General features: G+C 39.3%; 4 protein-coding genes across 4 annotated transcripts in view; 1 reads left to right on the forward strand and 3 right to left on the reverse strand.

Annotated features, from left to right (window-relative positions):
- Positions 1 to 2979: 2979 nt before the first annotated feature.
- On the reverse strand, positions 2980 to 5818 carry atp23 (ATP23 metallopeptidase and ATP synthase assembly factor homolog). The gene is made up of 6 exons (XM_079262925.1): positions 5458 to 5818; positions 5215 to 5260; positions 4616 to 4697; positions 4403 to 4540; positions 4196 to 4279; positions 2980 to 4106 (listed from the first exon to the last, which is right to left on the reverse strand). The coding sequence occupies exons 1-6, from the start codon at positions 5603 to 5605 to the stop codon at positions 3903 to 3905; spliced, it is 702 nt and encodes a 233-aa protein (XP_079119051.1). The 5' UTR covers positions 5606 to 5818; the 3' UTR covers positions 2980 to 3902.
- A 348-nt stretch (positions 5819 to 6166) lies between these two features.
- rpap3 (RNA polymerase II associated protein 3) lies at positions 6167 to 11244 on the forward strand. The gene is made up of 17 exons (XM_079263215.1): positions 6167 to 6293; positions 6470 to 6630; positions 6724 to 6885; positions 7000 to 7110; positions 7199 to 7326; positions 7415 to 7536; positions 8345 to 8415; positions 8495 to 8629; positions 8727 to 8854; positions 8952 to 9073; positions 9174 to 9244; positions 9362 to 9454; positions 9656 to 9855; positions 9943 to 10126; positions 10267 to 10364; positions 10539 to 10639; positions 10727 to 11244. Exons 2-17 carry the CDS (start codon positions 6478 to 6480, stop codon positions 10810 to 10812), a joined length of 1965 nt encoding a protein of 654 aa, XP_079119341.1. The 5' UTR covers positions 6167 to 6293; positions 6470 to 6477; the 3' UTR covers positions 10813 to 11244.
- Positions 11245 to 14375: 3131 nt separating this feature from the next.
- On the reverse strand, positions 14376 to 18203 carry mapk12b (mitogen-activated protein kinase 12b; the record flags this gene model as incomplete). The annotated part of the gene is made up of 12 exons (XM_079263579.1): positions 14376 to 14448; positions 14768 to 14941; positions 15025 to 15103; positions 15474 to 15553; positions 16057 to 16128; positions 16223 to 16337; positions 16431 to 16478; positions 16731 to 16760; positions 16963 to 17074; positions 17154 to 17212; positions 17299 to 17428; positions 18079 to 18203. 12 exons carry the CDS (start codon positions 18201 to 18203, stop codon positions 14384 to 14386), a joined length of 1089 nt encoding a protein of 362 aa, XP_079119705.1. The 3' UTR covers positions 14376 to 14383.
- A 43819-nt stretch (positions 18204 to 62022) lies between these two features.
- Positions 62023 to 72089, reverse strand: part of mapk11 (mitogen-activated protein kinase 11) — a gene marked incomplete at its 5' end in the record, with an annotated part of 15730 nt that continues 5663 nt past the window's right edge. Inside the window, 11 exons of the mRNA XM_079263501.1 lie at positions 62023 to 62137; positions 62233 to 62406; positions 62567 to 62645; positions 62840 to 62919; positions 63226 to 63297; positions 63381 to 63495; positions 63582 to 63629; positions 64281 to 64310; positions 64756 to 64867; positions 65095 to 65153; positions 65260 to 65389. Coding sequence (XP_079119627.1) covers positions 62064 to 62137; positions 62233 to 62406; positions 62567 to 62645; positions 62840 to 62919; positions 63226 to 63297; positions 63381 to 63495; positions 63582 to 63629; positions 64281 to 64310; positions 64756 to 64867; positions 65095 to 65153; positions 65260 to 65389 — 973 coding nt within the window. The 3' untranslated portion in view covers positions 62023 to 62063. The remainder of the gene's footprint in view (positions 62138 to 62232; positions 62407 to 62566; positions 62646 to 62839; positions 62920 to 63225; positions 63298 to 63380; positions 63496 to 63581; positions 63630 to 64280; positions 64311 to 64755; positions 64868 to 65094; positions 65154 to 65259; positions 65390 to 72089) is intronic.

Raw genomic sequence — 72089 nt, forward strand, 5'->3', positions numbered from 1 at the left:
TCAGGTTTGATGTTCTCCTTTAGAGGTCTCTCTGCATGAGCCTGCAGTGTGGCCATCTTTAGACGTGTGCTGTTGTCCTCAGTCAATGATTGTTCTCCTCAGGCGAAAAGACTACCCGACCAGTCTCAATATATTTTCTTTGTTCAAGCATTTCCCTTGAGTATGATGGTGGGATAGAAAACAAAATCTTTTACCAAAGGATGCCACATCGTCAACACCCTTCATTTTTCATTGACTCTCTCCGGCTCAGTCTCTTTGTGCTCCTTTCTTTCAGTCACGGTCTATTTCAAGAAATTTTTTTCTGAAGAAATTAACATCAAATCCCTTTTCCTTAAAATAAAATAAATAATTACTTTTCCCTGAAAGGTTAGATTGTGCAGCTGCTTTCTTTACACTTTATGTAAGATGGCTATGCTCATCCCACAATGCTTTTAAAAAATTAAGCGCTAAATAATTTAAGTCTCTCATTATCAGCTCCACTTCAGAGAAGAAAAGACACCTTAAAACTTCAGAAAGGCGAGCAGGTGTCTGGCTTTATTCTAATGAATGAGATGAGTTCATTACTGCACTTGGGGTTAATGTGTTGTCCTACAGCAGATTAGTGAAGAGGTTTTAGTGTTGCAGGAGCATCCTAATTAGATCACAGTGGGTGCTGCTCGCTTGAAAAGACGGCATAATGAAAGTTGTCACTCTTCTCAGCAGCAACTTGATTACCACTCCATATCTGTGCCCATTAAGGGTCTTACAGTTACCTGAAACGGGACACTATGAAACCGAATTAATTATATGTATCAATAAAATAGTAACAGCAGTTTCTTTGGAAGTTTGAGTTGGAAGAAGCGGATGCCGACAGTGGGGTTTAGTGGACCACACCTGACATCTGCAGGATGACAGATTGTACTGCAGTCATAAATGAGCACTGGAGGCTTCATTTTCAATCCATTCTTTTTCTGCACCACTTATGTCAATTTGGAGTTGCAGGGGAGCTGGAGCAGTAATCAGCAGGCAAGACACAGGGGTAAAAGATTTAATACAAAATGGGTGCGATGGGAAGGTAGTTGTGAGGGATCTCATAATGCTGCAGAATATGACGACACTCATACATTATACTGATGATGAAGCTAGACTGAGATGCTTGTATCTGAAGGACAGAGGTGTGACGCTGAAAAGAGATGTGGCAATAACGAATAAGTATTAAAATACCATTTAATGTACTATGAAGTAATAAAATAACAATGATTTCAGTTGGAAAGAATATGTTTTCTTGTTTTGTTTTTTTTTCTTTTCTTGTTCTTTAATTGTCTAGAACATGACCTGTAAGCCACCAACCCGACCAGGGTGTAGCCTGTGTCTCACTGCTGAGATCAGCTACGGACCCCTATGACCATGTATTTCATTCAGCTGGTGTAGAGATGGATGGATGGATGGATGGATGATCCATAGATGTCTCTGAAATATTAAATGCTTTGCATGTGTGGATGTTCATGCATATATTTTTCTTCTCTTAGAGTTACTCATTTTACAATCACCATTAATAACTATTTTGTACCCATTTCTTGTCATTTTTACATCTGTTCATGTAATATTTTTCAAACAGTGTGCCAAATTTAAAATCCGTTTGATTATTCTTAAGTATTATACTATTATAAGCAGCCATTACATACAATAATTGCTGAATAACTTTCCTAACTTGACCTCATGTGTTCAGGCATCCTTGCAAATGAAGAACTAAACAGTTTACAGAAAATCTATCACTTTATATGTACATTTTGACATGTGAGTCATTGTGACGGGTCAACATACAGGTGTCTTCCATCTTTAAAAGGGAAGTATTTGTCTAGCTCACAACTTCTTCACTTGTTTGACTTGTTTTTATTTTTTTTGTTTTTTTTAAAGCCCTAATACTTTAATTAGCTCCTTTCCATTTAGACTGGCAAGTGCACAGACTGAGCTGTTAGCTTGTCAAAACGTAGCATTTTGCTGTTCGTTTTCCTCGGGGCCTGTTGAAAGCTGTACACGGTTGAAAAGAAACATTTAATGCACCTAAATCAAACTGTCTTATATTTATATAACACATTGTCAGGTTGCTTTAACTAGTGTCGACATCACACCCTCTGCAGTTCCTATAAAGTTAGAGAACTGGCCATCAGAAAGGTGTTTCATTATTTTTAATTAAAATCTCGATGTGGTGTCAGTTTGTCCATCACTTCCAGTCATCTGACCCATTAAAATAAATCTATGTGACTTCATTGCAGAGGTTGCCTTCATGGATTCATGACCCATTCATATCTCAGATTCTCAGTTTACAGTCTGTCTAAATGAAATCTTCTTATACATTCGCTGCCTTGGTTTGCATGTCTAAGTGGATCAAATGTATTTGGCCAGTTTGTTTTAAGTGTGTACTCAGTTCTACAAGTAATCCCATTGTTTTGCATGATTTCTTCATTTAGCTGGCCTGGATGTATAAATACAAATATAATTTATGTCTTTTGTTTTGCCTTATGTTTGTGCCTCCCATAAATCCTGCAGCTTCAAAGCTGTTCTCATCATTCTTTCCGTTAAGCTTCCAAAATTAGCTTAATCTCTATTGCTCACCCTATCCCACTCACTTATCGTGTTTTTTTTTCTTCAAGCCTATGCTTATTCTGTTTTTGTGGCATTTTATAAGTAGATAATATGAAGAGCTGAATGTTACACTCAAACACCGAAAACTCTGAATGACTTTAATTAAGATGCACAAGCTGTTGTCTTTGAGATAGGCAGTTTGGGAGGAGATGAAGGAAAAAAAACGAGGATTACGAGGATAACATTCATAACTTGGTTCTTCATTAATCTCTGCAGAGGGATACAAGATTCTCTAAATGCTAATGCCCAATAAGGATGTCAGCACTGACATTTTACAGGCAGCACAGATGTGAAGAAGGTTGACCGGCAATGTGAAGAACTTTTTCTTACTTTACTCATCTTATTTGTCTCCATATGTTAATTTTGAGAATCCTCTCTAATGATTAGGCTGTGTAATATGTTCTTATAAGCATAACTCTTAACTTTTTCCAAGTGGACAACTCAAACTGCACCAAGGACAAATGCAAAAGGCAGGCTTTTTTGTACTAATAAATAACTTCTTGAGACGAAACTAACAATCATACACTGCAGCTGAGGCGTGGATGTGGTAATCCAGCATCATGTGAAGCAAATGTGGGAAAAAGTAAGATGTTTGGCTTCAAAGATAGTCTTGTCTCATCAAAGTTCAAATATCACTCTCCAACTTTGCTCTCTTGTCTGCGAATGGTAACTTCTGCTCCTCAAAAAGACATTTCAATGCTTTAAATCAGCATTTTATTCAGCAGTAAGACAATTCCCAAAGCCTGCATTTATTTTTATATGCGGTCTATGAATTAAGTTAGAATTAAAACTGCTAAATGCACAAACTTAAAATCACATTTTGATTCAAATAGTGTTTAATGTGATCACAATCAGCTCTATTTATATTAAATTTCTTTGAAGGTCAGTTGTGACAGAAGAAATAAATTCACAATTCCCAGCACTTTTACAGCAAATATTGATGGACAAAAAAAGAAATCTTGGATTTCCAAAGCACCCATTGCCTAACAACTGGCAAAAAAAAACAAACTGCTGTATACGTCACCTTAAGAGCTAAATCAGTCCTTATAATCACTTTGCACAGAGCTGTCCAAGTGGAACAAAATGAATTCTACTGTGGTTCTTGTCTTCATTTCATTCCCAAAAAAGATTTTTTCTCTTCAAAAGGGATGCGATTGTTTGAACACAGTCATTCCCAGGGCTTTGATGGTGATCAAGGCCCAGATTGGTGCCAAGTTTGACTTTATGTCCACACCTGCCAGAGCACCTTTAAGGTAATACTTACAATGAGACAAACACTAAAGGTTTGCATAATATCGATCCCGGTTTGCATAATCCCTGTAGGCAAACTTTGCATCCTTCTTGCCATGCGGGATCCGTCCGAAGGGCGCGTGATCATTGTAGCACGAGTCAAACACCTCATCAATGATTTTCTCTGCATTCTCTCTGCTGATTTTCCTGACAGCCAGAATGGAACGCAAGGCACGGCCACGGACACACTCCTGTTGGAGGAAATAAGAGGGTTGTGTTTTAGATTGGAGCCACTGAACAGAAATTGCTTCTAGGTGTCACTTTAGCCCTGTTTTCATACCTGCTGATGCTGTTTTACGCCAAAGTTAAATCTGGCAACTTCATTGGCAAAGGAGCAGTCTCCACTGAGGTTAGCTGCTCGTATCTGAAGAGATGATTCAAAATAAATAAATAAAAACCTTGAAGAGGAGTGACATACAATACTTTTAAGGGAAACAGATTAATCATATTTATTTAAAAAATACTAGTGAAAGAAACTGTTCCTCACCTCAGAACAAGCCAAATGTCTGAAGTTGTTGAACCAGTCTACATGGGCCCGGCAGTGGTCAAAGGCGTGAATCAGCTCATGTGTGAGCACTCTGTTCATGTGAGACTGCTGATGGATGTTGTTCTGGCACAAAACAATCTGGAAAACAAATATAGGTTCTTAATACGTAGCTCATAGACTTAACATTTTCTCACTTACCATCACCTATCCTACCTGAGAGGAGGCTGCATCAAAGCCACCGCCAACTGTCCCATCGCAGTCCTCACAAGAGAGATGCCGTTCTTTAAACACTTTACTGTGTACAGAAAGAAGAGTTAAACAATTATTATATCATAGTTTGGGACCGTGTTTACTGGAGTTCAAGTGAAGAAACTCATCATCATGCCAGAAATTACCCTGAACTGTGCACAAGAGTGAACATCGCCTGTAAATTTATGTGCAGGATTGATTTAGTTTATGTATAATGCTTAGTTGCAAACACTGCTTTACAAAAGTGCAAAGACAGTGCAAAGGTTTATCTTTTTTCCTCAAAAATTTATCTAATATGGGTTACATCTGGGTAGTTACTACATTAACAACTTCATAAAATCTCATGTATTTGATCACCTATGTACCAGTATATGAATAACACAAGCCTTCGCAAGGTTTCAAACACCATATACACTCCTAATTATTGTTTTCTTTTAATTTAATATAATAATAATTAATAATAATAATAATTTAAAAAAGACTAGTTACGCATAATCAATAATAATAATAATTATTATTATTATTATTATTATTATCGTCAAAATAATAAATGAATTACGTACCATCCTGAGTTTTTCATGGCACTGAGGAGGAGTTTGGCATACGGACCTGACAGAATATCAAGAGAAGAGTTCACTTAATTTGTGTGTATTTAGCATTCATTCACTTCAGCTAATGCTATAGGACGCTACCAAAAGCACTGTCATCAAACGTTGTCATTGCCTAAACATTCAAATCATAAACACATGTGAAATATATCCACTGTTGACATGACATTAACTTTGGAAAGCTAATTTATTACTCACTGGTTTCCATTGCGAAATGTAACATCAATTGACACTTGTGATTGAAATTGAGTAGACTGTCCTTGATGGATATAGTCTTGTACTTCTCCGTCTTTCTCTCGGGAAATAGGTCATATCCATATTTCTCATCTTGTTTAGACCGGTCCATTGTGCTAAATATCTATCAGGAAATGCTCGCATAAGTTCCCTGGTTTGCCACCGCTAGCTAGCGAAAGAGGTCATTGCTGGTTTGTAGATCACGTGGTACCGTAGGTCATAGCAGGTTTATTAAAAGACAAACAATGAATTCGGTTTCTATATTTTGCCTTAATTTATTATACTTTAAAAATAACTTTTTGAGTAAACTCAACATCGATATTTTTGCTGTCTAATGAAAAGGAATGAAATTTTATTTTTCCTCAGGAGTTAAGTTGTAAAGATTGTCTATTCAGAGTGTGCAGAACAGTCGGAAAAAAAGTTTGTGGATCCAATGGGAACCAGCCCATTGAACTTGCACTGGACGCACATTTTTCAATACGTTTTTCTTCAATAAGCTGGAAGTTGATATAAAAAAAATTTAAAAAATTAAAAAAATAAAATAAAATAAAAAACAGGATCCGGACAGTACCAGGCACATCACAACATCTTCTTTTAGGTTTGTGGATTAAGTGATTTGTTTGTAAGTATAGACGATCTTTGGTTACGTCCAGCGTGCGAAACACAAAGGCTTCTGGGAATTTGCTGTCATGGCTCCGAATATAAACAGATACCTGTGAATACAGGCGCCTTTTTTTGTGATTTTTTGCATTATAACCTCCCACTACGTTTTACTTTTGAATTCAGGAAGTAATCAGCAGGTATTTTGTCAAGTAAAAGTATAATTTTAGTTCTTTTCGTTCACATTTGTTTCTAAAATAGTTGGCATTTCTGCTAGCTGCAACGTGACTCTAGAGGCTTTTCTGCTACCTGGACTTCAAGACTGAAATAAATAAACAAGTTAAGAATTTGTCCCAAACAAATGTTTGTTTCGCAGGAGGTAAGATGTCCGGGGGAAACAAAGCCGTTGAGTTACAGCTTCAGATGAGACACAATGCGGAGGATCTCCACAGTTTCATGAAGGAGCTTGAGAGTTGGGAGTCAGACATTAAGAAGAAGGATGAGGAGCTGAGAACAGGAGGTGCCCAGAAGGTTCAGGTACTCCGCTGCTACAGAAAATAGAGATACTGTGTTCCTGGAGCAAAGTGGACTCCCTTCAAGAATCAGCCACTTGTTGTATCTGTGTTGTAGAAGAAACTTCCACCTGTGCGCAACAGAGACTACAAAACAAAGATGAGGGAAAAGAGGAAGAAGCAGCAGCTGACCAGTGATGGTGACACAAAGGAAGAAGAGCAAAAACAAGCACCTAGAATAAAAGCATACGACTATCGATCATGGGACAAATTTGATGTGGTATCCAAAGTTTTATCAGGGGTTTTTATCCCGTGCTTACCTGTAACTTAGTTGAAAAATTAAATGCAAGTTTACTGCAGTACATACTGATATTTTTTTGTATTCTGGTGGCAGGACAAAGCTTTGGCAGAAATGGATCAGGAAGAATCTCATGCTGAGTCCAATGAATCCGATTCAGAAGATGCTACTATTGATCAGGAGAAAGCTCTGGCTGAAAAGGCAAAGGTAAGAAGAAGGTTTTTTTTTTTTTTGTTTTTTTTTAAGATTTAAGGAACTGTTTCAGTTTAACTGGGTGGACGTTTTTCATGTACAGGGTAACAAGTTTTTTAAAGATGGGAAGTATGATGATGCCATTGAGTGTTACACGAGAGGGATGGAGGCTGATCCTTACAACCCTGTGCTTCCTACAAACAGAGCTACCTCTTTTTTCAGACTCAAAAAGTAAGTCATTATTTTGTCTTAGCACTTGGTTGCTCATTAGTAAAACTGTTAATCTCTTTCTAAATGCATAATGCTGTGTTCTTTATAGGTATGCTGTAGCCGAGTCTGACTGCAACCTTGCAATCGCTATTGACAGCAACTACTTCAAAGCATATGCTCGGAGAGGAGCAGCTCGATTTGCGTTGAAGAAATATGAATCTGCATTAGAAGGTAACAGACAGTTAAGTTAAAGTGGAACTATTATGTGCATTTCAGGCTAATTTATTTTCATTTCTGAGACCAGAAGGGCTGGGATTGATAGAGTTATTGTCACAAATCGCTTTATTTACTTCAGACCGACCCTCTCCGCAGGCTGTCAGATCAGCCTGCGGGCAAAACGAGTGGATTGAGACTCTTCCGCATTAAGCCCCGCCTCCCGCCACTGCACTACATCGGGAGCGCGCACCGCACCTGCTTTCGCCGTCATTGTAACATCTCTTAAACAGAAGTATTAGGCTAATATGAACTCAATAAAAAAAAACTAAGTACAATGTCAACACATAGCATCCAGCCCTACATGTTGGAACCTGAATCAGACCCTGAAAACGAAGTGGAAAACAGCAACCCACAGCAACGAATGCAGCAGGATGTCTCTCTTTGGTAAACTCACCAGCCATCGTTGGAAATAACTTTATCCGACGTTTTCCACCCGCCTGATGTATTTGTACATGCCCTTGTTAACCAGTAGAAGGTAACCAATCACCGAACCTTATCCCCCGGGACGTCACAAGGATTTCCAAGTAGAAAAACTCTCTAAAACGACGCATGGAAACCGAACGGAGAGAGTGCTGGAACTCAAACTCAAACTCAAACATGTGTTTAGGTGATAAAAAACAGTGTCGTTCACATGTCTGATGAGGATTCAACACTGTAACACTGTAGAAAACTCAGAAAACTCCAAATACCATAATAGCACCCCTTTAAGTCTATGTTTAACCTTAGCACCCAGAGATGAAGGTGTGATTCTGTTTCTGAATAGATTATGAGTTGGTTCTCAAGCTTGATCCCGGGAATCTGGAAGCACAAAATGAAGTGAAGAAAATCAAAGAGGTTTGTGATTATTTTGGCTTTAGATGTTGTCTCTGGTCTGCTCGTCTGTAGCATCCTGCTTACGTTCTGGATGGTTTAGGTCCTTGGACAGGAGGTACATACTGTCACTAGTGAAGACACACAGACGAGGGAGGCTTCTGCAGTCGATCCATATCAGCAGCGATTAGTTGAGGAACAGCAGAGAAAACAGGAAGCTGTTATGCATAAAGACAGAGTAAGTGGTTTAACCATTACCTGAAGACTTGGCTCTTTTTTTTTTTTTTTTGCAAACAAATGCTCGCTAGCTTAATTCCTTGTGAAATGTCTTTCAGGGTAATGCTTATTTCAAAGAGGGGAAGTACGAAGCAGCTATAGAATGCTACACCAACGGCATGGAGGCAGACAGCATGAATGTCCTTCTGCCTGCAAACAGAGCCATGGCATTCCTCAAGCTGGAGAAGTAGGGTCACAAAAAGTCTTAAAGAAATATATAGCTAAGAGAAATAATCCAACTTTATCATGTATTGTTTATTGAATATTGCGTTTTCCTGCTGCAGGTATAAGGAGGCAGAAGAGGACTGTACTAAAGCCATTTCTCTGGACAACTCATACTCAAAGGCTTTTGCTCGCAGAGGCACAGCCAGAGTTGCTTTAGGAAAACTGCAGGAGGCCAAAGAAGGTGCCTAAACGGTCAAAAAGCCATAAGAGATTTAACATCTATTCTTGTATGTCCACTTTTCAACTCATTTCCATCCTTTTGTGGTGTGTGTGTGCCACAGATTTTCTGCTGCTATTAAAACTGGAACCAGGGAACAAGCAGGCCTTGAATGAACTCCAGAAACTCCACATTGTATGTAAAAGGATTTCTGTTTACAAGATCACTTTTCTAATATATCACAATATTTTTTTCTGCCAGCTACAAAGGTTATTTGTTCTTCCACTTATCATGGTATCTCACTTGTGTTAGGACATGAGTGCCAGTGGTCTTCTTCAAACAGATGACGGCTCACAGAGGAGAACAGTCCAGCCAATAGATAAACCAGAACATCTGCGCTCAACTGTGAGTCAGAAATATTTCTTACTAAGCTTTTCTTGCTTTACAGAAGTCACTTTTTCACTTTAAATACTTCAACTAAATCTAAAAATGGGGCATTACATTTGGGAAGTGACTGTTTACTTCATATTATTTGGCACATTAATTAACATATACCCATTCAGTCCTCTCCCTTCATGAGACCTCATTTTCTCTCCTGCCCTTCAGAAACCTCTGAGGAGGATAGAAATTGAGGAGATTAGTGGGAAGGTGATGATGCCCGAGTTGGAGTCTGGTGGAGCCAAGTCCTTAGTTCAGGAAGTGGTGGAAGAGTGTGAGGACGGATCCTCTCCGCTGTCAACATCACCCAGCGCCAAGATGATCAAAATTGAGAACCTGGTAGATGAGTCCTTACACAGTTCTGACCTGTAAGCAGCCCTGTTGTACAGTCTCTGAAAACTCCTCACCTCGTTCACGTTATTACAGTTGTTTAATATACTGTTTGTACTCACCAGACATCCTGCTGACAGACAATCTAGACAACTACAGCAGGAGAAAAAAATCCATCCTTCTGAAATATCAAACACACCTTCCTTGAAAGAAACAGATTTGCCTCCTCCACCTGTCAACAGCTTCCAGCTGGAGTCCGACCTCCGGAAAATTGGAAACCAGCCTGAAGCAATTTATAGATATCTGAGGGTGAGATTTATCTGAAATATATGTGATTTATATGAAAAAAATCACATTAAAATTATTGAAATGAAAAAAAAATTGTTTAAAGGATTTGAATGTTTGGACCGAAGATCTCATCCTTTTTCTTCTTTTTTTTTTTTTTAAAGCAAATTAAACCTGAATCGTACATCAAGATCTTTAACAACTCCCTCGAGCCAAACATCCTCAATCAGATCCTGAAGACGCTGCATGAGTTCTATTTAAAGTAAGTTCTTATAATACTTACAGGTCCGGGTTTGATCTGGACAGTTTCAGTTAAACCCATTCAGATTTTAACATTGATTATTCATGCTTTTAGAAATAAAAACTGTGTAAATATGTGTAAAAGTCATGACTGTTTGTGGTATCATGTGATGCAGTAAAATATGTTTTTGTGTAGGAATGAACAACCAGCTGTGACACTGGAGACCCTCAGCAATCTAGCAAACGTGAGGCGCTTTGACATGGCTGTTATGTTCATGTCGTCGCAGGAGAGAAAAGGTAGTCAATTCGCTCATAATGCTCTTTTTCACCCACACACTCCAGTGTCTGAATCATTTCTGTACATTTCTCTCTTCCACCCTCCAGTGCTGAAGGAGCTGTTCGACTTTCTTCTTCAAGCTGAGCTGGACCAATCATCTGTGGCAGCCTTGCAGAAGAAGTACGGTGTGTGACGCTTGGACCGAGAGCAAATCTGCTCCTGAGCAAATTTAGAATTTCAGAGCCAACTAAATGATTTTGTTATAAAAACTACATTCACCTTTATCTTTATTCTATTTTGCTCCATCTGGTGTGCTGTTTGTTCTGTCATCCTCTACTCTGCTGTCTTCTCTATTAATACTAAACTAGAGCCAGGAAATTCCCACTCGCTTGTCTGAAATTCTGATTTTGGTGAATTTGAATAACTGGGGGAAAAAAATTGATAACAAAAAAGATCTTTGATGAACAGTTATAATGAATTTTATGAAGTAAATCTATCACCTAAAAATGCTTTATTAAAAAAAAAAGCAGGTGAGACACATAGGAAGTGGAAAACACACAATCTCATTTAAGTAATCCAGTAAACCAACTTTGTATTCACTAGAAGTTTACTTTTCCAGCTTTTCACCATCTCAAATGCAGTATAAAAGGAATTGATCTGTGTGAGTACTTTTTGAATGTTCCTTAAATGTGACAGACAAGCTGGAGTATTGCATTGACTAAACTGGCTTAGACTAGATTGGACTATGCGAGATATGGAGATGTTTAAAGTCTCCTAAAAAGATCCTAGTGAAACTCTTTAACTGACCTCCAAATAAAAATGCATTTTATAACTGTTGTGTACACTCTTTTGAACATGACGTTTGTTTTCCTCAGGTGTGTCACCTGCCTGGCGTGTTATAAATTAAGACTGGCTCAAGTTTGATTTGGACAGAATCTGCAAGACAAATATGAAAATATCTTACAAGCATTTTCTTATTTATAACTCAGGTTCATATTTCTTTTTTACAACCTGTACTTTTCTTAATGCTAAGAATCTGTCCCAGCATGCATTCTACCAGGGAAAACCCTGGTAGAGTTTCGAGTATATCACAAGTAAAGAACAAAACACTGTTTTAGCTATGCCCGACTATGTCTCACTATTCATGTCTGAGGATCTGCAATAGAAAACACAAGTATAGATTGGTTTTAGAACAGATAAACTCATGCTTGCCTGGCATTGAATCCATGTTGGAGATTGACTGAACTGAACTGGAGGAACATAAGCAACAAAATTGTACTTTGTTATACAATCCTAAATTGGTATTCAGATACAACAGTTAAATACTGGGATCAGTAAGATTTTTTTTTGTTTTTTTTTTTCTCCTCCCTGGTATACCAGAGTTCTTGTGGTTCCAGAGCGCCACTGACCAGCAGGTTTTACTTATTTTCCTGCATCAACAAACCTGTTTCAGATTAAGCGGATGTGGTCGATGCCTTGTTGTTCTAAACAAGCCTGTGAATGAGCCAGTAAATCCGGCCAGGTGAGTCCAATCAGGATAATGGAAACAGAACTGAGAGAGAAAAACAGATAAAACGAGATGGCCTCTTGTTTACATGGTTACATAGTTTTTGGTAGGAGAAAAAAAACACAAAGATTTGAGAACTTCCTCCAGGGAGAGCTTTTCTGGTGAGTACGGTGCGTGTAGACAAGAATCAGAACCTTTGGAAGATGGGCACATATCTCACATTATCTTGTGTTTGCGCGATCCAGACCCAGTTTAATCATCAAAATTACAACAGCTTTTACATATAGAACATCATGTCTAGGATAGCAATGGAGACATCCATGTCATGTTTGTACAGCTGGATGTTTTTTAACTAATTTTATCTGAAAAAAAATTGTAGAACATTTATGCAGTCAGCAAAGATGCATGGGTTACATGCGCAAACTTCTGTTGCGTTAAAGCTGGGTTAGGTAATCTTACTCAGACATTTTTTGTTTTGTTTTTTACTCTGGGTGAAGTGGTTCATCATCCAGATAGTAGTCTATACCTTTTGTAATCATGAACAATAAGAAACATAGGTAGACCACTCAGTTTACTCAGTTTGTTGTAAATCTGTAAAAACTCTGACCAATCAAAACGTTTGGGCCAAATTGAAGTTTTTCATTTCTTATAATTTGTAAGCTTCTTCAAGGCTGAGAAAATACAGAAAAGGACTTCCCTGACATGGCTCGGTTTATTTGCCTCCTCCCGCTAAACAGCCGAGAAAGAGAAAAGAGTTGGTAGAAAAAGCTGGGAACTAGAAAAACACTCTGGGAGCGCAAACCTTTGCCACGGTCTTTTAAAAAAAAAATCCTGGATCCAAACAGCGATTTGGATCACCACCAAAATTAAACGTGTTCTTCCTTTTCACATTTCCAACAACTCCTGGAAATTTTTATTATAATCCATCCATAACTTTTTTAGTTATCTTGATCAAAAGCAGATAAATGCCGGTAAAAACATAACCTTGTCTGAGGTAAGAAAAAAAGCCTTGGATCATGCAAGGAGCAAAACCAGAGGAGGAGACAAGACAGGGTGCTACTTTCACATCTTGCCAGCTCCCCAACATGACCTACCCCAGCTTTACCGGGCATCCCACACCTGAGTGAGTTGTAGAGGTTTTACTGCCCCCTAGAGGCCTGATATGTGTACTGCATCGTTTCTGATCCGGTTTGCGTTCCCACCCCGACATGGAGATATTTGTCATTCCATGATTGTGCAAATGCTTTCATTTTCGTTCTGGGTTTTTTTTTTTTTGTTTTTTTTTTTTTCAATAAGAAAGGAAAAACTTTTGCGTAGAAGCTTGTGGTGTAAACGAGGCCTAAACCTGCCAGACAGTGGCCTCTGAGGACCTGCGCTGAAGAACCCCAATGATTTTACTTTCGTGTCTGTCTGGTTGCCAGTTAGCCAAACCTAACTAAAAAGAAATTACCTTTTTTTTTTTTTTTTTTTTTTTTTTTAAAACTCATATAATAGATTTATTAGAGCTTTAGGCGATGATTAAATGTTTGAGAGTAACTTCAAAACGTAAAAAGAAGTTACTACTCAACACTGGAGCCTTTGTCTTCAATGAAGATGTCAGGATGTTGTACAAGCACGTTGCAGCCAACAGATGGAACCAAAGTACACTAAAGAGGATTTTCAAGTTTTCCTGCAATCAAACTAATTTATTTTGTTGTAATTACAAGTCTTGTTGGCGTCACTCGCTACTTTAACTGCATAGTTTGGTTGAAAGCAACTGGTTTAAATGCTGTTTTCTTTAGTTTGGAGGTGTAACTTTGCAGTTCACATATAAAATGTATATGTAGAGAGAGAGAAATATATAGATGGACTCCCTGAAGTTGCTGAAGATAAATTCTAAGTATATACACAGTAGCTCCAATTGTTGGTCTTTCTTTGCCATATGAATAAAATGAAAATTAGAAATGGTAAAACAAAAGTAAGTTTATTCAACAGAGTAACTCAATCTGCATTTACCTGAACATTAACCTTTAAAAGACACCAATTGACTGTAAACAGCAGTGTTGATGGTTCAACATTAATTTCATTATCTGCACCATTGATGATAGATAAAATAATCTTGCATGACATTTAAGCAAAAATTCTTTTTCATCTCGCACAAATCACATTTATTTTTCTAAACTCTAGCAAACTAATCATGTTGCTTATTTATATGACTACAAGGAAAAATAATTATAACTGGATGCAGAATGGTGCAGATATGTATGAGTGCGTGCTCCTAAAGTGAAGTTTCCTTTGAGTCCCTGGGCGGTCTGAAGGTCAGTATCTCTGTGAAAGTGTGACCTGTGGAAAAAACCAGGAGAGAAGTTTGAGATTTACTATCCAGTGTCGTGTCCATGTCTTAATTCAAGTTCAAATAACTTGACATCTGCTTTAATATAAACTTTTGTTTCTGAAGCTGATTGTGTTGCATGTGCAGTAAATGGCAATCTGTTTATAAAATTAAGAACATGACAAAAGTTTTAAATCTCATTCTACTATGGGATTACAAAATGATAAATATGCAAGACAACAGCATCTTCAGGTGACAAAATAAGTAAAAAAAAATTTTTTAAAAGCCACGTGAGCAGAAAACTTCGATAAGTGGCATGCCATCTCTTACGTTTCCACTGCTCCAGCGGCAGGTCTGTGTTGTCCATGGTCTGATCATACAGCAGCGCCTCTGTCTCCTCCTCTACATCTCTAAACTCGCTGAAGAATGGGAGTTCGAGGGCCTCTGAGGCGCTCACTCTGCACTCAGGGTCGAGAAGCAGCATCTTTTCCAAGACGCTCACTGCTACAGTGCACACACACATCTGAGTCAGAATGATTCCACACACAAGTATGCAGATGAACAAATAAACATACATGCATGTTTACCATTTGAGCTGGCTTTGGAGAAGACTGAATGCAAATCTTTTTTCTGCACTTTGGTTAAACTCCTGATGTAGTTTTTAGCCTGTTGACAGAGAGTAGGAAGGGAAAATGATGCGTTTAGGACATTTCTAAACATAGAAACTTTAAGATTGACAAAGCTGATCTGTTGTCTTACAAAAATGTGAAAGAAAAACTAAATTTCCACATGACCATGAAGCAATGTCATACTGGAAAAAGCTACAGTCTGTTTAAAAGGGAAAGTGTGTGAAGAGTTACAGATACCTAATGGTAAAAATAAGCATAGCAATGGCTTCAACAAGTTCTGCGCAGTTGGAAATGGACAGTGGTCCTGATATTATCAAATATTGATATACTGGAGGCATTACAACCCATTTTAGACTTGTAACGGCTTCATCCTCGGAGGTCAGTGTAACCCCCAGGCTCAAACTTACGTCCTGGCTCTGTAGTTTTGCAACAAACTCAGGAGTTGGGGTTCCTGTGATCTTCATGATTTCTCTGAGCTGATCCAAGTCTGACAGATTTCAGAGTTAAGATCCTTGTGGTCTAAAAAGAAATGTATGCTCTCTATGAATCTTGTAACAACTGAATCAACAAGAGGTTGTAGATATGCGTTTGCAGGGCCGGATTAAAAGTGCACAGGCCCCTGGGGCCAGAGTGTTCCAGGGGCCCCCTTCCCCACACCAACACTGTAAAAATTGTGAATTATACCCTGCGAAACGACATTTCTATCATCTCTCAGCCAATGGTTCCAGTAGTAATACACTAGACACTGTGGTGTAACTATCTGGCTTTTATGTACATTTTGTTTAATGTCTGAAATGCTGGTGTTTCCCCTACATGGGCCCCAAGTGGGCGTGGGCCCCTGGGCCCAGAATGCCCATTGGATAATACGGCCTTGTGCGTTTGGAATTAATTTTATCAAAGAAAGTGAATGAAAACGAAATGGACTCTGAAATATGTTCACATCACATGAGCTACAGAAGTCCACACAGGACACAGCGCAGTTAAGGATACGATCGTTTCCTTTGAACAGAGGCTTTCCAAGCAGCATTTCTGCCATGATGCAACCTGCCGACCAAATATCCACTGCAACACAAAGCAAAGTATCATCTTTTCCTGTCTTCTAGGTTAGAAATTGGGCCTCAGTGGTGTAACCACTCTCATAGACAATGAGACATACCAGTTTGTGTGTAGTGCATCCAGCTGAGGATAACCTCAGGAGCTCTGTACCAGCGTGTCACAACGTAACCTGTCATTTCAGTATCAGCCTGCCTTGCCAAGCCAAAGTCAAGAATCTGAAGCAGAGTGAAAGGCAGATATGTAAGAAGGAACAGTGAAAATGTAATGAAACATTTATATCAATACTGATTTAATGAGTGCTGAGCTACCTTTAACTCACAGTCTGGGTTAATGGCCAAGTTTCCAGGTTTAAGATCCTACGGGAAAACAAAAGTGTGATCACAAAACATTAACAGTATAAATTTTTTGTGGTTCATGCTGTGCTTTTATAGACTATCCAGCAGATAAAACAGATACTGAATCATCCAGTCTTGAGAGAAAAGCACAAATCCACACACACTGACTTTGTAAAGCTGCCTGTGTGGGAAACGGGATGAATGGGAGAGAGTGTGGAAAAAGAAGAGCCTCGCCCCAAAAGCTCATAGTCTGAGAGGTCAAAGTTCACGCACCCTGTGGATGATCCCTGCAGAGTGGATATACTGCGGAGAAAGAAAGGATGCAGACTTCAGTGCTGCTCACAAAAACAAAATCCAACATTACAAGCTAAAATTTAGCCAACATGAGAACATTCTGAGAACTGAAAGAAGTTTGGCTCGGCACTCTGTTTTTCCCCCTTTCCCTTTTTTTTTTTTTTTTTTTTAAATAATAAATGTTTGGAGATCGCATTTTGCTTTCTTCTACCTTCAGTCCTCTCAGCATCTGATAAACAAGGAACTGTATTCTGTCCTCTGACAACCTCTCCATCTTCATCAGCTTGCCGAGGTCCGTGCCCATGTATGGCATCGCCAGGTAACTGTGGAGGTGGAAAATGGTGACAACAGGGCACAAAAAGTTTCTGGAAACAACAAAATGGGAAAAGCAGGAGTACTTACAAGTCCCGAAATCGATCCAAGGAGATCTCCGCAGTGAAAACGTCCAACAACCCAATAACCTAAGCAGGAGTCAATCACGCAGGACGACAGCGCAGTTTAAAATAATCTGCCATAGCAGTTATGATAAGGATGAGAAAACACTTACATTTTCATGTTTCATATGTTTGAGTAGTCGCAGCTCTCTGTAGGCTCTTTTGGCAAAAAGTTTGGATTGGAAGGGCCGGTGGAGCTTTTTGATGGCCACCTGTGTTCCTGTGCGGCGGTCCCATGCTGAGCTAAAACACACACATTTAAGAGGGATTATTTTAAAACATTTGTGAGCAAAGTTAATGCTACTCTGGACCAAATATTTTCCAAGAAGCTAATGAGATGTTTTTCTTTAATGTCATTTAAAAATGTCTTTTTTTTTTTCTCTTTTTTTTTTCCCAGCCCAGTCTGCTGTGGAATAAAAGCACTTTTGTGATTAGAAGCAAAATAGTTGTGCATTCTGTGCGCTTAACTTGGGGTCTTTGACTTCACCTAAACAATGAGATTGGTTTTGGGGGGTGGAAGGTCTTTGTTGTTCATCCGCGCGCGCACACACACACACACAAGCATGCACTAACATATACAAAGCAGAGGGGCCCTGCAGAGCCAGCTGTGCACACACTAGAGGCTAAAATGAAAAGTGACTGATTTGACATAAAAGTAGACATAAAGTGGAAGTAAAAGAGCTGGGTCAAATCCTACCAGGGTAGAGCAAAAGTAAAACATGATCAATTTAAGTTTTATGACATTCTGACCTTTTTTTTAAGTTTTGCAAGTAACAGTAAACCCTAAAAGCAGCTTTCATCATTTAAAAAGAAAGAACATATAGTGTAAGGTGTGACATCTACTACTACTGAGCTGTAATGTTTTCGGGTTTTTTTTTTTTTCTCGAACTCACCACACAGTTCCATAAGCACCCGTTCCGACCTGCTTCAGGTCCCGGTACCTCTCCGGTACCTCCCAGACGGTTCTGTTTACCTCCTGCCGGTAGAATCCCGTCCTGGAGCGCACAGCAAAGTCCATACCCCACCGTCCAGAAAAGGTTGAGGTCAGGGTGCAGCAGGTCCGATCTGAACTTTCATTAGAAGAAATGAAACTTCGGGAGGAAAAGCCAAGGGCGCAGTGTGTCCTGCAGCAGCAGAAAGTGGTGCGGCGCTAAATTCCTCCACATAGACCAGCTGAGCACTTGTGCCTCCCCAACACACAGATACACACTCATTTTACATTGTTAGTCATGGCTCCTGGTCGCCTTGGGCAGTCTATGGGTGTGTCTACAATGTGGGGGGAGAAAGCGGCTGAACATCTGCCCATATAAAGAGGGTTTCGTGGGAACGCCCATCTCCCCACCACGGCTCTGAAGAGAGATGATAACAGATCACAGCTTGGATTAGTCTATATGTTAATGCTTGCGGTCAAAATTTCCATATTGAGGTATAATCGTGTTAACTTTCAGGCTTCAGTTTAATTAAGTCATTGAGGAAGAAAATAGACACAACTGACCGAGGTAAAGTTAGTTTGATGTTTGATATTCAACAGATATTCGGACACCCAGTCTTCTGACCCGAAGCCACTTCGTCGTGGGGTTAAGATGCACGATGCAACGGCCTTCTCAACTTCATACCTTCCATCTATATTCGAACACCCAGTCTCCTCGTAATAAATTGCAGACCCTATGCTGCTTTGTCGTGGGGTCGTGATAGCAAATTTCACCGCAGCGGTCTTCACCATCAGCGGATAGTTAGGGACCGTCAACAAATTAACGATAGCAGAATTTAAAAATAACTTATCTCCGCACAGGGGCTAAAACTTTTTAATATTTTAAAGTTCAATAGCTTTTTAGTCATGTGACATACACAGCTCTAAACACTGCCTAATTGCTCAGACAGTCCTGCCACATGTTGCACAGTCTTTATATTCCTCATTTTCATCTTGTGGTATTTTATATGAATTTTTTAATATTTTAAAGTTCAATAGCTTTTTAGTCAGTACACACCTCTAAACACTGGCTAAGTGCTCATCCAGTTCTGCCACATGTTGCACAGCCTTTACTTTCTCCATTTTCACCTCCTTTTTATATAAATTATTTCATATTTTAAAGTTCAATAGCTTTTTAATCATGTGACGTACACACCACAATTCTCTACCTATTTGCTCATCCAGTCCTGCTACATGCTTTACATTGCACATGAGTGTAAGGTTTCCTTTGCCTGGATGCAGCATGGCATGGCAGCATGTCCCTCCAACCCTGCTTTGGCATCACCATGCACTGGCGGAGCCGTATAGGTTAGGTGTGACGCAAGCTCTTTGGCAGCGGAAGGCGGGGACCCTGGTGGTCTGATTCTCGGCTGCAGAAACTAGCTTTAGGGACCTACAACATCATCTTTGCGGTGGAGAAGGAAACTGAGTTGGTAGGCGAGGTTGTGGGATGCCGGCTAGATGTAGTTGGACTCACCTCAATGTATGGCTTGGGCTCTGGAACCAGTACCCTCAAGAAGGCCTGGATGTTCTTTCTCTCTGAAGCTGCTTGTGGTGAGAGGTGCTGAGCATGTGTGGGTATACAATATATTGTCAACAGAAATGGCTACAGATCACAAAGGCTCAACCACTTTGGATATGAACCGTGAGTAAATGAGAATGAAGTGACGGAGCACAGCGCAACTTGTGGTATGTTGGATTCAGTTTATTCACACTGTGAAATTGCTTGCCTGGACACAGTTAAAGCTGGATATCGCTGCATAATGGATGCATACTGATGCTGTGACTGTTGTTCATATCATTCCTGCTATATTGCTCAAGAATGAATTGACCTGTGACAAAGTGGATCAAGTGTTTGTGGACATTAAAGGACAGTTGGATGTAGATATTTCATGCACTTACTGCTTATGCTCAAGTTTGAATTAAAGTGTGGACTATGGTACTGGAGACAATATTGGATTGTTTTCGTATGGAGGCAGAATTGTGCAAAATCGAAGTTTGAAGTGGATTGATGATGAGGATGATGATTCCTGCATTTGCTCTCTGACTTTTGTGATGCATACGTTGCTGGGCATTAATATGAGCGAATCAAAGGCAGATTCACTTGTGAATGAAACTTATGACAACGAAATTGTCAAAAGAAAAGTCAATCCAACTGCAAAAGCTCTAGTGTGTAAAATGGAGAAGCTTCAAAAGGAACACCAAGCAAAGGTGAATAAGATAAAAGGTGTCATCATTGCTTTAAAGGAATTCATGAAGAATGATGATAATGCTTCTCAGGTGCAAACTAAACTAGACATTTTGATACATTTGAATGAAGAGGCAATTTCCCTACATGAACTGCTGATGGAAATAATACCTGAGGAGGAAAACCGTGAACAAAATGAGTGGTTTGAAAACATCAGTAAATACAACAAGGGATTTATTGAGGATGTGAAACAGTGGATCTCTGAGACTAGGAAACCAGTTTCAAGACAGGCAACAAAGGACACTACAGAGACACTACAAAATGAAATGGAATGTGGAAAAACTTCAAGCTTGTCCCAGATTGAGCCTCAGAGCAATGAAAATCTGTGCAACATGGAACAAGATGATAGTCAACCAAATGATAGCATCTCAAATGTGGGAAGCAGGAAATATGGATCAAAACCAGGGACTTCAAGAACTTTAACCTCTTCTGTTTCTTCTTCACATGTCAAAGTAGAGGCTGAAATGGCTGCTCTTCTCGCTCGACAGAAATTACTCAAACAAAAACAAGAACTGGAACAACAAGAGGAGGAAATAAAGAAAAGAAAAGAGACATATGAGCTGAAAGTGGAGATAGCAGCAGCTCAGGCCAAGATGGCGGTTCTAAGAGTCTCAGGAAGTAATAAAGGAAGCAGAGGTTGAAAATCATATGGTTTGGAATCCTACATGACCAAAGGGGTTTATGCTGCTCTTAATCTTGAGGTTGACCCAGATGTACCTGGAGGCCAGAGAATGTATAACGGTCAGCCAGCATCCCAGTCTAATCTACAAAAATCTGACGAAAGGACATTTACTGGTAATGTTGGACCTCAAATAGCTCGGCATAAACCAGCTGAACTCTTTATGGCTCCTAATGTGACAAATGTTGTTTCAACATCTCAAGCCGCTGAACATCCATATACTCAAGTGCCAGTAATAGAGGACCGTAACAATTTGCTATCCATAATGGCAAGACAAAATGAAATCTCAGCTTTGCTAGCACAACAACATACCATCTCTCATTTGCCAAAAAGAGAAATACAGGTGTTTGATGGAGATCCTCTTCACTATCATGCCTTTATGCGAGCCTTTGAGCACAATGTGGAAGGAAGGACAGAGGACGATGGAGATTGTTTGTATTTTTTGGTACAGTACACAAGGGGAGAACCAAGAGAGCTTGTCAGAATCTGTCAACAAATGCCTGCAGAAAGAGGATATCAAAGGGCAAAGATTGCCTCAGCTTATTGGGATAAAGCGCTCACATGGCCAATGGTTAAAGCAGAAGATGTTAAATCTCTCCAAGCTTATGCTCTTTTCTTAAGAGGATGCTGTAATGCAATGGATGATATAGACTACATGTCTGAGCTAAACATGCCTGTGAACATGCTGATGATTATCAAGAAGCTGCCGTACAAGCTGAGAGACAAGTGGAGATCAGTAGCTTGCGACTACCTATCATCGACGAGCAAATTTTCCCGACATTGTCAATTTTATTGAACGTCAAGTAAAAATTGCAGCAGACCCTGTATTTGGTAATATACAGGACGCTCCCAAAATAATGCAACGCAAAGAAAACTATCAACATCGTACACAAAACCCAAAAAGTAGCTTTGCAACCACAATAGCAGAGGTTGATGGAAAGGCCCATATAAAAAAGGAAAGAGCACCACCAAACAAAAAGACCTGCTTATACTGCAAGGGTGAACATGCTTTGGAGTTGTGTTTTCTATTGGGAAAGAAGACACAGAAAGAGAAGATCACTTTTCTCAAAGAGCATGGAGTATGCTTTGGCTGTCTGTGCATAGGGCACATAAGTAAAGACTGCAGAAGGAGACTGTCATGCAAAGTATGTGGAGGAAGACACCCTAGCATGCTTCATATTTACCCAAACAATAAGGACCAAGATAAAGGTCAAGCAGGTGTGGAAGATACAAATGCAGTGGTGGGCAGCTCTGTCATGGCGGTGTAAAGCAGTGGTCTTACTGGGGCCGGTGATCATGACTTTAAACTCTCCATCGTGCCAGTCAAGGTCAAGTCTAAGAAGGGTGACATCATTGTGGAAATTTATGCCTTTCTGGACCAAGGCAGTTCTGGTTCTTTTTGTACATTGAATCTAATAAACAAGCTGAATGTAACAGGAAGAGGAACCAACATTTTTCTACGCACTATGGGACAGGAAAAACTCGTGGGAAGTAGTATTGTATCAGATTTGGAAGTAGCTGGTCTGGAAAGCGACCTTTATTGTGACTTACCAGATGTCTTTACGCAGAAGAAAATGCCTGTGTGTAAGAGCAATATACCACGAGAGCAGGATCTGGTTAAGTGGCCATATCTGCGAAGGGTACATCTACCTGAAATCGATGCAGATGTTGAGCTTCTGATTGGCTTGAACGTACCTAAAGCACTGGAACCAATAAAGGTGATTCCAAGTAAAGATGGAGGACCATATGCTGTTAAGACATTGTTGGGATGGACTGTTAATGGACCAATGTCTGGTGAAACAGACTTGAAGCAATGTAGCATTACTGCTAACCGCATCTCAGTGGTGAAACTAGATGAACTATGGAAGCAGCAGTTTAAATTAGACTTCCCTGAATGCAGCTATGATGAGCAACTGGGTTTATCAAGAGAAGATTGCCAATTTATGGAAATGGTGAAAAACACTGTTGAACTTGTGGATGGTCACTACACCATTGGTTTGCCTTTAAAGAAAGGAAGCGTTTGCATGCCTGATAACCGCAAATTGGCAGAGCAACGTGCCATAGGTCTGATAAGAAGACTTCAACAAGATGCCATATTTCATGCAGATTACACCGCATTTATGCAGAACATCATCTCCTGTGGCTATGCTGAAAAAGTACCTCCTAAAGACCTGGCATGTAGTGGTGGCAAAGTTTGGTATATCCCACATCACGGTGTTTACCACCCAAGAAAGAAAAAGATCAGAGTGGTATTTGATTGTGCTGCATCATTCCAAGGTACATCGTTGAATGAACAGCTGCTACAGGGACCGGATCTTACCAGCTCATTGATTGGTGTCATAACCAGATTCAGAAAAGAACCCATTGTTTTGATGGCTGATATTGAGGCTATGTATCACCAGGTACGTGTACCAGCTGAAGACTGTAATCTCCTAAGATTCCTATGGTGGCCAAATGGTGATTTCTCTCAACCCATACAGGAGTACAGAATGCGTGTCCATCTTTTTGGGGCAACTTTATCACCAAGCTGTGCAAACTTTGCTCTGCGAAAATGTGCAGAGGATAATAGCAACTCTTTCAGTGAGCAGGTGGTGGATACTGTTATGCACAGTTTTTATGTGGATGACTGTCTTGTCTCTGTACCCTCTGAGTCTGAGGCTGTTGCTTTATATCGTGACCTTCGAACCATTTGTGCTAGAGGTGGTTTCCAGCTAAAGCAGTGGATAAGTAACAGTCGGAATGTGTTGGGTTCAATTCCTGAAGAGGAGAGAACTGTGGATACAAAGGAAATGGATTTAGCCCGTGACCCACTCCCCGTTGAACGAGTACTGGGAGTACAATGGTGTGTGCAATCAGATGCATTCAAATTCAAAATTTCAATCCAGGATCGACCTTTTACCCGCAGAGGAATCAATAGCAGACCAATAACAAAGGCATCTTCAGATCCTAATGATCTAGAGGCTCTGACCCGCAGAGGAATCTTGTCTGTGGTCAGTTGCATTTATGATCCTCTTGGAGTGCTTGTGCCAATTGTGCTAAAGGCCAAGCTAATTCTGCAGGAATTGTGTAAGAAAGGTATTGGGTGGGATGAAGTTGTACCTGAACCCATTGCACATGAGTGGAGAAGAGTCCTCAACTCTACTCTAAGAGTACAAACTTTGGATGATGGTGGTCTCCACACTGTGCTGTGTGAAATTGAAAGTATTCTCAATAGCAGACCAATAACAAAGGCATCTTCAGATCCTAATGATCTAGAGGCTCTGACCTGCAGAGGAATATTGTCTGTGGTCAGTTCCATTTATGATCCTCTTGGAGTGCTTGTGCCGATTGTGCTAAAGGCCAAGCTAATTCTGCAGGAATTGTGTAAGAAAGGTATTGGGTGGGATGAAGTTGTACCTGAACCCATTGCACATGAGTGGATAAATTGGATGCAGGAGCTCCATCTACTTGAGGACTTCAAGGTCAAGAGATGCTTTAAGCCTGAGGGCTTTGGCTCTGTATCTTCTGCCCAACTACATAATTTTGCAGACGCAAGTGAGGTGGGTTATGGAACAGCTACCTACCTGCTGTTGAGTAATGCTGATGGAAAGCTATGCAGTGTCCTTGTTATGGGAAAGGCCAGAGTGGCTCCCTTAAAACCAATTTCCATTCCCAGATTGGAGCTAACAGCAGCAGTTGTAGCAGCACGTATGGACAGATTGTGGAAAAAGGAGCTGCAGATGTCCTTGCTTGACTCTGTCTTTTGGACTGACAGCACTTCAGTGCTAAAATACATCACAAATGAAACATCAAGATTCAGAACCTTTGTGGCCAACAGAGTTTCAGAGATCATTAAAACATCTCATTCAGCTCAGTGGAGATATGTGAGTACCTTGTCCAATCCAGCAGATATTGCTTCAAGGGGAATTGGAGTGAAATCATTTCTCAAGGATGAACAATGGATGTGTGGCCCACAATTTCTGCTTGGAAAGGAACAGTGGCCTACAAACCCGCACATTTTAAAAGAAACATTAGAACAAAATGATCCAGAAGTCAAAAGGAGTGTTTTGGCCAATGCCGTTACAGTCAAAGATGATGCTGATAAAGTGTCTCAGTTGATTGACCGTACCTCATGCTGGAACCGTCTCAGACGAGTGATGGCCTGGGTGTTAAGGTTCAAAAATAAACTCTTACTTCTATGGAAGAAGAAGAAGAAGGTCAATACAACTTTGTCACACTTAAAGAAAGATGAGAGAGAACGGAAGGATATTTTGAGTGAAGAACTGCAGAATGTCAAAGATTTGTTCCATGTTTCTCTCAGTGTGGAGGAGGTCAGAGAGGCGGAGCTGGAAATAATTAGACTCTGTCAAAGGAAAAGATTCCCAGAGGAGTTTTCCAGCCTCTTAAAGGATCAGAATGTAAAACGGACAAGCCAGATGTACAAACTAAACCCAGTGCTGGCTAATGGTGTCTTGAGAGTTGGTGGAAGGCTCAGTTGGGCAGCTGTGCCTGAAGAATCAAAGCATCCAGTGATTTTGACCAAAGATCTCCATATCTCTGACCTCATTCTGAGACAAGTTCATAGAGAAGTTGGCCATGGTGGAAGAGCGCACATGCTGGCAAGGCTACGCCAGAAATACTGGATTACTGGGGCCAGTGTGGCCATACGGAAGATCTTGGCTAAATGTGTTGTGTGCCGACGCATTTTGGCAATGCCAGCCTGCCAACAGATGGCAGACTTGCCTCTCAGCAGAATTTCTCCAGATGAACCACCATTCACTTCTGTGGGAGTAGATTGTTTTGGTCCATTTGAAGTGAAGCGTGGAAGAACTAAAGTGAAAAGATATGGAGTGATATTTACCTGCTTAGCTCTGAGAGCTGTGCATATCGAAGTAGCTGCATCATTGGAAACAGATTCCTTTATCAACACCTTGCGTCGCTTTATAGCAAGAAGAGGCCAAGTCAAAGAGCTCTACTCAGACAATGGAACAAACTTTGTTGGTGCTGATCGAGAGTTGAAAAGATCTTTGAAAGACTGGAATCAGTCTCAGATCCATGATGAACTCTTACAGAAAGGAATCAAGTGGAAGTTTAATCCTCCAAGTTGTTCTCATCATGGGGGAGCCTGGGAAAGGTTAATTCATTCAATCAGAAGAGTCCTCAACTCTACTCTAAGAGTACAAACACTGGATGATTATGGTCTCCACACTGTGCTGTGTGAAATTGAAAGTATTCTCAATAGCAGACCAATAACAAAGGCATCTTCAGATCCTAATGATCTAGAGGCTCTGACCCCCAACCATCTTCTCCTTCTCAAAGGTCAGCCATCTTTTCCACCTGGTGTTTTTCAAAAGGAGGATTTGTATTCTGTACGTAGATGGAAACAAGTACAGTATATGTCCAATTTGTTTTGGAAACGATGGACAAAGGAATACCTACCACAGCTCCAGGAGCGCCAAAAATGGAACAGAATCAAGCGCAATTTCATTCCTGGAGATATTGTGTTAGTGGTGGATGACTCTGCACCCCGCAATTCTTGGATCCTTGGGAGAGTTGTCAAAACTGTACAGGATAAAAAAGGACTCGTTCGTCAAGTCAAGCTCAAGACCAGGACAAGCCATCTGGATAGGCCTGTCAAAAAGATTTGTTTGCTTCAGGAAGCTGAAGATACCTGATGGATTGCATGTTTTGATATGACTGAACTTTGAAAATAATACTTGTGGCACAGACGATCTTCTATCAAGTTCTACGTTCTGGAATTTCTGGCCTAGAGCCACTTGAAGATGAGAAGAACTTGCTCCTTCAAGTACTCTGAGGATGGATTATCTTTATATTTGTATTGTTGATGTTTTGAATGTATTTTATGTTGGTCTTATTATTCAGTAATTATTATGTTATAATAATTAGGGGCCGGAATGTAGAGGCAAGGATGTTAATCAGTAAGTCTGTCACTAGAGGGTATTGTGTGTCTGTGTATGAATGTGTTTGTGTATGTGTGTGTGTGTGTGTGCGTGTGCCTACAGCTGAGTGATTGACTAATTGATATCACCTGAGTCTGTCTGTGATTTTGGTTTTGCTTGGCACAGAGAGAGGGTGAGAGTGGAAGCTGATATTTTCTGTTGACCGCACATTTGATAATTTACATGAGTTCAGATTGCAAATGCAAGAGAAAAATTGTATCAAGCAGTAATCTTTAACTGAGGATAAATAAAACCTGAACTGCAAGAGATTCCTAATCTTCTTTGTTTGGATTTGCGCGTCAGACAGACTCCTGCAATCACCCCTCAGTGACTAATTTTGGCAGTCACAATAATAACCACTCCATCTGCAACCCAATCTTCAGGCCACCCAGTCAGCATGTGTGGGTATACATGTGTGGTATACATTGCTATTGCTGCAGTTACTTGCAACTAAGTGTGAAGTGGCTATTGAACTTTAAAACATTTAAAAAATTCATATAAAATAACACGATGAAAGTGGAGAAAATAAAAGCTGTGCAACATGTGGCAGGACTGGATGAGGAATGAGGCAGTGTTTTAAGGTGTGTAGGTCACATGATTAAAAAGCTATTGAACTTTAAAATATTAAAAAATTCATATAATATAACACAAGATGAAAATGGAGAAAATAAAGGCTGTGCTACATGTGGCAGGACGAGCTGAGCAATTAGGCAGTGTTTAGAGGTGTGTATGTCACATGACTAAAAAGCTATTGAACTTTATATTATTAAAAAATTCACAGTAAATACTACGAGATGAAAATAAAAGCCTGTGCAACATGTGGCAGGACTGTCTGAGCAATTAGGCAGTGTTTAGAGGTGTATATGTCACATGACTAAAAAGCTATTGAACTTTAGAATATTAAAAAGTTTTAGCCCCTGTGCGGAGATAAGTTATTTTTAAATTCTGCTATCGTTAATTTGTTGACAGTCCCTAACTATCCGCCGGTGGTGAAGACCGCTGCGGTGAAATTTGCTATCACGTTCCCACGACAAAGCAGCGGAGGGTTCGCAATTTATTACGAGGAGACTGGGTGTTCGAATATAGATGGAAGGTATGAAGTTGAGAAGGCCGTTGCATCGTGCATCTTAACCCCACGACGAGGTGGCTTCGGGTCAGGAGACTGAGTCCGAATATCTGTTGAATATCAAACCTCAAACTAACTTTACCTCAGTTGTTAACCTTAGCAGTTATGTTTACAGACACTGTGGCATTTTAAGTGTAGAAAGGTATATACCTATTTAGAATAAAAACATACTACTACGGTATAACTAATCTTGCCTTGCTCGACCCACTGAATTAAATTAACAGCCAACAACCATTAAACTGAACTTTGTGGGTATACATTCAACAGAAAAGTTACGATCCATCTTGTCAAGCGACAAACAATTCACGAGAAGAGTCGGTTACTGTCGATGTAAGCCGACCCTACAATCACGGCTACTCGACAAGTAGGCGGAACTTTAGTTTGATGGGCAAACTGTGCAGCCAATTAGATGCTACAAAAAGTGATTGCATCGTTAAGTGCATCATGAAGTGGAATCGGTGCTCCCGCATGTAATTGCATAGTCTGGGTTCACTTTAGGCCATGGCAGAAAAAGACTGGGTCCATTTTAATGTTGGCACGTTAAAAAAAAAAAAAATCAAAGTAGCCTACTTAACCAATGACAAAAAGTGAACCACACAGGTTCATATTGGAATTATTTTTAAGATTAAAAAGCAAAATGCAGAATGTGTCTAATGACAAATATAAAAATCTTCATCTTCATAGATTCAGACTGATTTTAAACAGTAGTGGCAATACTGGTAAATTTAAAAAAAAAGTAAATAAAAAGAAAAAAAAATAATAATGACATTTTTATTTTCTGTTGTTAAAACAAAGTTTTGAATACAATTCCTTTCCAAGACAGCAATTGAAAACACTTATTATTTACTTTTATTTAATTGCTCAGTAAACCTTTACAGTAACATTTACAATAGTAATCTGGATAATATTCTCTGGAAATAAAGATGATTTGTATAACTATTATACATTGTATAATGTATAATAGTTTGTAAAATCTTGACTGCCTGTTCATTTTTGAAAAAAACTAACCATACTGATCGGTGATCAAAAATTATCTGAGAGCTGTGATCGTGGGTTACAAAGACAAATTTTTGTTACCCATTGTTTAAACAAGCTTACTGTATTTTTTTCTTTTACAAAGGGTCACAATTTAGTACAAAATATGAGATGTTCTTATAAAATACAAGTATTTTTTATTTAACTTTGCCAAGTGGTTGTAAATGTATATGCATATCATTGCAGGACCTCACTAGACATTTACAGACTTCAAATCACTTTTGTCTAGTGCTTCAGAGGTCTGTATGTTCTGTTCTGTTCTACTAAACAACTGGGCAATGAAGCATTTCAAACATGCTGTATTTTTCTTGGATCAGACCACACTTAACATGCCATACAACATGCAGAACAGTTGAATGTGTTTAGCAGGCTATTTATAACGTTTAATTTGGAATCCCAAAATCATTAAATCTATATGTTGTTATTTCTCAGAATAGTTGTTTATAAATAGTTGTTTATCATACATATATATTACTTTATATGTATAAAGTAAAAAATTTCTTCCTGAATCTGTGACATTTAATTTCAGTATGTGTTTGCATATTTTGTTTCTCTAAATGACACTGTTATTCTCTGCCATAATTTCAACAGAAAAATTTGTTGTAGCCTGCTTCTGTAAAGACAAACCAGCTGATTTAAAAAGATCCCACTATCACTGTCCTTGCTGTGAATTTCGGCCATTCGTAAGAGAAACCAACTTCAAGCGACACTTGGAAAAACAACATGGTAGGAAAAACATAATACATATATTTTAAATTAAACTACAAATATAGTTCAATTTTGCCTGTGGTGTTCTTAAAATGTTTAGGTTTTGTCCGTTTTGTTTTAAATCCCTCTATTTGTTTTTACAGGAATTACAGCTCAAAAAAAGAAAGGTAAAGTATGCCGATGTAGAATCGTCTAAAGATATCGATCATGTTTATAATTTTTTTTTTTTTTTTTTAAAGAAACTGAAAGAAACAGTCAGCCAACAGACAAAGAAACTTCTGAGCCAGCCTTGAAATCGGATCTTCACAAGACGCAAGATTTTTTTCCATGTACTCACTGCTCATCAGTGCTGGCCACATCCAGCAATCGAAGAAAACATCAACGTGAAGTTTATAACATCCATATCACGCCCATGATGTGCATTGATTGCAAAAACGGAATATATGTAACACGAAAATATGAGGTGCCAATTCATGTGTTAAAATGCACGGGAACACCCCAAATAGACTGTGAACTGCAAAACTGCCAACAGTTGATGAAAATCGCTGCAGCCTCAGGAAATCCTGGGAAAGAGTGCATCCATCTTGAACGAACAAAACATGCAGATCCATACGCATCCCCTGCAGTTCTAAAACTTGATCAAATAAGACAAATGTCAGAGAATGGTCTAATTTCACAGGAATGGACAAAAACATGCGAGGACTTGCACGTTCAAGCTCAAAAACAGCAAGTAGACCTGGTTTATCCAATTTATTATGGAGGCATTGTGTTCACTAAAAGGTGGTGGTTCTTTTCTATATTTACTGGCCAAAAGGACAACTGGTGCCAATTTGGTTGTACAGTGGTTAGTTTTGACTCCGTGGCAGGAAGGTGGAACTGCCCGTGCAGAGGTAATAGACAGTCCCATCGTTGTGTCCACAGGATAATGGCAATGTGGTGGATTTTCCAAGAATCCCCGCACCTACTCTTGTCGACATCTGTCTTACTTTTATGATATATCACTGTAGCATGAACATATTGCATTTTCCATAAATTTCACCTGAAAGCCAAATATCCCTAACTTTTTGTGAGTAGTGTGTGTGTATATATATATATATATATATATATATATATATATATATATATATATATACATACGTAGATATATATGTATATGTATTAGATGTGTTTGTGTGTGTAAATGTTGAGGGAGGGATTCTATTTAACATACTGCATCCAACAATCCAAGCTGCCATAGTAAAAAAAAATGCATATCACAATTTTTTTTATATATATATAGTGAACAGACTGCCTTGTTTGGTAATAACTGATATGTAAGACTGAAGTTATGCAAATTTCAATGTAGAGCAGTGTTAACATTTTAAAGGATGCTGGACTCTTTTTTTTTTCTTTTCAGAAAATAAAGTATTTCACTTAGTCATTATGTGTCATTATTCTTTTATTTTTTTATTAGTTGGTACCTTAAGAGACCAGATCCAGAAAATGTCTCAAACAGTGATCTTGATGTTGATATCAGCAAAGCATGGGCACAGATGGATAAGGAAATGATTGCTGAAGGCTTTACATCAGGTATGTTCTCTCTTTCTGTACTTACAAAGTATGTGCTATACCTAAAAGAAATTCTTGAAGTTATAAAAATATCTCATAATTTATTTTTGGTGGTACAACTTTGACATCATTTGTGAACGCAAAATCAAAATGGTAATATTTCAAACAGCATGTGACAAAACAATGTTATTTCATCCATGTCTTTCATGTTAATCTTGTATTATAAATGTTTGGGGTTTTTTTTAAAGTTTGCAAATACACTACTTGATATGATTTTACTGCCTTCGTTGTTATGAACAGAGTTATGATGATTAATCTTTTTGCAAAATTTGAACCCAAGGTCACAACGGTAACAGAGCTTACCAAAGAATTCTACATTAACAGTCCCTTTAACTGTATTTAAGTATGTATTTAACATAAATAAAACATTTGTTGTCATTAAAAAATACCAGGAACATCAACCAAGAATCCTTACAGTGTAAAGGCTTCACATTCAACTCTTGCTCCATGGATGGGAGAAAATGTGCGCTGTGGTGACATACTTCCAAAGACTGAAGCTATGAAAGGCATAAGGAGAAGGACAAAACCAACTAAGATGCCTGTGGCAGTCAAAGTGGATGAGAACAATATTTTGTCACTTATTGAGTCAAAGAGAGTATGCATTTAGCTTCTAGTACATATCTTTGTTGTTTGATCCAGTTAAGTGCATGTTTTCTTAATAGAATAATATGATTTTAATGTTCAACAGCCTCAAAAGAAAGACTTGCAAGAAGCCTGCCTCACATTAGGGGTGAGTGATGATGGATCAGTGACAGACCTCATCAACAGATTGGGAGAACTGCTTGATTACAAAGACTTGAATCCAAAACTCTTTTTGAAGTTGCAAGAAACAGGAGGTAAGAATGAAAAATCCCAAAGTAATAAAAATGTGAATGGCGTGGCTTGTATTTGTTTCCAAATGGATTTTTGCTTTGGATTTACAGGTGGCGTGTTGCACTTTTCATGCAGTCATGGAGTTGTTTACTACCTCAACTTCCTCTTTTGGGCTGAGTCTGCCAGGAACCATGTGGATGGTCTTTTAAGTTTCAAAGTGTTGCCCACAGTTTTTATTTCAGATGTATCTGGCCAAGTTTCAAGGCATAGGAACAATCAAACCCACCAGTTGTTTTTTCAACCACATGATGGAAGACTGTGCTCTCCAACAAATGAGAACATAGCCCTTGCAAAAGAAAAAACACAGCAAATACATATGCCATGGGTGAACAACTTAAAGACCTTTTCACCCCAAAAATCACCAACGTCACAAGACTGCAATCGTTGGATTCTGCCCCATCCAGTAACCAAAAAAACAGAGATATACCCTCTACGATCGATTTCACCAAAAAACCCAAAAAAGACCAGAGGAACGTCTGAGGAGCTTGAACACATGTCCTGACTTAAAGGCACAAGTAAACTCCTCTGTTGCAGAGCAGCTAAACAGACAGTTGGCATCAGTTCGCTATTCATTGACCGAAATGAATGAAATCCACTTCAGACTCTCAGAATTATCATAGAGCTGCACAACCACACCATAAACACAAGATTCATCAACGCCATTATGAAGCAGTCCTCCACCCCTCTTGCAGTGGGCCAGCATGGTATGCTTGTCTTCAGGTCATCAGGTAGGTGTTGATTATTTTCTACCATCCCATGAGCTGTGCTTTACACTAGTAGACATTATATTTGACTTGTAATTGCATGTCTTACTTAAGTTAATAAGTAAATTCCAGGAGCAACCACAAAAGCCAGACCTATATTGTTTATGATTATGTTTCTGTGTACACATCAGAAAAAAACAAGCTGCCAGAAGTGACAAGGTCTGCTGCTGCCTCAGCAACCGACAGCTCATTTGAAGCCAAGCAATACAAGATCACCAGAGAGGATGAGGTTTGTACATATCTAGTTTATAGTCATAAAAGCTAAAAGTCTTCATAGATTAAAAAAAATACTATGATATCATATAATATGATATTATAACTGTTTTTATTTATGTTAGGGTATCCTAAAAAATCTACTGACCGGATCTCGTGATGAGTGTCAGGTCTTGAAAAGAGTTGGGAAAAAGTTCCCCCTCTCCATTCGAGATATAAGGAGTGTCTGTCCTTTGCATCTCCTTGAGGAGACCTCATGGGCAATGCCTTCGCTTACAGATGATGTGAGTAGATGCATATTTGCAGAAAAATGTATCTAGAGCTCCTGGAATTCATTGCAATGATCAGTTTTGTGCACCTTTCTAAAAAATAATGTGACATTACTTCTATCCAGGCAGTCAATTTCAGGGTGGCACAGTTAACTGAGCTGCGTAAAGGTGAAAATGTTTGTTTGAATTTTGAATATGGCTGGTTTTTTTTCTTTGGATAAAGATAATGTAATATCCATTACTGTATTTTCAACAGTCTGTCACTGTGGGCCATTTTGAACACATTCTGTGGACCCATGACTGGTCTAAGTATAAACATGTTCAGGACAGCAGTACTTACAGGTAAGTCTGGATTTCTAAACTGGATACTGATATTTATGAAACTGCAGTGTTAACAATGCATTTTGTCATAAAACAACAATATGTACAACAACAGACCGCAGACAGGATTTTTCTGCCACGACTTGTTGGCCATACCAGCCCTGAGACAGGAAATCACTTTGTACTTTGGGTAAGTGAAATTATGCTAGATTTTTAACAATGTTTGCAATCTGCACTGCAGATTAAGTTAATTTTGTTACTTCCTAGTTAGATGTAGACAGATTATCTAGATGATTATGTAAATGTTCAAATTTACACCATAATTTAATCAAATATGAAATGTGAGTCTTATGTTGGAAATTTTACATTTCTATTTATTTTTCCCATAGGTGCTTGACTTTTGTAAAAAAAGGAAATCAGAGTGTATGACTCACTAGAACTCTACCGAACCATGACAGATGAAGACATGGCTCTTCTGAGGTTTTAAATATTACTCACTTTTTGAAAGCAGTATTTATATTTTTCTCATATTCTCTCTGTTTTCTAATTTTGGACTTTACCCTTGTTTTTAAAGTAATGTGTTCAGGAACCATGGAGGACTACAAGGATGGAAGGTCACCTTTCCCAACCAATGGAGGCAGAGGGACAATGACAACTGTGGCATTTTCGTGTGGTCAGTAAGCAATTTAGCCCACATTTCAAACCATGTTATGGACCAAATATGTCTTATAATATAACTCTATTTTGTCCCTTTGCAACGAGGCTGTAGAGAATGAGATCAAGGAGAAAGTCGTCATCAAAGAGGATCTTTCTCTATACCAGTGCAGGACTCTTCGGATACATCATGCTTCTGAGATGATCAAAGGCATGAGTGTTGAGGTCAGACAATAAGAATGTACTTAAATTACATAATGTTTAAAATTATATTTGAAACTACATTGTGTTGTCATTCCACAGAATTTTCTACTCACAAGAGAAGATAATCACAAATTATGTGAGGAGGAGGAGGCCAAAATTCAGATTCTGGAAAGAAAAAAAAGACTCCAACTGTCACTGTTTGTCTTGGAAAATAAATGCCTGCGTGTTTCAAAGGGTCCCAGGAACAAAAAGGTATCTATTGAGGGAAAATAATTCAAATATAATTATCTGTGTAGTTCATAAGAATACATTATTTTTATTTATTTTAGAATGTGATATCAGTATACACAGATACAAGATGGCAACTTTTTAAAAGCCTGATTTTGTCAACTTGCTTTTAGAGCACTTCACCCTGACATAAAGGGTTTTTCATGGTTGGAGTGCAAAAAATGTGGAGGGTGGATTCACTTTGAATGTGCCGGTGTGCAAGGAGATTGGTCTAACCAAGACTTGTACTGTGGATGCCATCAAGTTCTTGATAAATCGTTGTAAGTCATATGTATTTTACATTGACCTGACATAACGAAGGTATGATGTATTATAATTTTAAGAAAGTTTGCAATTGTGAAAAAAATTTCTGTCAATGCTTGAAAAGTGATTCGATATGCTGTTATGTCTACAAATCGTTAGGGGTTGACTTTTTCAATAAGATTACATTATTGGTAATCTTTGCATACAGACTGAATTACTTTCCATTTATTTTGGCTTTAATTTTTATGGTGGAATGAATGTCATATTTGTTTTACTGTAATGAAAGTGATGATTAAAATGATAACTTAATAGTAGGCCTACTATAAAATGCATTTACTATCATCCTATATCCCATGTTGTGTTTTACTTTTTGTAGGCTTCAAGACTCACTTGAATCCGTCCAGGCTGAAGATGTTTTAACAGACGAAGAAATTGTGGTATGGTCCTTGTTTCAATTTTAAATAATTCTCAGTTTTAATGTACTTGAACAAGTTAAATATTATATTTGTTTTAATAACTACATTAACATGATTGCTGCATCCAATATCTCATCTTTGCAGTCCTTAGAGCATAATCTTCTTACTGGAAAGATTTTTTCCGGCAGAATGTTCCTTTACAAAAACAAGGCCAATGATCAGACATTGAGAGCCTTTTATTCAAACCACCTTTCTGTCCTTGATGAGACAAAGGTATTAATATATGATTATCAAATACAACAAAACATTTTTTAAAAATGTATAAAGGTGATATGTAAAAAAAAAAAAGCCGTATAAATTGTGAACAGTATCTATGTAAATTTCAGACAGGACAACTTCTTGAAAGGCTTCATTCCCTTGTTGGCAAAAAAGAAGGAGCTGCTGATATAGACATCTACATATCAGGAGTCCTTTTGCCAGAGGTAAGCTCTATGTGCCTTTTGGTATCCACTTAAGGGAAATGATAAGTCTGGTGTTTCCTGTCGTGAAGTAAATATTATATGCATTTTTAAACCCTAAATATGTTGATGGCAAGAAAAAAATTGGAAGAGGAACAGTTGCAATAATGCTCTGAGAAGATATTCCATCCAGTAGTTTTTACGCATGAAATGGGCTCCAACCAATTTTTGGCAAGCAAATGAACTGCATGTAAAACACCTAATAGAAGCTTCTAAGAGCATAAAGATGGTTGAAAATCTACCAGGTGGCCTTAAATCTGTAGAATATGACTGATGAATGATTTAGTCCATTAGAAAACAGGTACACCATGTTTTTACCTGTGAAATGGGCCCCGATCAATTTTCGGCAAGCAAATGAACTGCATGTAAAACACCTAATAGAAGCTTTTAAGAGCATAGGAATGGTTGAAAATCTACCCAGGTGGCCTTAAATCTGTAGAATATAACTCTGATGAATGAATTAATCCATTAGAAAACAGGTACACCATGTTTTTATGTGTGAAATGGGCCCCAATTAATTTTTGGTCAACTGTACGCTCCTTGCAGTGACGTTGGGTCAGGGGAGGCTCACCTGTCATGAATTTAAAAACGGGAAAAAGTACATACAATAAATGTTAAAATTTTCCATTAATCTGTATTTTAAATACATTTTCAGTATTACTGCATACATATTTCTGACATTTTATCACAAAAATTTTGCCAAATTTGAATTATCCCAGATGGCAGAAACCCTGGGTGAGGCTGTGGCGCGGTGTCTCACGTCTGAAAGCACAATCCAATACAAACTGGGTAGAATGATGCGTGCCCGTTTCTGTTCCTAGGCCTATTGCCAATATGAACTTTACATAAATATTAATTATACACTGGCTGCACAGTAGCCTGACCGCAAGAAGGTCACTAGTTCGATCCTTGGCTGGGGAGGGGTTCGGTCAGTGGCCTTTCTATGTGGAGTTTGCATGTTCTCCCTGTGTATGCGTGGGTTCTCTCCGGGTACTCCGGCTTCCTCCCACTGTCCAAAGACATGCATGTTAGGTTAATTGGTTACTTTAAATTGCCCCCAGGAGTGAGTGTGAGCATGAGTGGTCGTTTGTCTCTGTGTGGCCCTGCGATGGACTGGCAAGCTGTCCAGGGTGTACCCTGCCCATCGCCCAAAGCCAGCTGTGTAATGTCTTTTATGTATGTGTGAGAGAGTTATCCTTGCCGATCGTACAATAAAGTGCAAAGAAAAGTCAGCTGGTGAGGCACGCAGTACTCTGCCTCACCTCAAGGGGGCGTACGCAATCTGACAGGTGCTTTCTTGCTGCAGCGGCATCAGCAGAGGCAACTGAAAGTCGGCGCCAAGCTGAAGCCAGCGGCTATTTAATACTTTGCCTGATCCATCTCATTATGAAGGATTATTTTTCAACACTAAAAACTGTTTAAAAACTTGATTTCCAATCCAAACAGAAGGTGATACGTGATGGAAGACCAAGACCGGAGCTAAAAGGTTTGCTTCAAACTGAGTCAAAGAGTTGTTCTTTTCAAACTGAGTGGTACAAGCGAAAAGACTGGCTGTGTGGAAAGATGCTGTTTTTTTCCAGTTCTTACAATTGTAAATCTGGCTCTTGAGAAGCTAGTGCCTCACCAGCCTTGAACCTCACTGCACCTCACTGGCTCCTTGTCCGTTTACTGGAGAGGACAGTTTTTTCATGACTTCACTGTGGAAGCATCGTTCTTGTTGAGGCTCCTCTCCTTATCTTCTCTCATTTATGTGAAGGATTTGGGATCCCTCGGAGTGGGGAATTTTGTTTTGCTGTGGATTTTACTGTGTTTTATCCTGCTTGAGCAGAAACTTCTCATTTTTCTGCTTATGGCCACCCTGAAATGCTTCTGTGCTTCTGGACATCCCAACTAGCACTGGTTACTGATGCAGGGCTTAGAAGATCCTGATACTTTTCTCTCTCTTCAGGATGACGAGGAACTTCAGCGCTGTCTGCTGCTCTTGACCACCATCACAGACCCCCAGCTCTGATGTCAAGGCTACTGCTTAGTGTCTCTGGTCAGGCGTTTGTGTTTTCATGGCTCAGATTTTGTGATCTCAACACTGGCTTTAATCGGGTGGGGAGTGGTGTGTGTGTGTGTGTGTGTGTGTGTGTGTGTGTGTGTGTGTGTGTGTGTGTGTGTGTGTGTGTGTGTGTGTGTGTGTGTGTGTGTGTACGTACTAACCTTGAAGGTTTATTTTGGTTCCTTGTCTAAATATTATCCAGCCCAATCAGCTGTGTTTTCAGCATGCTCACTCAAAATATTTCTTCTGTTTGGTGATCTGTTTGAAACAGGTTTCATTCTGATCAGAAGAGGGGTATTGTTGTGGAAATTTGATGTTTAACTTAAAATTTCATATATTTATACTCCTTAGCATATACACTATTCACAAAAAGTTAGGGATATTCAGCTTTTGGGTGAAATTTCACAACAAGCCTAAAATGCATTCAAACCTGTCCAGGTGAACTTAATGTGATCTTCTCTAAGCTTTTAAATGCACATGTCCAACTGTTAAATGTTTCAATAAATTTTGCACAAGTTGCTGTTCTCTAACAAGGAGCTTAACGGCAAAAATCTCGGCAGGTGTGTGATCCTTGAATTGACCAATAAATGTCCTGGTTCAATTAGAGCTGGTGTTTAAACAGTTGTCCTCATCATGCTGTTCACATTTTGACATCATGAGACCAAGACGACACCTAACAATGGAACAACAGTCCCTTGCCATTGCAATGCTTCAAACAGGACGTTCTCAGACAGAAGTGGCCGCTGAGCTTGGAGTGTCACAGAGTGTCATCAGCAGGTTGCAACAGAGATATCCAGAGACTGGAAGAGTCACAGAAAGGCCTAGAAGTGGACGTCCTTTGGCCACATCCCGTGCTGATGACCGCTACATTGTGAACACTGCCCTGAGAAACCGGATGATGAATGCCACTCAACTCCAGGCACGTTTAAGAGAGGTGAGAGGCACCCAAGTGTCACGTCAGACCATTCGAAACCGTTTCCATCAGCGTGGTCTGCGTGCTAGACGACCTGCACGGGTACCTGACCACACCACCAGGCACAGGCATCATCGTCTTGCATGGGCCAGGGAGCATTTACACTGGACGAGGAACCAGTGGGCCTCAGTGCTGTTCTCTGATGAAAGTCAATTCACACTGAGCAGAAATGATGGCCGGCAACGATGTTGGAGACGTCAGGGAGAGCGCTATGCATCAGCCACTGTTGTCACCAGGCCAGCTTTTGGTGGTGGCGGTGTTACAGTGTGGGCAGGGGTGTCCACTTGGTACAGAACTGCCCTACACTTTGTGAATGGTACAGTGACAAGCCCATACCACCTGAATAACATCATTAATCCAGTGATTGTGCCCCTACATGAACAGCACAGGGCTAATTTCATCTTCATGGACGACAATGCTCCTGCTCATCGAGGCCGCATCATCAGGGAACGGCTGTTTGAGACTGGTGTACCTCAAATGGAATGGCCTGCACTCTCTCTAGACCTGAATCCCATTGAAAACCTGTGGGATCAGCTGAGCCGTTGTGTAGAGGCTCGAAACCCTGCACCCCAGAACCTCAATGACCTGAGGGCTGCCCTTCAAGAAGAGTGGGATGCCATGCCTCAAATTTTTTGTTGTGGTGTAACTACCATTGTTGTTACCTTTTGTGTTGAATGAATTTTTTGAGATGAGGAAATCAGTAGTGCATCCTTCTACTTAAATGTCTTACTTTTATGATATTATATCACTGTAGCATGAACATATTGCATTTTCCATAAATTTCACCTGAAAGCCAAATATCCCAAACTTTTTGTGAGTAGTGTATTCATTTCTGTTTATGGCTTTGTGGGCTTTCTGAAAGGTCATGATGAACTTAAGCTTACTTACACAGTATCTGCTTAGTCCCCCTTACAGACATAGATAATGTGTAGAAGCCCTGAGATGTCTGCATCCAGACATCTGGCATCTGATTATAATTTGGGGGTCAGTGTGACTTAACAAGAAATGGTTGTTGCTTAAAAAGTTTAAAATAACATCAATGTATGACATGCAACTAATGTACCTTTGGCGAGGACTTAAAAGGCAGTTTAGTCTAGAATTCTTTAGAGCGTTTTCAGCCTTCCGCCCTGTCTGACTTCTGAACCGTCTCTCCAAATTGCAATTTGAATCATTCTGTTCTTATTTTCTGTTCAATAAACTTTGTACTTTTTCACTTCAGAACCAGACTCCTCGTCATTGGCACATTTTTTTCCACAACACTGCCATCTGGTTCCGGCCAGCCTTCCAGTCCTGTGCCTTGCACCTGTGCCCTCTTGGAACAAGGAAAAATAAAGAACTTGAGAGGTTTATGTGTCTCTGGTTTTGTGGAAGCTCCTGCCCACTACGCAAACCCTAACAATATGTGTGTCCAATGGGAAACCTTTGACTGGTATTGTGCATATATTAAAATCCTCAAACTGGTTGCATATTGGGTGTTTTTGAACAGGTCTGATGATATTTAAGTAATCTACGGAAATGATATAGGTGTTTAATGATGGTATAGCAGCTGTTTGTGCTTGGACATTTGTTCCATGAAGGTGTGCAGGGTTAAATATTTTAGCTAATGAGTTGCACAGATGTGGAAGCTGTGTCATCACTGAGAATTTGTCTGGTTTTAAAGCATCATTTTGCTTCAAGATTTCATAGTTAAACTATGTGTTCATTTTAAACGATGAATCTAGACCTGCGTTACTGATCAGTTCATGTGAAAGGGTTCAGAATTAGTAGTTTTGCTGCAGGTTGTTTCCCTTAGAAAATAACCTAAATGTCTTTGAGCTGCATTAAATGCCTCCTTTGTTGAGTCCAGCAGCCTAACATCCTTCCATCCATTTACTCACCTCTTATCCAGGTTGGGTGTTCTCAGGGCAGCTGAGAGATGTAGTCCCTCCTGCCTGTCCTGAGTCTTCCTCCTGGTTGGACAGGCCTGGAACACCTAACCAGATGCCCGAGCCACTTGATATGCCTTCTGTTGATGCTTAAAATACAACTCATCCAAACAAAACACTTCAACTTCACATGAAAACAATTTTATTTTAGGTCAGCAGCTTCAAGCAGCTTCAAACATCTTCAAACAACGTATGAGCAGCTCTTCACCAATGGAAAAACAAAACAACATTTGTCATTAACTAAGAAATGATTCTACATCTAACAACCAGGAACAAATCAACACTGACACCAAACGTGTTTTGTTGGTTTTCAGTCATAAAAACACAGGCAAAGACGAAACCAATGATCACTAAGCAACAGTGATTATCAAAGACATATGGCAGCAATGCTGCATTGCAATATTGTTCAGAAGAATTGAATCATTTCTACATGATCGTGATATAAAACACTGAATATCTCCAGCAGCAGACATGCATTTCTAATGCTGTCTTCCAGCCAACCTGGTTCATAACTGCACTGACGTCACGGTAAAACAAGCGTTTTGAGCTTGGTTATCTTTAGTGCTTCGTCTTTCATTCAACTTGAAGATGTGCCTTAGTGTAACAGTCTTCATGTACAAAGCATGCTTTCTTTTAGTATCTCCTTCCTGAGGTTAGAAAAATCTCTGCACAGTTGGGAAATGACAGAAATAAGCTTATTGTTCCAGGTGTAAGCAGCTCCACTGTTTCCAGCAAGCCAGAGAGAAAACATCACATTTGTGCTTCCTGTGCTGCAACAAACAAAGATGTCTGCGAAGAAAAACCTCAATTTTGCATACAAGCTGTTTGTTTTTCTGTGGGCTGAAACATACAATCTCACTAGGACATAGAGAAAAACCTAAAAACTGGCCAAGTTGCATTTGCATTCATGTAAATAAAAACCAAGTTCACGAAACGCTGCTTTTAGGAAGAAAAAAATCCCTTCATTACTGTACAGAAAGCACCGTAACACTGCAGATGAAGTGCTCAGAAGCCACGTCAAACCATAGTTATTAAACTGAAAAGGAAATTAAATGCAACTTCAAACTATAAAAATGGTAATATGGCAGGAAGAAGCGGTGTCAAACCAATCCTGTGATGTCATGAAACGTTACTGGAAGACTGGTGCATATGTGCTTGTATCAAAACACTGATCTGGAGATGGCATGTTCATAATCCACGTCTGCCTGACGTCCCTCAGAGAACTTGCTGCAAGTTGTCAGAATTCACTCAGCTGCTGGAGGGTAAACGTGGAACATCGTTAGTCAGGATGCTGGTGCAGCTCCAGTCAACTGCACGACAACAGCAACCAATGAAAGCAGCACAGGATGACAGGAAGTAACTTCCTTACTGAGCGAACGACCAGAAGACAACTAGATTAATTAAAAAGACAACAAGGGAGTAACATGAGCTCCAGTGTTGCTTTCAGTTCTCCCAGTTTAAGCCACAGTCTGTTAAACTGCACCAGGCTGCAGAGGCGTTATGGCCGTGACAGCACCTACTGTCTGTTTCTACCAGCAGGGTCCCGCTGAGGTTCTAGGAGCACTGGGTCTGAACTGGTTCAGAAGCCGCCACAACTTTCATGGATGTCACAGATGAGCGTTTTGCAAAGCATTCTTGGGCCGCCGTCGAACTCAGACTGGATCTCCTTCATCCAAGTTCATTTGATGTTATTTTAGTTTGACACGTATTATTCACTGGTTTCTAATGGTAGGAAACTGATGTAAAACACAGTCTCAGCAACGTCTGCCGTCTCTTCTCCCTCTGTGTGCTCCCTGCTGGGGGTGAAGGCCTCAAAGTCAGACGGCGCACCCTCCACCGCCTCTTCATTAAAGTCTGTCTGCTTCTCATCAGAGAGTTCCTCTGGAGGAAGAGGAAGATGAAGCAGGAGGCACAATGAGCACATGCAGTTTATTGTAAACAGCTTTTCAGAGGAATATTGAACAAAAGGACGGAATACGTATTTTCTTCCCAATTTAACATAAAGACACGTCAGATGAAAAATGAAATGAAATGAAAAATATTTTATTATTCCCCAAAGGGAAATTCAATATTGTAGTATATAATAATTAATTTGAGGAGGTCTTGTTGTGGAGGCTGATGGCCACTGTGTTGATTAAAAGTAATGAGCATTAATACAGCTTGACCGCTAGGGGGCTGTCATGTGTAAAGCCTACATAATAATATGTAGTGAAGGTAGCAACGGGTTGTCAGGAAGTAGGCAGTGGGTGTTTCTCAAGATGTGACTTCAGTTTGTTCATGTAAATGACAAGTCCTCCTCACAAACTACAGTAAGTCATGGAGTTCCTTAAGGTTCTGTACTTGGACCAGTACTCTTCACGCTATAAATGCTCCCTTTAGGCAAAATTATTAGACAACATGGAATAAACTTTCATTGTTATGCAGATGATACTCAAATATACTTATCCTTTAAACCAGATGAAACAAATCAGCCTAATAGGCTACAAAACTGTCTCATAGACATAAAGACTTGGATGTCTAGAAATTTTCTCCTCTTAAACTCAGATAAGACTGAAGTAATTCTCGTTGGATCTGAAAAACTCAGCGCTAAATTTTCCAGTTTTGTAATGAACCTAGATGGCATTACTTTAGCTTCCAGTGCTACAGTGAGAAACCTTGGAGTAATATTTGACTCGGACCTGTCCTTTGGCTCACATATTAAGCAGGTTACTAAAACAGCCTTCTTTCATTTACGTAATATAGCCAAAATTAGGGACATTCTGTCTCAGAGTGATGCAGAAAAACTGGTTCATGCTTTTGATACTTTGAGACTAGATTACTGTAACTCTCTATTACTGGGCTGTCCTAAATATGCCCTGAAAACCCTTCAGCTGATTCAGAATTCTGCAGCCAGAGTCCTGACCAGAACCAGCAGGAGAGATCATATTTCTCCAGTTTTAGCCTCTCTCATTGGCTGCCTGTTGAATCTAGAATAGAATTTAAAATCCTTCTCCTTACATATAAAGCCCTCCACAACCAGGTACCACTATATATCAAAGACCTCATAGTTCCCTATATACCAAGCAGTGTGGTGATTCCTGTTCCCTGGTGGGTGTGGTCAGCTGGGAACTGGAGGCACAGCTGATCCACATTTCAGCAATCAACGCACCACCTATTTAAGACCAGCTCTGCCTGCTATCCAGCGCCAGATTGTTGATTGCCCTGCGGTAAAACAGCTCTCGGCCTCAGCTTACGTTGCTTGTGCTTGACCTTGATTTGTAACCTGTCCTGTCTTCCTCCTGCCAGAGAAAGCCTGCCTGCCTGCTTGTTCGTTTGCTCCCCTGCCTGCCTGCCTCCTGATGCTCGCCAGTCTGCCAGTCTCTGAAAGTTCCGCTGGAAGAATTCACAGGAATCTGTGGGAAATCAATAAACCTCTCTCTGTACTCAGACAGTGTCCGCTCTTTGGATCCTACTAGCCCCTCACCCACAACAAGCAGAGTACTTCGTTTGCAGACTGCAGGCTTACTTGTGGTTCCTAGAGTCTCAAAGAGCCGAGCAGGAGGCAGAGCCTTTGGTTATCAGGCCCCTCTCTTATGGAATAAGCTTCCAGTTAGTGTTAGGGAAGCAGACACCGTCCCCACATTTAAGACTAGGCTGAAGACTTATCTTTTTGAAAAGTCCTATAGCTAGGGATGGTTAGCATCCCTTAGTTATGCTGCTATAGGTTTAGACTGCTGAGGGACATTTCCTGATACACTGAGCTTCTTTCTCTCTCTTTATCTCTCTCTTTTACCCCCCCAATAACAGTGTTGCATCATTAACATGTATGTCTCCTGTCTCAGCAGGTCTCCATGAGCGGGAGTAGCAGTTCCTGTTATCTGTTGTCTTTCTGTCCTCTTCCCCCCACACTGTAGAGGCAGATGGCTGCCTGTCCTTGAGCCGGGTTCTGCCGGAGGTTTCCTTCCTGTTAAAAGGGAGTTTTTTCCTTCCCACTGTTGCCAGTGTGCTTGCTCAGGATGGGAGATTGAGTTGGACTCAACTCAATCTGTTGGTTTCCTTATATAGACTATTATGAATTGGCTTTGATTATATTTTCTTCTCTGTCTGTAAAGCGTCTTGAGATGGCATTGTCGTGATTTGACGCTATATAAAGTTAAAGTTAAATGTGCGTAGGCTACGAAGTGTGGTCTGCACACACCGAAGTGCGCTTACTGCCAGTAAAATGAGACGGCCTATCTAGTGTACGAGAATTACCCATAGTTTTCCAGTCCTCCGTTGCCTGGCAACTACATATGCCAAGTTTATCCAATTACTCATCCCATCTTCCACAAAAAGACACAAAAATGTTTTTTAAATGGCAGAAAATGGTGCCAGTAATTTAACTTTGGACTGCCGTCATCATATGTATTTATAACCCCCCCCCCCCCCAATTAAAGAAGGAAGAACTTCTGCCAGGGAAGAAAAACTGCTGCCAGGGAAATAAGATTAAATTGACCATAGTAATATTAAATAAAAGTGTCATTGAAACCATGAAATTATTTTCTAATTCTGGTTTAATAGGAAAAAAAATTTAAAAAGCAAACCAATATGATAAAATAACATATGTTATATGTGTTATATGTTTTCACTACAGTCAGGTGTTTTTGTTGCCCCCAGTCAGACTTTTCACCTGTTGACAGGTATTTTGTCCCACTGTTTATCAGAAAAATGCTCTAATTTGTCCAAAATCGATTTGTTTGGTTTTTTTTCTTTAACTCAATTGAATGACAAAACAATGTCTTATATCACTACATTATAATTTAGCACATTTTTAATTATTGTTCATTATTTCAGTCTCCAGTTATCTGACTGACTATAATAAATTCAGCCTTTTCTTGAATGAAAGGGGACGAAGACATCTGAGGACAACTGGAATTAAATTCATTTGTGGTTATTGGACACAAATATGTGTGTGTATGTACATAAAAATAAATGGTCTGGCTGGTGTGGTACCTACACCGATGCTCTGCTGCTCATTCTTTTCTATCAGGAACGCAATGAATTCTGGGATAGGAGAGGGTGCAAAGGATACATGTCTTGTATCCTTCGTTTTAAGCTAATCTGTAGCCAAACGCAGTGCAAATTTGAAGGGTGGACTCGAAGGAGCCTTTGAATTGAGACAGCACTTGGCGCGCCACGATGACACATGCAGCCGACGAATCCGCACTTCGAAGTGTGCAGACCCTGAATTGAGAAACACCCAGTGTCTTGGAAGTTCAATAAACGGCTTAAGCAGAGACCCACGTGTAATTTTTTTTATGTTTTAATCAAAACATAACATGGTACCAGTAGTTGGCCTGGGAAGACGGATATCATGGAAAGTGTGAGGCCACCAGATGCCGTCAACTGGAGTGGAAAAGTGGACTGCGAGTGGCAAACTTTTAAGCAGCGATTCATACCATACCTACAAACTATCGGGCTAGATGGCAAGCCAGATGCACGGAAGATTGCACTGCTTCTTACCGTGGTGGGTCCATAAGCAGTGAAGGTATACAATACGTTTGTTTTCGCTACTGCAGAAGATAAAGAAAAGTTTGACGTGGTAGTGGGAAAGTGTGATGAACACTGCTCACCTAAAAAGAATGACACGTCTTTCGAGGGGTACGTCTTTCGCTCACGTACACAACAACCTACAGAGAGTTTTGATACGTTTTTGACGGACCTGAAGCTAAAAGCACGAACATGCACTTTGGACAGCAACAGGAATCCATGATAAGAGACCAGATCGTCTTTGGTGTAAAGGATAAGAAAATCAGAGAGAGACTGTTATGAGAGGCGGATTTAACGACGAGGCTGAACTTATCTTCCGATTCGCAGCTTCTGATTCGCAATATGTGTAAAGGGCAATTCCGCTGAACTTTTCGGAAACTAGACCACATTAGACCAGATCCTGACAAAAATCTACAAAACCTAGACTCTTCTAATTTGGACTGAAATATTGTAAATACTATGCAGATTCATGAAAACATAGTTTCTGATTTGTGAAACATTTCTTTTTTTTAATTTATTTTGTTACAAGTCAAATTATGAATTTTTTTTTTTTTTGGTTGAATACACTTCAACCCTTATATTTTGTTTTGCAGATTATCATCTTGTCTGGGCAGTATCCAATTATAGTTTTGTACTACAAGACAAAGTCATACTTTTCCTTACTCTTTTTTTAAACAAGAAAATTTAATGTAAATGTTATCATTATGTGAATCTTGAAACATGTTTGAAATAATTCCCCCATTAGCCAGCGTGTCATTTTTTTATACGATAAGTATGACAGCTCATAACAAGTGGGGTTCAAGTCACGTCAGAATGTGGGATTTTGGGAGGAATGAAAAGGTGTAAACCTAAATTTAAATTCAGTTTATAAATTTACACTGACACTTACTGAAATATATTAAAAATTTGAAATATATTTATATAAATGTAATAAAGGATGTTTTAAAGAATACATAAAAATACATGGGTGTTTGAAAAAAAATAACGTATTCCCTGGAATGCTATGGAGTATCCCAGGGGTACCATACCCCCGTTTGAGAAACAGTACATTCATGGGTATTCTGATCCAATCAGAAATAGCCAGAAAATACAATTATACAACTTCAATTGTCCAGTTTATTCTGAAGTGATCTTATTCAATTTGCTTTCTTTTCTATTTCAGTGGTAGAAAAAAAAAAAAAAAAGTACCTAACGTTGAATTTGTGCAACATGAGAATTTCATGTAATACCACTTTGACAAGTAAAATAAGGCTTTGTTTAAAACTGCTGTTTGATGCTGTGTTTTACTGTCTGGGGTGTCTAAGTATTGTAGTTTTTTTTCCAGGATCTTGTCTAATGCGGTCCAGATGCCAAAAATAGGATTAAACAAGCCTAATGTGCGTATTCACAAATAGAGTAAAGGTTTCACAAACTAGACACTTTGTTTTTATGAATCTGCATACTATGTGGAATATTTTAGTCCAGGTATGAAGAGTCCAAGTGTTGTAGATTTTTGTCAGGACCTGGTCTAATGTGGTCCAGATGCCAAAAATATAATGGAACAAGCCTAATGTGCATTTTCACTCATAGAATAAAGGTTTCACAAATCAGACACAATGTTTTCATGAATCTGCACATTATGTGGAATATTTCTGTCGAGGTTTGAAGAGTCCAAGTGTTGTTTTTTGTCAGGACCTGGTCTACTGTGGTCCAGATGCCAAAAATACAAAGAAATGAGCCTAATTTGCATTTTCACAAATAGAATAAAGGTTTCGCAAATCAGACACTATGGTTTAATGAATCTGCATATTATGTGGAATATTCAGTCCAGGTTTGAAGAGTCTAAGTGTTGTAGTTTTTTTTTTCAGGATCTTGTCTAATGTGGTCCAGATGCCAAAAATATAATGAAACAAGCCTAATGTGCGTATTCACAAATAGAGTAAAGGTTTCACAAACTAGACACTTTGTTTTCATGAATCTGCATAGTATGTGGAATATTTTAGTTCAGGTATGAAGAGTCCAAGTGTTGTAGATTTTTGTCAGGACCTGGTCTAATGTGGCCCAGATGCCAAAAATGTCATAAAATGAGCCTAATTTGCATTTTCACATATAGAATAAAGGTTTCACAAATCAGACACAATGTTTTCATGAATCTGTATATTATGTGGAATATTTCTGTCCAGGTTTGAAGAGTTTAAGTATTGTGGATTTTTTGTCAGGACCTGGTGTAATGTAATCTAGGTTCCGAAAAATTCAGTGGAATTGCCCTTTACACATATTGCGAATCGGAAGCTAATTTCAGCCTCATGATTTAACGCTGGTTGGAGCAGTGAAAATATGCCATGCCAGTGAACTCGCCCTACAACTCGCAAAAACTTTCAGCGGGTCAGCGAGGGACGCAGACGTGGAAGGGACAGCGGTGGCTGCGGTGACTACACGACACAAATATCCAAAAGCACAAAACAAAGGATCGAAAGAGACAGAGTTGTTTTATTGCAAAAGATTTGGCACCAAACATGCAAGACAACAATGTCCAGTTTATGGTAAAATATGCATTAAGTGCAAAGGACAAAATCATTTCGCTAAGCAAAGCTTTACAAAGAAAAAGCAAAATGATAAAGACAAAGTACACACAGTGGAGGAAACGGCTCTCAGTGACACGTTTTTCGTGAGCATGGTCACACAGCAGGACACACCCATGGAACAGGTGACGGTCAAATGGACAGAGACGTTACCAGTAAATGGAGCCCTGGTCACATTTAAACTGGACACAGGAGCCAAAGCTAATCTGATTAATGAGCTGGATGTGAAAGCAATGAAGGTAAAGCCACACATTTACCCAAACAACAATTCACTCAAAGCATATAATGGACAGCCAATCAACACCAAAGGTAAATGCAGACTTAAGGTACAAGTTAAAGGGAAATCTCACAATCTGATGTTTATTATTGAACTGGATGGGCATGAGTCATTGTTAGGAGACAAAGCATGTGAGAGGCTAGGCCTAGTAAGATGGGTCTACAGCATAAACAGTTCTGAGCCTAAAAGTGTTAAAGCTATTGTTGACCAGTATCTCGACATATTCAAAGGGTTTGGAGTCTTACCTTTCACCTACAAGGTACAGCTGAAAGAAGGAGCTCAGCCTATAGTTCGTGCTCCACATCATGTTCCAGTAGCGCTTAAGGACAAATTAAAAGAAGGACTAGATCGGATGGAGTCACTAGAAGTGATAAGAAAAGTGGAGGAACCCACTGAATGGGTCAACTCGATGGGGTGCATTAACAAACCAACAGGTGCTCTTCGAGTGTGCATGGATCAAAAAGACTTAAATGCCAACATAAAAAGAGAGCACTATCAGATACCTACAAGGGATGAAATAACAAGTAAAATGGCTGGTGCAAGGTTTTTTGGTAAACTGGACGCACCCCAAGGATTTTGGCAACTCAAGCTTCATGAGCATAGTACAAAATACTTACCTTCAACACTCCATTCAGACGGTACTGCTTCCTGAGAATGCCTTTCGGAATTTCTTCAGCTCCCGAGATATCCACAGGACCATGAAGCACATGACTGAAGGCATTGATGGAGTCAGAGTGTATGTGGATGACATCATTCTGTGGGGAGCCACCCTTAAGAGACTCATCAAACTGCTGGAAAGAGTCAGGCAGTATGGACTTAAATTGAACAGAACAAAATGTCAGTTCGGTGTGACTGAAATCACCTTTCTTGGAGATAAGCTGACAGCAGATGGTATTGAGCCTGAAAAGGACAAAATACACGCTATACTGGAGATGCCATGTTCCGAGGACAAAAAGGGTTTTCTGAGAGTACTTGGAATGATCAACTTTATCGGAAAATTTATTCCAAACCATTCTTCTAAAACAGTACACCTAAGACAACTTTTACATGATAATTGTGAGTTTAAATGGAGCGACAGTCTGGAAAAGGAATGGAAACAACTGAAAAAGACACTGACACAAGACTCCCTTGGTTCTGCTTCCATGTAAGAAACGAGTGAAAAGACAAGCCGTTATCTATTTTTTTCCCGATTGATCGTGTGCTCGGACATTGCAGCCGACTACACAGCAAGTTCTTCCCTTCTCTATGGCCTCAAACAATGGCAACTTTTCCCATCAGCCACTGCGTGGCCAGCATCGTGACATCACGTTGCCAAGCCCCATAATCAAAATATTCTTGGATAGCAGCAGCTATGTTTGGGCTACGGGCATAGACTGTATATAAAAAGCTACGGGTTACGTCTATGTTTTGAAAACTACACAACAACTTCCGGTTCAAAAGCCGTCTGGCACCATCGTCCAATCAGCGATTTCTCCTGTTGCCCGCTGATACCTACCTCTTCCGGTATGTTAATGTCGCCGTGCTTTTTCTAAGTTCGTTGTCGTTTTGTATTTGTCATTGTGTTTTATCATTTTTTTTGTGGTTTTTTTTTTTTTAATTTGTTGTGCTTTTTAGAATTTTTTGTAGTGTTCGTTAAATTTGTTGTGTTTTTAAATTTGCCATCGTGTTTTTTGTAATTGTTGTTGTCATTTTTAATTTGTTGTTGCGTTTTTTTATTTTGTATTTGTGTTTTTTGTTTTGTTGTTGTGGTTTGCACTTCAGGGCCACCGTAGGGAGACAGTCAGCAGAGGCTCCCATAGACATCATATATATGTAGACGCTGCATTGTATCACGCCGCCTATACGAGCTGACGCCTCATCTGGCCGCCATCTTGGATGGGTCACCCATTCGTCTCCAATGCATTTATTTGTAAGGTGTAGGTCCAACCATGACAAGAACTCCACGGATTTTTACCTGTTTTTCCTCACAGTTTGGTTTGTTACAAAGGGCAGAGATATTGTTATGATACAGATCACTGTAAAACATTAAAACAACGTGCTTTTAAGTTAAAATATTTTGACAAGTCCTATAGTTAGGGATCATTAGCTATCTAACTATCCCTTAGTTATGCTGCGATAGGTTTAGACTGCTGAGGGACATTTACTGATACACAAGGGCTGCTAACTTTCCAAAAACCTTGGAGTAAGATTTAATGAAGACAATCCAAATTTTGCTGTATACAGAACATACATATACATACACACACATACATACATATATATATATATATATATATATATATATATATATATATATATATATATATATATATATATATATATATATACATACATATATATATATATATATACATTTTTTTATATATATATATATATATATATATATATATATATATATACATATATATATATATATATACATATATATATATATATACATATATATATATATATACATATATATATATATATACATATATATGTATATATATATATATATATATATATACATATATATGTATATATATATATATATATATATATATATATATATATATATATATATATATATACATACATATATATGTGTATATATATATATATATATATATATATATATATATATATATATATATATACATATATATGTATATATATATATATATATATATATATATATATATACATATATATATATATATATATATATATATGTATATATATACATATATATATATATATATATATATATATATATATATATATATATATATATATATATATATATGTATATGTATATATATATATATATACATATATATATATGAAATGAAAAATACTTTATTAATCTATTAATCCCAAAGGGAAATTCAATATTATAGTATATAATAATTAACTGGAGGAGGTCTTGTTACGGAGGCTGATGGCTGCTGGCAGGAATGATATTCTGTATCTTTCAGTCTTGCATCGGACCTGAAGAAGCCTCTCACTGAACTCACTTTGTTGTTTCATCACTGTGTTGTGGAGAGGGTGTGAAGAATCCTCCATCATCTTCATAAGCTTGTGCAGCGTTCTTCTTTGGACAATCAGCTCCAGCGGCTCCAGAGTTACTCCAAGCACAGAACCAGCTTTCTTGATGAGTTTGTTGATTCTCTTCAAGTCTCTGGTTCTGATGGTACTACCCCAGCAGATGCTGCAAAGCTGACTGCACTCTCCACAACAGACTTATAGAAGATATGCAACATCTTGGTGCAGACGTTAAACCATCTCAGCTTCCTTAAGAAGTACAGTCTGCTCTGACCTTTCTTATAGATGTATTCCGGTGTTGCATTTCCAGTCCAGTTTGTTGTCCAGCTGAACTCCAAGATACTTGTATTCCTGCACCACCTCCACCTCCTCTCCCAGGATGGAAACAGTGCTTTGTTTATTCTTGTTCCTCCTGAAGTCAACAATCATCTCTTTTGTTTTGCTGCTATTTAATTTGAGATGATTGTCACCGCACCATTTAATAAACTGACTGACCAGTTCTCTGTACTCTGCTTCTTGTCCATCCCTGATACACCCCACAACTGCAGAGTCATCAGAGTATTTCTGCAGATGACAGGACTCAGAGTTGTACTGGAAGTCTGAGGTGTACAGAGTGAAGAGGAATGGCCAGAGTACAGTTCCTTGTGGTGCACCAGTGCTGCTGACCTCCATCTCAGACACACAACTTTTCAGTCTCACAAACTGTGGTCTGTTTGTGAGGTAGTCATAGATCCAGGTGGTTGTGGAGGTATCCACCTGGAATTTATGGAGCTTCTCACATAATAAATCAGGCTGAATGGTATTAAAAGCACTGGAGAAATCAAAGAACATGACCCTCAGAGTGCTGCCTGAATGGTCCAGATGAGCGTGTGCTCTCTGGAGCAGGTATATGATGGCATCTTCAACCCCAAGTCCATTACGATATGCAACTGGGCAACTGGTCTGAAGTCACTTGGTTCAGCTGGTTGTGTTTTTTAGGCACTGGAACAAGGCAGGAGGTTTTCCACAGCACCGGGACTCTATTTTGTCTGACTGGTGTTGAAAAGTATACACATATACATATATATATATATATTTTTATATATATATATATATATATATATATATACATATACATATATATATATATATATATATATATATATATATATATATATATATATACACATACATATATATATATATATATATATATATATATATATATATATATATATACACATGCATATATATATTTCTATATATATAGATATATATATATATATATATATATATACACATGCATATATATATTTCTATATATATATATATATATATATATATATATATATATACACATACATATATATATATATATATATATATATATATATATATATATATATATATATATATATATATATATATATATACACTACTCACAAAAAGTTAGGGATATTTGGCTTTCAGGTGAAATTTATGGAAAATGCAATATGTTCATGCTACAGTGATATAATATCATAAAAGTAAGACATTTAAGTAGAAGGATGCACTACTGATTTCCTCATCTCAAAAAATTCATTCAACACAAAAGGTAACAACAATGGTAGTTACACCACAACAAAAAATTTGAACGTCTCAATATCTCGTCATGTGCCCTTGAGCATCAATTACAGCTTGACAACGACGTCTCATGCTGTTCACAAGGCAACTTATTGCCTGCTGAGGCATGGCATCCCACTCTTCTTGAAGGGCAGCCCTCAGGTCATTGAGGTTCTGGGGTGCAGGGTTTCGAGCCTCTACACGACGGCTCAGCTGATCCCACAGGTTTTCGATGGGATTCAGGTCTGGAGAGAGTGCAGGCCATTCCATTTGAGGTACACCAGTCTCCAACAGCCGTTCCCTGATGATGTGGCCTTGATGAGCAGGAGCATTGTCGTCCATGAAGATGAAATTAGGCCTGTGCTGTTCATGTAGGGGCACAATCACTGGATTAATGATGTTATTCAGGTAGTATGGACTTGTCACTGTACCATTCACAAAGTGTAGGGCAGTTCTGTACCAAGTGGACACCCCTGCCCACACTGTAACACCGCCACCACCAAAAGCTCGCCTGGTGACAACAGTGGCTGATGCATAGCGCTCTCCCTGACGTCTCCAACATGGTTGCCGGCCATCATTTCTGCTCAGTGTGAATCGACTTTCATTAGTGAACAGCACTGAGACCCACTGGTTCCTCGTCCAGCGTAAATGCTCCCTGGCCCATGCAAGACGATGATGCCTGTGCCTGGTGGTGTGGTCAGGTACCCGTGCAGGTCGTCTAGCACACAGACCACGCTGATGTAAACAGTTTCTAATGGTCTGACGTGACACTTGGGTGCCTCTCACCTCTCTTAAACGTGCCTGGAGTTGAGTGGCATTCATCATCCGGTTTCTCAGGGATGTGGCCAAAGGACGTCCACTTCTAGGCCTTTCTGTGACTCTTCCAGTCTCTCGATATCTCTGTTGCAACCTGCTGATGACACTCTGTGACACTCCAAGCTCAGTGGCCACTTCTGTCTGAGAACATCCTGTTTGAAGCATTGCAATGGCAAGGGACTGTTGTTCCATTGTTAGGTGTCGTCTTGGTCTCATGATGTCAAAATGTGAACAGCATGATGACAACTGTTTAAACACCAGCTCTAATTGAACCAGGACATTTATTGGTCAATTCAAGGATCCCACACCTGCCGTGATTTTTGCCGTTAAGCTCCTTGTTAGAGAACAGCAACTTGTGCAAAATTTATTGAAACATTTAACAGTTGGACATGTGCATTTAAAAGCTTAGAGAAGATCACATTAAGTTCACCTGTACTCTTCCCCTTATCACCCTTTTTAAGTTAATTACCTCAAAAGAAAGTGTGGAAAATAGTGCGCATTTTATTTGTGACTTTGTTTCATCAATGCAATTTTTTATATGTATCCAGGAAATATATGTTGCATCATTCTATTTGGAGAACTATTGTTTAGCTAACCTCATCGGTAAACAAGCCAACTGCTGGAGACGTCCTAGTCCGTTTGTAGGGTCCGACAGTCGGGTTATTAGTAGCCCTAAAGTTCATGCCATTTTTTTTATTGTGCTGCAGGAAGTTGTTGTTTGTTGCTAAAACAAAAAAAAAAAAAAAAGAAGAATGCATGTTAAGAATGCATAAGAGTACAGGTATTCAATGTTAAGTCTGTTTTCACATGCATAAAGTATTCAAGGGCACAACATAAGCTTCAATTAGAATAATCTGTTTATCTACCAAGCTTTTCTTTGTACTGTGGAAGCTGGACTATCAGAAGAAAATCTTTCATCGTGAAAGCAAAATCTTTTTAAGCTTTGCCAACATTAGCCACTAATAACTGCTGTTCAGAGTAGATTTGTTTCTCTGAAACTGGGAAAAAAAAAAACATGTATCGATTGTTTATATGTATATATATATATATATATATATATTTATTTATTTATTTTTCTTCTGGCTTTTCTTCTCTGCTCTATTTTGTGTGTGTGAGACCTAACCCCTTCGCCGTCATCAGAGCGGTTTCTCAAGCCCTACTCACCGCATTGTTCATCTCATCCAGGTAGGACAGTATGACAGAGTCCGTGTGTTCATGGACACAGCTTATCTGTGTAGTTGTTGCATGGAAAATGGAGTTACACTTTGCTTGTGTATATGCTACACTAAAGAAGGATGTGTTGTCTGTCAAAGCTCTGCCACCCTGCCACAGACCTTCTAATATTGTGAGAACAACATGGGGATTGACGGGAGGGTCACCGTTTCATGTTACCCATCGTCACTAACATCAACATGAATGGAACCTCCCTTTATGAAGTGGTTGCTGCCATTTTCATTGCTCAGCTAAACTACATTGATCTAGAGATTGAACAGATAATTACAATCTGGTAAGTCAGTTGCTGTTCTCTAATAAGTGTTCATTTGATTGGGTCATATAGAGGAAATGACGAGTTCAGTTAAAATGGTCTCAAAATAATCATTTACAGAGGGTGTGTGCTTGATTTGTAGTTTAGTGTTGGCCATCTCCAGCTTAGGAGCTGCAGGAGTCCCCGCTGCTGGAGCTGTGACTACCCTCCTTGTCTTGTCAGCGGCCGGTCTTCCTGTGAAGGATGCATCTCTTCTGGTGGTTGTGGAGTGGATCCTGTAAGTTATCCCTAGATATTTGAGTTTATCTGAATAGAGAACTTCCTTGTAAACATTTTCCAATTCATCTTTACCTTAAAAAAGATCATCTTCTTCCATTTGAGCAACAATTTATCAAGCTTTGTTTGAAAATCAGTCTTCATTCCATTATATCAGTATGTATGTGCCTGAATTATTCAACAACTTACTGGGTTTTTGCAGCATTTTACAACACAAATTGCTGCTTTACAACAGTTGCACTGCTGCTCAGAAATAGGATATTGGAAGTGGAAATTGCAATATAAAAAGATGGATAAAACATTTCTGTAAACAAATAATACTCATCAGTATTTATCTGTTTAGCTTCACTGGAAACAACTCAAAGATTTAAGACATTTTTGCTGCACAGCTCCACTGTGAGGCAACCTCCACCAAAGGGCATGAAGAAGCCTTCTCTAAAATGAATGAATGACTTCTTAAATTATATTACTGATCATCTTCCTGTAATTGGAATATTAATTTTTTTAGCTGGGAAAAGGGAGCCAACTTAAAAACTGGTGAGAATAAGAACTAAAAAAAAAGTGACGTTTTAAAAGTGGCTCTTGCAAACGGTACTTGAGAAGATGGGTTGGTGGAGGATGTGAATTTGGCTTTTGATGCATTTTTGTTCACATCCACCAAACTATATAAGAAGAATTACCCTGTTATATAAAGTCAGACTAAGGAAAAATATAAGGGAAACCTTGGATGACCAAGAGTCTACAAAAGGCTAGCTTGAAGAAAAATTTGTTATACAAAAAAATATTTACAAATGGGAACAAATGAAAGTGAAAAAATATATAAGCAGTATAACAATATTTTAACTTCTGTTATGAGAAGACAGAAGAAGGAGCACTCTAATGCACTGTTTAAAAAGACTTGGACCTTTATCAGTGATTTTATGCAGAGGAAGAACAACAAAAATCGTTTCTTATTATTTAAACAAGTCCAATGTTTAGTGAACAATACACAAGATATTGCTGAAGAGTTCAACAATTTTTTTGTAGGTGTTAATCACATTTTGACCAAAATAATTTCAACATGTGATAATAATTTAAATAAGTTTACTTATTTAAATAAGCACTTATTTACTGCTTATTTATTTAAAATCAATGCAATTGTTATAACATGTCCTTCTCATCAAAATAACAAACTTTTTAATTAATAACACCCCTTTAAATGTTTTTGGCAAAGTGTACTGCCCAATAAGTATGTAAACATATGTTTATATCTTGTTCAAATTATAACACAATATGATGACACACCAGTTATAATTTGTTTTTATTTGTTTGGTTTCAGGTACCATAGTGACGTTCTGCTTATTGCAGTTTAGTTGTCATTATAGTAATTGTTGGGTTGGGTCAAGTAGAGCTGTCATCTAGATAAAAAAAAAAAATAGACGTTATCATATACAAATGGGAATTATTTATTGTGATATTGTTTATTGTAAAAATGTGAAACATCACATTACAGAAAGAAATGTGTCTTTATCTTTTTCCTCTTCTTCTGCTTGTATTTTCTGCTTGTGTGTCGCTCATTCACCACTTGTCAGAAAGGGAGTTGCAGGATCCGGAGCTAAACATACCAAGGTAAAGCTTCACACAATTTCAGTTTATTTCAGAACCTGTGGATGGCTGCTACTGGATTTTTTTTTTTCTTTTTTTTTTTTTCTTTTTTTGAGGTAAATTTAGTTGTTTTGTATTTTCTCAAACAATTGCATTCTCTGTGAGCTACAAAAATAAACTAAGAGGAAATGGTAAACTTTATATAACTTTATTATATTTGTGGCATTTTAAGGTTTCAAATATAAGATTTATCGTCAGCTTAAGGTGATGTAATTCTGATATCAATGTTCTGAAACCCAGAATGAGGATACTTTTACTTACATGTTCATTTGTCACTGAGAAATGAAACATGCTTCTTTTTAACAGCCTGTCTTGGATCATTCTAACTATTTTGTCCTCTTTTATTTTTTTCAGTAAGCCTGTTTGAGAACTACTTGGTCGTTTCCCCACAGGAGATCCAGCTGCACACCACCAGTTTTTGTAAATAGAGTTTGTAAATAGTTTTTGTAAATAGTTTTTGTGATTCTCTACATTTGTATTATTAGATAGGATTTTTTGTGCTAAAATAGAAGATGCGTGTCTAACTGCAGTGGATCTTCTCCACAATGCATTAATTATAGGGCCTTATTTATTTTTTTTATAATTTAGTTGAATGGAGGTTTCTTTTGTCCATGCAGTTAAAAAATAGCACAAATTGAACTAAATCTGTAAGTTTGTTTCTATTTAGTTTACAAGATGTTATGAATATATCTAATTTGTCTTCTATTTTACTTTTAACAATAAAAATGTCATTTTGTTTCTGTGATTTTGTGAGTTTATATAAGGTCATAATAGCAATGTCCTTCCGAAGCACTTTCTTGCTTGTTTTATATTGTAGCAGTTTGAGGCAAACCAAATAGAGAAAAGTGCTGTGTCACTTTTTCCTTCAACAAGCCGAGGTATGGACCCCAGCAGACATGGGGTGGAACTGGACTCTCACTGTAACTTCCAAATTAAAGGCTATATTGGCAACACTTCACACACACTCCATAACAAGCTAAACCTTGTTTAGTTCATGAGCACAGTGTCACAATAGAACAGCAAATGGTCTTAGCATTACTATTACCATAGATTGAAAGCACACTGTTTAAAATCTCCATGAAGAATTAAGAATATTCAGAACCTGTACATGCAAGACATTGTTTGCGTAACAACATGCTGTTGCCAAGTTGAGAACTAATAACATGGAAAACGCAGAACATGATGGGGTTTATTGTCCATCCAAAACTTGCAAAGTTTTTTTTTCCCCAGAAAATCAACTGAGTCATTTCCAAACAGAGCTGACATTGTTTTTAGTGATGTGAAACTCATACAATTGAATCACATGCCAACATGTATTCAGAAGTCACCACTAACTTGTAACATACATACAGTGTACATTTACATTCCATTTGCAGTTGCTATTTATACCCACCACATGTACAACATTTACATAAACACATTACACTTTAACATTCAGAAATCTAACACACTGTGGCCAAGACCAGTTTCATACACCTGGTTTTGCATCCAGTTTTAATGGATTACTTTCTCAAGGCTACATGTAGCAGTCCAGTGTAAAACGCTACACAGCTAAGAGTGCCTTTCTTTTCTTGTGACCCTGAAACCATGTCTAAAGGATAAATTATTGTTTTGGGAATGCTGACGTTCCACTGAGGCAGAAATAATCTTATTGAGTTAAACTTCACCAAGACTGCACCATATGCCATATCCTTATTTCAATCATCTAGCAGGTTGACTGCTAACTAACTTTACTTCTTACATTTACATGGTCAAACCTCGAATGAGTTTCAGCATCAGTTACACGTCTATTCAACTCTCTAGTCTTGTCACATTACTGTAGTCTTTGTATCACAGCTGATAAAAGGCCAGCCAGGCTAAAATGTACACTCCCATTGCACATCTCTTGTGCTTCAGCTAACTTAGAGGAATTAAATGTATTTCTACTCAATGATAGAAAGCCGTTTAGGTAAACTTAACCTGATATGTGGTTGATGGCATCAGAGTCTCATGTATACTTTGATAAACGATACATAACATGGATATTATGCAACTCTCAAGTGTCTTTTAGCTTCAGTACAAAAGCTACCTGAACATGTCTGATGAAACTATGGAGAAAGAGGAAGCATTGCAAGATAAATTATTGAACTTGGTGAGGATGCACATTTTCACTGGATTATGCTGAAACTTGTGGTTTGTTGGCTCTGCATGCTGTGGTTAAACACAATGAGATTATTTCTACCTCAGCAAAAAGCTTTGTCGAACTAAAACTCTGCTGTACGACAAGTGACACATCAGTGAAGAAGTCAACAGATTAAATCATAATCTGCAACGAAATCCTGCTTCTGATACAAATATTATTTAAGTCAGCTAAGTCAGTATGCTGTAATAATTTAGCCCTGAATCATACAAAAAAACAACGTAAAGAACTGGGTTTGGACAATGACATTGGTGTCTCTAAGGGTTAGTTTCCTTTCCTATTATCAAGCATTATGAATACCAAAAACAAGTCTCGCATGAAAGCTGACTAATGAGATCCTCAGTTGCCATAAGCAGCCAAACATAGCTGCATCATGTGACTGCCTGGGGTGCTTGACCAGTGCTTGCTTGGATGGAGCTACAAGTTGTATAACAGATCGTTCTCCAGCATTGTTTACCCTCCGTACCCTCCGGGAGCCGCTTCTAAAAGTTAATGAAATTTCTGCAATCTCAATAATTGTAAACAGGTATGTGGGCTGTAAAAGTCGCAGCAAAGAAGCACTGAAACCTGGTGGCGGGCTGCTAAAGCGAACAGATCATTAACAATCAGTCATCAGCAGAAACTGTATGAGAAGTGAGGTCATGCTGTAAACACAGACCTGCAGCACAGTCGCCCTGCTGCAGGTATGGCAAATATTACTAACAAATTAATAGCACAGTCGGTGTTTACTATTCTATGAACAGGAGAGGAACAGCAATACAGGTAGCTTGTCTTTTGTCCATAAAAGATGGAAAAGTGAATCAAATTGAGATAGAACAAGTTGAAAGTTGGTCAGATTCCCTAATAATGCTTTTCTCTTTCATCATAATTCGAGTTTAATACCAACGATGCAGTATGAACTCTCAGTGATTATAATACAGTCGTACCATTAATATGTTGGAACAATGAAATGCACTAAAATCATGCATTATTAGTATGTAGGCTAAATGCTAAGCTGTTTTGTGATTTTAAATGGCGTTGCTTTAAGCCTTTAAACATGAATTCCATACATGAAAGCAATGACTATTCATGACATTGATGAAGGATGAGACGGCGTTCCTGTCGTTGCTTTGGAAATCCTAGTGTGCTTTTTTTTTTTTTTACTTTGATACCCTTTTGACGTCTGTAAACACAGTTCAGTTACCTAAAGTTGCTCCCTCATATGAATCCCCCCATCCTCTGCAATCCCTGATGTTGAGTAGTTCCTCATTTTAGCCTCTGTGAGGAGAAACATAGTCAGAAGCAACTTTCTGCACTGCAGTAGTCCTTTTTATTCCTAAAATACTCCCTGTATCTGTTATGTGAACGTCTGATCCCATGGAGTCAGTCAATCCCTGCTACTCAGATTGACTCATGACAGACATTCAAACACAAGTTGTTTCCCTCACTTGCTTTTTCACTGTTCTTTTCCAATTCACTGAGTATGTGGTCTTCCCCAGACGAAGGACAAGGCAGAGCAGAGAGGCTCACTGCTCCACCTGAAGGCTATCACTCTTGTTGCTTGGTGTTTTAAAGCTGCTCACCTCTTCGAATACCAACTCTAAGGGTATAAATTGGGAAAAAGTGAGAGAAAACGTTGTTAGGAAAAGACAAGAGGATGCTTTGCATGTAAGGATATCTGCTGTTAGCTGCTACCTTTCCATTCTTCTAGAGTTCGGTCTTTGCTCTCCAGGGTTTGGTCATAAGGTGGAGCTTCTGGTTCATCATCTGGATCGTGGTACTGCGAGAAATACGGGTGGGACAGAGCCTCACTGGCAGAGATCCTCCCATCACAGTCCAGAACCAGCATGCGCTTTAGTAGATCAACAGCTAACAAAAAGACACAAACAGGTAGAGGAAGTCGCTTGGATGTGATTGGAAGATGGATACAAACTTGAAAAGTTGCTTCTGTAAACGAACTTCTGAAATCAGGTCAGATTGACTCTTTGCAGGCTTTCAAATGTGAAAACTGAAAAAATGGTGCATCTACCCAGGGGATTTGCTCCTCTGAAGATCTTTTCCAAGTCTTGTTGGGGCATGAAGGGCAGAGACTGGATATACTTCTGTGCCTGCAAATATTAACCAGCATTCAGCTTGGGTGCAACAGTGAAGATCACATGATGCCAAACAGTTTTGATCAATCACATAAATTGACTTTTCAATCAAAAGACACATCAGTGGAATCAGTGGGTGACAGAAAGGCTAAAAGATTTGCAATAAGCTTTTATAATCACTTTCCCACATCTAATCTATTATTGCTCACATGTTCAGAGCAGATTTTCTTTAACAGGTCTGGCGTTGGAGTCCCAACCACCTCCATTATTCTCTTCAGCTGATCAATATCTTAGCGCAGTTGGAGTTAAAGGCCATTATGATTCACTGAAAACGATCAACTTGATTTAGATTAGTTGAATGTTTGGACACGGCAAGCAACATTCTAGATAATTCCACCTGATGTGATTCCTTCTATCCATCCAAGGTTTCTATGTGTTGTGCAGCTCCTCTCATTTCAGAGGGGTCTTGGATTGCAAAGCAAATCCACAAGAGCCTTGTGACCATGGAGCACTTTATAGAGCGAATGTTATGATCCCGATTAGTGGAAAAGAACTGCAAATTACAGTGGTCTCCTGCCATGATAGTAAAGGATACAGTCAGTGCCAGGAAAAAGGACTTTTCCTTTCAGCAGCTCTCCCATAATACAGCCCACAGACCAAATGTCAACTGGAACAGAAACAGCGACACTTTAATCAATTGACGTTTAATGAGTTTGCCCTTTAAATGTTTGCAGTTTGATGGCACCTCACCATTCTGATTGTAGTGCATCCAGTTCAGCATGATTTCCGGCGCTCGGTACCAGCGAGTTGCCACATACCCAGTCATCTCATCATCTGTCTGTCTTGCTAATCCAAAGTCAAGGATCTATGAGGCCAAATGGATGTTTTTAATTTGATGTGATGGAGCATCAAATGAAAAATCTGTAGCTATAAACTGGAAGCTAGTCTTACCCTCAACTCACAATCTTCATTCACTGCAACATTACTTGGCTTAAGGTCCTGGGAGGGAAAGCAAAACGCATGAGTTGAGAAATACTTTTTCTAATGAAGTTCCATTTAAAAAAAAGGAAAGAGCAGTAAAAAAGTGAAGAAAAGGCTTCCTGAATTATTCTTATGCATTTTTTTGTTAGTATCGACAACGTGTTAACCCTTAAAACCTGCTACCTCTGTTAATGTGGCCTGGATAACGGCCACTACTGGTAACGGCCCCCAAACTGGCATCTTCTCAAAGCTTTGGACTTGCTTGTCATTTCATCTTCTTTTCATAGTACATACTAAACAACCATGATCCAACCTTGTCGGGAGTTGTAACTTGCTTGGAAAAAATGTCAGTTTTTAAAATGGTGACTTGCACAATCTAGTTGGAGTGCACTTTGTGAGTTTTGACCATATAAGGACATTTGGGATGATAGTGGCCAGGTTGTTGAAAAAAAGTCTCACAAGTGAGAGTTCAAGATGCCTTGAGTTCATAAAGTGTGCATAAAAATACAAAAACATGCCAATACACCCCCTTTTTTTTTTTTTTTTAGCTGTAAGAGTTTTAGGCTGATAATACGCTGTTTTAACACAACAGAATAGCAGAGTAGCCCAAAACAAGACACAACAAAATGCTAGTCAAAGTGACAAGAAGGCCAAAGAGAAGGCACTCACTCTGTGGATCAATCCTGCTGAATGGATGTACTGTTCAGCAGGCAATGGGGGGGAGCAGGAGGACAGGGGGTGGAGAAGGGAAGAAGACGGGACATAAAGGAGACAGAGGTCAAGAGAGCAGTTCACCACATTAGATCCTGCCTAAAGGGAGACTGCTTTTGTCTGCACCATGGTAACTGCGCAGGCTGGACAACAGTCTCTGCAAGCAGCTGGACTGATTAAGTGTTTGCATTCACTGGATGCAAACTATGCAATGTAGAGTGTATATCAAAAGCACACTTGACTGGTTAGTGTATGAACTTAAAAAGAATGATAGGTATGGAGTATTTGGTCATTAAATGGACAAATCTCTTCAACATTAAGGTAGGATGTATACAAACTAGCAATATTGTTAAATTATTGGAAACTGTTGATATATTATCTGTGTGCATGTATCAATGTTATATTGCATTCAGAGCAGTGTGCAGATTATCACCTTGAGGCCACGTAACAGCTGATAAATTAAGAACTGTACATGTTCGTCTGACAACCTCTGAAACTTGACAATGTTATTGAGGTCTGCACCCATCAGGTTAGTCACCAGGTAGCTGGAAAGAGAAGAGAGTATGTTCAGAAGGAGGCTGGGTGAGTTTCATTTAGATGAGAACCAGTGGTGATACCATGGCAACCATCAGACATCTTTCTAGCCTTTCATTCCCCCTAGGGTCGCCCCCGCCTCCACCAGCTTGCCCCCTAATAACAGAATTATCTTTCTCTGGTAAAACAGTGCCATCTGTGAAGCTTGTAGTAAACACCAGGGGAAACAAAGATTTACAGTTCATTGAAGTTTTCTAATGTTGCAGCAGGTGTGAAGACATCCAGAAGCCCAATTACCTACAGAGACAGAAACAGACACAAGCAGAGCTGATCAATGCGGGAGCAGAAGCATGCAGAGAGCTGCATCTGTTTGTCTCTGGGTATTTTTATAAGGAGCACTAACATTCTCGTGTTTCATGTGCTTGAGCAGCCTGAGTTCCCGGTATGAGCGGCGACTGTGGATCAGAGACTGAAAAGGCCTGGACAGCTTCTTCACCGCAACCTTCTGCCTCGACACCACATCGTAAGCCGAACTGGAGAAGGAAGACAGAGACAAGCCAATGAAAACCGACTTTGAATGTACCTGCATCTAGTGTCACTAACTAAACATGACCTGCTGAGAGGGGATAAAGAAGAACACAGGCTGACACAGAGTGAAAGAGGATGTGGTGCAACAACAAAAGAGAGGCAGTTAAATGTAGTAAAAAGGTTGGTGGTTTATTTTTATTCGGCCTCTTTTAAACATAAATGTCATTCCACATATTGAGTGATGAGCCCCGCTGTGGCTGCTTTTGTGGTGCCAGTGTGTTTTCAGCTTTCAGCTCTGCAGCAGCTCAACAAATAATAATACTGATGCAGCCATCAGAGATCAGAACAGCCTAACAGGAAGCAAACACGGGTGAGGATTGAGAAATGTTGCCATGCACAGCGGAAACATAGCAAGAAGTGAAACAAAGAGTCATAAAAAGTGGAATTCAAATTAGACTAAAAAGAGTCACTTTAAGATTTTAATTTAAAAGGCTTTATTAATAACATAGACTGTTTTTTTTTTCTAAAAGCTCATTAATGTATTCTTTTCTACAAAAAAACTCTGAAAGTATTAGTCCAGAATGTAAAACCCACCACAAATATGCATCATTTCATGGTGACCTACAATAACTACATGCTCGAGTAAACTCCACTCTTGCACAGCTAAGCACATCCTCTGTCTTGAAATAACCCTCTGCCAGTCCTGATGTCCCTGCCAAACCCAGTCTCCTCCATCTGACATGAACCAGGCCCCACTACCTTACACATACTCTACCTTCCTCCCCTGCCAGCTTCCATACATGGGTCTGACTGCACTGCTCTTTACACACACCGCTGAGAAAAGGTATTGATTTCTCTTCTCTCCTTTTGTCTCAGTGCTTCTTTGATATCAAAGTTACTGATGCACCTCAGATTTCAAAAAGGAGGAGGGTGGGATCGTGTTAGTATATGAAATTTACCATTTAAATTCAGAGAACTTATAAGTGTAAATTATTCAGATTATGAATAATTCAAATTTAAATGAAATACTTAATTATTAAGTAAAAACTATGAATGATATGTGCATACTTAGAATAGCAGGTACTTGTATGATTTGCAAATCGTTCTGTAATGTTTCCTTTTTTTTTTACATTCAACAACAAGCATTTTGAATACCATTCATTCATTCATTTTCCAAACTGCTTATTCCAAGTCAGGGTCGCAGGGAAGCTGGAGCCTATCCCAGCTGGCTTTGGGCGACAGGCAGGGTACACCCTGGACAGCTTGCCAGTCCATCGCAGGGCCACACAGAGAGACAAACAACCACTCATGCTCACACTCATTCCTAGGGGCAATTTAGAGTAACCAATGTCTTTGGACGGTGGGAGGAAGCCGGAGTACCCGGAGAGAACCCACAGGGAGAACATGCAAACTCCACACAGAAAGGCCACTGACCAAACCAGCCAAGGATCGAACCAGTGACCTTCTTGCTGTGAGGCCACAGTGCTAACCACTGCGCCACCGTGCAGCCCATTTTGAATACCAAAACATTTATTTCTTCTATTGATGGTTACATGACAATAGAAATCTTTATGGTCCATATGTAAACTACAGCTAGGGCTGCTGCAGTGTTACAGCAAGACTATGTAACAGTAACCAAGATCTATAAAAAAAATAATAAAATCCTTGACCTTTGTGGCAGTCAAAGGCAGAAAAACAAGAAGTAGTGGTGCTGCTTTTCCTCGACAAAGACCAAAGGAGTGATGCAGAAGTTGCTCAATTTCCTTTTGATTGGTCATCACAATGAACTGCAACAGATTATTTGTGTGTCTTTCTGTTCATTTAATATCACAGTTAGTTTGATGTAATAGTGTAAGCACAACTGTCATTGTTTTGCTACAAATCCAACTAAATATTTGATGCGTCTGTTTGACTAGTCAAATTGTATTGCTGCAACGAATATCCAACTACATTTTTTACATGAATTTCTTTCCATCCATCCATCTGATTTGCAACACCTGTGACCCTAGAACATGGGTGGTCGACTCCCCAACTCTCGTCCTCATGAGTTTGCAAAGTGTTAGGCAGCACACACCTGCAACACGCCTGACACACATCAGACTTAGTTAGCAGACTTTTGCAGAGTTTGATGTCAAACTGTACAAGTCTGCTAATTACCCTTTGATTTGAGTCAGGTGTGTTGCAGCATGAAACACTTGTAGCACCGCAGCTCTCGAGGACCGGGGTCGGGGAATTGGCCACCCACGGTCAGGGGTGTCAAACTCAAGTCCTCGAGGACCGGTATCAATCAGGTTTTTATTGTTTCCCTGCACCAACACATTTGATTCCAATCAAATAAATCCAACAGCTTCTTGTCAGCCTATTCATTCATTTCAGTCAGGTGTGTTGGAGCATGGAGATGACAAAAGCCTGCAGGTTACTGGCAATTGAGGACTGGAGTTTGACTTACGTGGCATAGACCATGCTACAGCAGTCAGCTAGAACATAAGGTCAAATTACAAAGAAGAAGTAGAGAATGCTATGCTGATTGCTGCACTGATACGGAAGCAGCTTTTCCTGGAGGCTGCATCGTGGGGTGGAGCAGCATCCGAGAAATATTTATTTTATTTATGTTTACATATGTATTTATTGCTTTTTTTTTTTTTTTTTTTTTATATTTTTAGATTCTGCAACCAGTGACAATCCCATATCTCCATAGTCTAGACGACAATGTTCACCCTCACAGTCTGGTTTTATTAGACTCCCTTTTGAATTTGGAAGAAGAGAGGATGGAATAGCCTGCCTGCAATCCTGACCTCAAACCCAGTGAACATTAAGGAATCAACTTGGCAATGCTGTCCGTGTCAGTAACCAACGCAACCACATTGGTTTACATGCAGCAAAAACTGGTTGAAAATTGGGATCCCATCCCACAGCAGCATGTGACCAAGCTGGTGAGCAGCATGAAGAGGAGGTGCCAGGCTGTTGTACTTGTGCATGATTTTTCCACATGCTACTGAGCCCCTGTTTGTAAAGACATTATTAAATGGCCAATGTGTCTAGTTTCTTCAAATTTCAACAACCTAATTCTCATATACAACACCAAACAAGAGTCAATCAGCTGTTTGGTGTTGACAGAGAAGGTTTGGTAAGTCTTTCATGGGCACAACCCACCAACCTCTCATCTCACATATCCATTTTCCTGATAAATGTGGCACCACTTAAAAAGGTATAAAATTTATTTCCAGCAAGCATCATAATAGTGAAGAAATAATGCACCAGACACAAATGTTGTGACTTTTTGTCTTAAGTTTGTTACCAACAAGGAAAAAAAGGGCATTTTATTTACTGTTGTAACAATCAAAATAATAATGACAAAATAATTATCCATTCAGAAGTCAATAAAACAGTTTAAACCTTTCACAAACATTACGCCCATCTCTGCTATCTCCAAGGCTTCTGTACAGTCCACGTGACGTGTCTTCTGAACCGCATAAAAACTACCATATCTTCAAACAAGATCAGAGGAAACCCAGAAGTCATAATCAGCTCAGTTTATCACATTTCCAATCAACTATCCTAACAGGCAGAGACATCGAGCTTCTGACAGGAGAAATGAAGCAGTCATGTTTAATTCATGGCTACCAAAATCAGAGGTTTCATGCCAAATGTCTGGTTTGCTGAACAGATGTTATATATGCTGATGTGAGATGAAAGCAGCCTTCAACAGTCTGAAATCTGTCCCAAATTTTTGTCTCGAGAAACTGAAGCAGAAAAGAATAGTCACTGGGATTAGGGCTTGATGGCAGGAAGCTGAGAAGACAATGAAACTGAATTAGACACAGAATTCGACTGCATTGTCTTCCAAATCTCTCCTACTGCGGCTTATCAAAATTCAAACATGGTGCATGTTAAATTATTAAATGTGAATGGATGATGCACCTTGCTTTTTCAGTTTTAAAATATCTACCACCATCGCTGTTCCTTCCTTGCTAATGCTAATGCTCATGTCTCTGCCTTTCTGCACGGTGAATGGGGGTAAAAGTTCTTCAGCTGGAGTGAATTATATGAACTTGTCAGATCCTTGACCTGAAGCTGCAGCGTTAAGCGGGGTTCAGCTGAGAGAACAAGCAGCTCATTGAAGATAAATGGTGAGAGCTATTTTACTGTGCATCTCAAGAGGTAAAGAGTATCCTCAACCCCCCTCATCATTCTCATCATTCACAGCACAACATGTACAGATGTCCTACCCTTAACTCCCATCCCCCCCGCCTCATGCTGATCAAGTTCTACCATGAGAAAGTCTTTGACAATGAGATCAACAATAGCAATGCAGAGAGGCAGTCACTAGGGTGTGGAGGAATTCCACTTTTGGTTTTGCATAATGTTGTAAAGTTCAGACATTTCAAAGCTCTGATCAGTAACACTTGGTCATGTGGGATAGAAGGAGAAATAAATACTGAAACACTTCTGTTTATTTACATGGCAAGTTGGAAAGCACACCTATAAAACTAAAAGATTATATTGTTGGATAAAACTGAGGGACTGATGTTTTAGTTAAATAAAAAAAAGATGGATTGTTTGCTTAATTAGTTAGATTAATGGGATGTTACTGGAATTCTGGAAGAAATAAGTGTAATGAACAAACACCTGAAAGGTCATTGTAAAAATATTGACTAATTTTGTTAATGAAATACACAAACAGTAAAATAGCTCATTCATTCATTCATTCATTTTCCAAATTGCTTTGTCCGATTGAGGGTCATGAGGAAGCTGGAGCCTATCCCAGCAAGCATTGGGCAAAAGGCAGGGCACACCCTGGACAGGCCGCCAGTCTGTCACAGTAAAATAGCTCAAATGAATTCATTTATACAAGTTTTAATGTAGCATGAAAAACGGTAACTGAAGTTAATGAACGACAAACAGAACTATAAAAGTATGAGCAGATTAATACTCAAGGCTTTGTAAATGAGTATGTATTTTCCATGAAATGGTAAAATGTCAGTTTTAACTTCTCATATGTTGTTTATGTTCTTCTGTGAATAAAATGTGGCTTTGTGAGATTTAAAGATCTTTGTATTCTGTTTTTATCCACATTTTAAACAGCATTCCAACTTTGAGTGATGGATTGTTAGATATTGTTTATTTCTATATAACAATTAGACTTAAATTAGATCGTGTTTAGAAGGTAAAAGCTTTCACATATTCGCAGTGTGCCTTCGGAGCTTATTGTCATGGTTTGCTGTTTGAGTCTGTGCAGGTTGCCATGGGGACTCAAGGCGGAGTCTGGAGCTTCAATTACAACCACCTGGAGCTCATCTTCCTGATTTATCCTGCTATTTAAGGACAAGCTGGAGCTCCAGTCTTTGCCAGATTGTCTCTCTTTACTGCGTGGTAATCAGGCCAGTTCTAGTGCTTACCTTGTGGCTCATCGCTAGCGATTTCATTTTGTTTCTCTTTGCCTCCTCAGCACGTCAAGACCATTACGGACATCCTCCTGGATCAAGATCATTTTCCTCAGCCAACTTCCCCAACTGCTTGTGCCTGCCTGCTTCTGCCTCAAACCAAGGCCAACCACCACAACCAGAGGCCACCCCCCCCAGCAACCTCCACTATCATCAGAATTCCAATTATCTGAGAAGTTCTTCCCTGGACCAGACCAACAGGATCTGAGTACTAAATAAATACTTCATTTACCTCTTCATCTGTACGTTCTGCTTTTGGGTCCACCCCTCCACCCCGGTCTCTGACCGTGACAGTACAATCTGGCCATAACATGGACCCAGCGAACACACTCCAAACAGCCCTGACTGAACAGGGAAAACTTCTAGAGGAGCATGAGAAAGCTTTGCACTTCCTGGGTGAACAACAGGGACATTGTAACCATCGTCTGGACCAAGTCTTTGAACAGATACAGAGCATTCATAACTTACTGTCTGTTTCTTCTGCAGCTTCTGGATCTTCCTCCACTTCAACCCCACAAAGCATTACTCCTTCACCGGATCCGGTGTTTCGTGATGCTGCATTCCCGACACCTGAGCCATTCCTTGGGAACGTAAGCAAGTGTGGAGGCTTTATCCTTCAATGCTCATTAGCCATTTCTCGTTCTCCACGATCATTTTCTTCCGATGCCGCAAAGATATCTTTTGTCACTGCTCTCCTACGTGATAAGGCGCTGGACTGGGCATTGGCCTATTTTCAGTCTCGTCCAATGGATTCAATCTCTTTTTCTTCATTCTTAGATGACTTTCGTAAGACCTTCGACCACCCTTTGAAGGGAGCTGATGCAGTCAAGAGATTGCTCAATCTTAGACAGGGCAGTCGACCTGCAGTAGAGTTCATTGTGGACTTCCGTGTTCTGGCAGCTGAGACAGGGTGGCCTCCCGAGGTGTTAAGGGGAGTTCTGCTAAATGCTCTTAATGACCATCTAAAGGATCAGCTTGCGTTCCGGGAGGAGCCAGCCTCATTCGAGGAGTTGATCACCACAGTAATACAGGTTGATAACAGACTTGCCGAGAGGCGGCGGGAGCGAGGGGTTCGGGACCCGCTGTCCAGTCGGAGGCCGGTTCTCGGCCCAAGGACCCTTCCAATTGCGGCTGGTGGCACATTACCGTCTCTACCTGCTCCTGAAGGTCAGAGTGAACCTATGCAGGTAGGGCGAGCTGGGTTGACGCCAGAGGAACGCCAACACCGGTTACAGAATCATTTGTGCTTTTACTGCGGCTC

This window comes from Telmatherina bonti (assembly GCF_933228915.1).
Source record: "Telmatherina bonti genome assembly, chromosome: 23".
NCBI classification, from domain to species: Eukaryota; Metazoa; Chordata; class Actinopteri; order Atheriniformes; family Telmatherinidae; genus Telmatherina; species Telmatherina bonti.

Bases quoted from the DNA above. Each gene is read 5' to 3' on its own strand.
- atp23 (XM_079262925.1), bottom strand. From the start codon at position 5,605: ATGGACCGGTCTAAACAAGATGAGAAATATGGATATGACCTATTTCCC. The intron at 5,261-5,457 runs GTGAGTAATAAA...ATATTCTGTCAG, and splicing joins ACATTTCGCAATGGAAACCA to GTCCGTATGCCAAACTCCTC. The intron at 4,698-5,214 runs GTACGTAATTCA...TTCTGTACACAG, and splicing joins GCCATGAAAAACTCAGGATG to TAAAGTGTTTAAAGAACGGC.
- rpap3 (XM_079263215.1), top strand. From the start codon at position 6,478: ATGTCCGGGGGAAACAAAGCCGTTGAGTTACAGCTTCAGATGAGACAC. The intron at 7,111-7,198 runs GTAAGAAGAAGG...TTTCATGTACAG, and splicing joins CTCTGGCTGAAAAGGCAAAG to GGTAACAAGTTTTTTAAAGA. The intron at 8,630-8,726 runs GTAAGTGGTTTA...AATGTCTTTCAG, and splicing joins CTGTTATGCATAAAGACAGA to GGTAATGCTTATTTCAAAGA.